This window comes from Canis lupus, chromosome 7 (genome assembly GCF_011100685.1).
Source record: "Canis lupus familiaris isolate Mischka breed German Shepherd chromosome 7, alternate assembly UU_Cfam_GSD_1.0, whole genome shotgun sequence".
Classification (NCBI taxonomy): domain Eukaryota; kingdom Metazoa; phylum Chordata; class Mammalia; order Carnivora; family Canidae; genus Canis; species Canis lupus.
In genome coordinates, this window is record NC_049228.1 from 11,508,517 (window position 1) to 11,580,605 (window position 72,089).

Genomic DNA, 72,089 nt, shown 5'->3' on the forward strand with positions numbered 1-72,089 from the left:
ATTTCCACCACCAGTGTATGAGAGTTTTACTTGCTCTACTTCCTCATCAGCCTGCACTTGATAATGCCAGTTTTTTTTTTTTTTTAATTTTAGCTGTTCTGATAGGTGTGTAGGGATATTTCACTGTGGTTTTAACTTTCATTTTCCTAATAGCTAATGATGTTGAGCATCTTTTATTTACCATCCTTATATCCTCTTTGGTTATGTGTCCAAATCTTTTGCTCACTTTTTAACTGGATTCTTTGTCTTCTTATTGTAGAGTTTTGAGAATTATTTTTATGTATTATGGATACAGGTCTTTTGTTGGAATTGTGATTTGGAAATATTTTCTCTGAGTTGCAGTTCATTTCATTTTCAAAGAAAAGTTTTTAATTTTGATAGGCTTCAAGCTATACGTTTTTCTTTTATGGATTATACTTTTGGTGTCAAATCTTAGAACTCTGCATAATCCAGGTCATTGTGACTTCCTCCTATGGTTTTTTTCTAAAAGTCTTGTATTTTACATTTAGATCTATGATTTCTTTTCAGTTAATTTTTGTATAGAGGTATAAGGCAAAGTTTATTGTTTTGCATATAAATGGCCAATTGTTTCATAATCATTTTTTTAAAAAAGACTCTCTTTTCTTCATTGAATGACTTTGCATGTCTATTAAATGCACATTTTTATGGGTCTAATTTTGGACTCTATTATGTTCTATTTATCTGTTTGTCTACCTTTTCATCAATACCATGCTGTTTTGAGTCCTGTATCTTAATAGTAAGTTTGAACATCATGTAGCTAGATTCCTCTAGACTTCTTATTTTCAAAGTTGCTTGTGGATATTCAGAGTCCTTTGCATTTCTGTATGAGTTTAGAATCTTCTCATTAATATATACAAAAAGGCCTGCTGAGATTTTGGCACTAAAGCTATCCATAGATTTAGGGAGAATTGATCTTTTAATTATGCTGAGTCTTTTGTTCCATGAACATGATATGTCTCCATTTATTTAGGTCTTCTAATTTCTTTAATCATCATTTCATAGCTCATAGGATACAGATTCTGTTTATGTTTTGTAATATTTATGCCCTTGTAATAAGTATTTCATTTTTTAGCTATTACAAATGGTATAGTTTTTATAATTTTAATTTCCAATTATACATTGCTAGTATACAGAGATACAATATACTTCTGTGTTGACACTGTATCCTGCAGCTTTGCTAAGTGCATGTTATTCTAGAAGATTTTTAGTAGAGCTGTGGGATTTTCTACATAGATGATCATATCATGTGTGAATAGGGACAATTTTATTTCTTCCTTTAAAATTTATATTCCTTTAATTTTGTTTTCTTGCATTATTACACTGGCTAAGGCTTCCAGTGTTATGTTGAATAAGAATTTTGGGAATAGATATCCTAGTCCTCTTTCTGATCCTAGGGGGAAAGCATCTCAGGGAAAAATCTTTTACTGTTAAGTATACTGTTAGCCAAGTATTGTTGGTTTTTTGTTTTGTTTTGTTTTTTTGTTTTTTTTAGTAGATGCTCCTTGTCATGTTGAAAAAATTCTCCTCTTCCTAATTTGCTAAGAGTGTTTATCATAATGGATGTTATTTTGCCATATGCTTTTCTGCATCTCTTGATAAGATCACAGGGTTTTTCCTCTTTTAGATGATTAGTATGGTAAATCATATTATTGGTGTCTGAATATTGAATCAGCTTTGAATTCCTGAAATAAATCTCAGTTAATCATGGTGAGTTTTTCTTTTTATATATTGCTATATTTCATTTGTTAAAATTTTGTTGAGGATTTTGTTTTCCTCTATGGTCATGAAAAATATTACTCTGTAGTTTTCTTTTTTCTGTACTGTATTTTTGTGGCTTGGTAGCAGTAAAGTGTTGGCCTTATAAAATGAGTTTGAAATTACTCCCCTTCTGTTTTCTGAAAGAAGTGCTACTTTAAATGTTTAGTAGAATTTTACAGAGGCTACTATTTGGACCTGGAGATTATTTTGGGGGAAGGTTTTGACTACACATTTAGTTTATTTAATAGTTGTAGAATTATGGGGTGTCTAGGTGGCTCAGCTGGTTAAGTGTCTGACTCTTAATTTCAGCTCATGATCTCAAAGTGGTGAGATTAAGCCTTGAGTGGGGACTCTGGGCATGGAGGCTGCTTGAGATTCTCTCTCTCCCTCTGCACCCCCTCACCTCTAAAAAAATGGTTGTAGAATTATTCAAGTTATCTACTTCGCTTAGGATGAGTTTTAGTAGTTTTTGGTTTATAAAGAAACGGTCAATTGAATCTAAGTTGTCAGATTGCTGTCCATAGAGTTGCTTGGAATATTTTTTGTTCTTACTATCCTTGCAATGTCTGTGGCTTTTGCAGTGGTCCTGCCTCTTTCATTCTTGATATTGGTAATTTGTGTCTTCTTTCTTATTTATCAGTTTTGTTAGAGACTTATTAAGTTTATTGATTTTTTTCTCTAAAAACCAGCTTTTAATTTTAATGATTTTTCTCATATTTCTTCAATTTCATTGATTTCTGTATTTATCTTTATTATTTACTTTCTTCTGCTTGATTTGTGTTTATTTTGCTCTTCTTTTTCTAGTTTCCTAAGCTAGAGGCTTAGATTATTCAATACTCTTTTCTCTTTCTAGTATCGGCATTTTAGTGCTACAAATTTCCCTACAAGTGCTGCTTTAGCTGTGTCCCACATATTTTCCTATGTTGCATTTTCTTCTTTTATGCAGTTTAATTGAAACTTTCTCTTTGACCCTTTTTTTAAGATTTTGTTTATTTATTTAAGGGGGGGCAGAGAGAGAGAGTACAAGCAGGGGGGTAGAAGGAGAAGTAGGCTCCCCAGCCAGCCCTGTGATCATGACCTGAGCCAAAGGCAGATGCTTAACTGGCTGAGACACCCAGGCACCCTGACTCATGGATTATTTTTAAGTGTTTTAAATTTCCAAGTGTTTGGAGACTTTCCTGTTAAATTTCTATTACTGATTTCTAGTATAATTTCATTATGGCCAGAAAATACACTTTACATTATTTCAATTATTTTAAATTTGCTCATGCATATTTTATGATGCTGGATAATCCATTTCACTTAGAAAAAAAATGTTTTTTTCCTGCTATTTTTGGTTAATAATGAGGTCCAGCTGGTTGATAATGTCAATCATTTCTTCTATATTCTTGCTGATTTTTTTCTATTAGATCCACTACTGAGAGAGGAGTATTGAAGTGTGCAAGTATAATTATGAGTTTATCTTATTCCTTTATTTCTTCTGTCAGCTTTTGTTTCATGAATTTTGAAAGTCTGTTGTTAGGTGTACACATTTGGGATTATCATGCCTTTTTGGTTAATTGACACTTTTCACAATATGTAATACCTCTCCTTATGTTGAGGAACTTTGATATTAATATAACCATTTGATATTAATAACCTTGATATCCATATAACCATTTGTGGCAAGCAGGGTCTATAATGGCCCCCCAATGAAGTTCACTTTCTGGTATTCATGCCTTTATGCAATTCCCTCCTCTTGAGTGGAGGCTCAATATACCTTGATATTACCATGATATTCATATAGCCATTTGTGGCAAGCAGGGTCTATAATGGCCCCCCAATGAAATTCACTTTCTGGTATTCATGCCTTTATGTAATTCCCTTCCTCTAGGGTGGAGGCTGACCCTTAGTTTCTTGCTCCCAACCAATAGAGCATAGCAAAGGCAATGGGATGTAATATTCATGATTAGATTGCAAAAGATTGTGACTTTAGTCTTGCTAGCAGAGTGTCTCTCTTGCTTTCTGGCATTGATTAAGCAAGTTGCTGTGTTGGAGAGGTTTTATTACACACAATTGAGATGTCCTTGAGGCAACAGTCTGTAAGGAATTGAGGCCATCAGTTCAGCCACCATCAAAGATTTGTATCCTGACAACAACTATGTTAGTAAGGACTTGAGAGAAATAGAACCAATAGACTATAAAAAGATATATAGGAGGAGAATTATTATAATAACTGGCTCATGCAGTTTGAATATGATTTACCTGGGTGTGGATTTCTTTAGGTTGACCCTGTTTGGGATACATTTATCTTCTTACAACTTTAGGTTTCTGTCTTTTGCCAAAGTTGAGAGGTTTCCAGCCATTATCGCTTCAGGTATTTTTTTCAAAACTCCCCCTTTTCTTATCCTCTTCTAGAAGTCTGATGACACGCATAGTAGACTTTTTGTTGCGGTCCCACAGGTCTCTGCAGCTCTGTTGTTGTTTTTCAATCTCTTTTCTTTCTGTTGTTCACAATGAATATTTCTATTGATCTATCTTCAAGCTCACTGACTCCTCTGTCATCTCCAATCAGTCCAGGATTTAGTTGCATTCAATGAAAGTGAAAGTATGGTTTGTGCTTTGCTTCATTTTACCTGGAACTGGCTTCCTGACTGTTGTCTGAATATACATTTCTCTGGTTATTTATGAGTTTGAATGTCTTTTCAGATTATTTCATATCTCATATTTTCTTCTGTGAATAATATTAATATCTTATGGTCATTTTAATTCCTGGAGTTATTTTTTCTTATTAATTGTAGGAGTATTTTTTGTCATGAATAGTAAAACTTTGATGATTTTCTATGTGACTAATAGTTTTTATCATGGAGGTCTCCACCCTCCTTTTTAGTTTTAAATTTTTCATAGCCAATGTTTTTTACTATAATCAAGAATTTAAATTTGATAAATTAGTCAAATTTATCAACATTTTCCTTTGAATTCTTCTTTTGATAACTTTATTTTTAGGATGGCCTTTTTAACTCTAGGGTCATGATTATATTTACCTATCATCTGTAATACTCATAAGTGTGCTTTCTTATATTTAGATCTTTTATTCATTAGAATAAATTTTTCTGAGTGTTATATGTTAGGAATGTAGTGTAATGTTTTTTCCCCAAATATGTTGCCATTTTTTTCCAACACTATTTATTATACATTGCTTTATTTGCTGATTTTATCAATCACTAAGTTCCCATATACACACTGCTTTGTTTTAGAATTATATTCAGTTCCACTGACCATTTATTCTTTCAGAAATTTATTCTTTCAGAAATATTACATTATTTTAACAAATACGGTTTTATAATATGGTTTAATAAATAATAGATCAATGACTTCCCTGACAAATTTTTCTTTCTCAAAATTGTCCTTATGGGACACCTGGGTGGCTCAGTGGTTGAGCATCTGCCTTTGACTCAGGGTGTGATCCTGGAGTACCGGGATCGAGTCTCACATCGGGTTCCCTGCAAGCAGCCTGCTTCTCCCTCTGCCTCTGCCTGTGCCTGTGTCTCTGCCTCTCTCTCCCTCTCTGTCTCTCATGAATAAATAAATAAAATCTTAAAAAAATTGTTCTTACTGTTTCTGGCATTTACATTTTTTCATGTGAATTTTAGAATAAAAAAGTTTTGGAGATATTGATTAGAAGCACATTAAATCTATAGGTTAATTTGGGTGAAATTGCTATGTATATTGTATTTGGGTCTTCTTATTCATGAGTATGGTATATACCTTCATTTATTCAAATCTCCTTTTATGTTCTCTTAGAATGCTTTATAGTCTTTTTGTCCTATGGAGATTTTGTGTATATTTTATGAAATATATTCCCAGATGTAGTATGCTTTATTGATATTTTGAAGGGTGTTATTTCTATTTTTATATTATGCTTGGTTATTGTAGGTATATGTAAATGTTGATTTTTTTGTGTTTGTTTTGTATCCAGGGTTTTACTAAATTCAGCTATTTGTTCTATTAGTTTGTCAATTAAATCTTCTAGATTTGGGGGAATATGTGATCATATTTTTCATAAACAATGACTTTTTATTTTTTTATTCAATCTTTCTCTCTTTCCCTCTTCGTTGTGTGTGTGTGTGCATTTTGTGTTAACTAGGAATATCAGTATAATATTAAATTTAGAGCAGAAAGAACAATTTTATCTTATTCCAATTTTACTAGGAATTCTTTTTAACATTTCACCATTTAATGTTTCATTTTAATGTAATATAATGCTTGCTATAGATTTACAATAGATAGCATTCATTAAGGTCAGGAGGGTTTTTATTTATGTTGGGTCACATTTTTTTAAAAAAAATCACAAATGGATATTGAATTTTTTGGATATTGAATTTTATCAAATGATTGTTCAGCATTTATTCAGATTGCATAAACCTATTAGTAATTTTCTCCATCTTTGTTCTCCTAGGATCACTCTACTGTATAATGATTTTTTTATACACACAAAGACTCAATTTGTTAATAAATTATTTAGAAGTTTTGCATCTATATTTGTAAATGAAATTTCATTTATAAAAACATAAATGAAATTTTTCTTGTAGTGTTTCTATCTAGTACTAATATCAGAATTTCCATCACTACAGGAGATAAATATTATCAGTTTCTTACATATACATCTGGAGATATTTTAAGCATATACATGCAAATGCACACACACATATAATTCTATCTTTTCTGTTTTTATAAACAAATGTATATACGTATACATTTGCCAATGAGATGTGAAAAAAGTCATTAGGTATAGCTTCTAAGAAAGCAATTTAAAAGAGAAATGGGTGTAGACTCAACCTAGCCACTGCCTTCTTTCTTTCTTTCTTTCTTTCTTTCTTTCTTTCTTTCTTTCTTTCTTTCTTTCTTTTTTCTTTCTTTCTTTCTTTCTTTCTTTCTTTCTTTCTTTCTTTCTTTCTTTCTTCTTCTTTCTTTTTTCTTTCGTCTTTCTGTCTTTTTTCCCCCTTTTCCTCTCTGGAGTAGAGCAAACACAAAGCTGATGGCAATGAGTGCATGCTCCAAGATGACTGAACAGAAAGAAAAGAGGATTATGGGGTGTGGCAGAGAGGACATGTGAAGCACAGGGGACCTCACAGATACCAAATAAGTGACTGGTCACAGAAAGTTAAAATAAGAAGTAACCATAAATGTCAGCTAGTCCAGTGCCTCCCTTTTACAGATGAGAGCACTGAGAGTTAGAAAAGTGAAGTGGCTTGCTGAAGCTATCACTAAAACTGCCAACATTCACTGCCCTGTCCCCTGTCCCAAGCCCTAAAATTAGAGGGGTAGTTTTTAGAAAGGTCTTGCCAAGCTGGGAATATGCGGGTCCAGAAAAAAACAGGAGAGTGCCAGTATAAGCAATTATAAATATATCTTTTCAGAGGAAAATAATCCAACCTCTATTTGTCAAATGATGAACTTATCCAATGAGGTCCATTCAACAGTGCAAGACCTAAGCAACATAAGAAAAACATGTCCTTCAGCAGGCCTGGATGGCTCAGCGGTTGAATGTCTCTGCCTTCAGCTCAGGGCATGATCCCAAGGTCCCGGGATTGAGTCCCACATCGGGCTCCCTGCATGGAGCCTGCTTCTCCCTCTGCCTGTGTCTCTGCCTCGCTCTTTCTCCCTCTCCCTCTGTGTCTGTCATGAATAAATAAATAAAATATTTTAAAAAAGAGAAATATGTCCTTCACCTTCTCCCACAGTCCATACTCTTCATATTCTTTGCCAGATAACTATATATATATATATCTGTATATATACATACATATACACACACACATATATATGGAAATAAATAAATTCTGGGCATCAAGAAGAAGATTGGAAATAAATGAAAAAAATCCATTATTCCATTTAGTAAATTTATAGGACTTAGATTAGAAATGCATCTTAAGGAAAATCTAGAGAAAGTAAATAATATTCATATGGTGCATTTGCCTATAAGCCCTTGTTCAAGGTGTAAATATCTTATTTAGTCTTGAGAACAACTCTGTGTCCATATTATGTGGATGGGGAAACTGAGGCTTGTACCACATTAATTGCTAAAGATCAGAGACCGTGTATTATCATAATTAAGTGGTAGAAACCCAAATCAGTTCAGGTAGGACAAAGAATGTAGTAGTTAGGCTAACAAAACTTCAGGGAGGTGGAGAGGCAGCTGGTTTCCAGGACAAGTGGAAGCTGCTTTGGAGGCCTCCTTGCCCCTTCTGAAGGTCAGCCTCATTTCTCAGACCAGCTTTCTCTCTCCATCAGGACTCAGGGCAACCAATTGCTCAGGCTTTACATCTCATGGCCTTACTTTCAGGGAGGAGCTCAAGCCATCTTTTTTTAATGGCACTGTGATCGGCAGCTTCCATTACAACTATATGGTTTGAATGGGCCAAGGAGCAGCTCCCTAATAGAAGAGAGTGGATGTGAGCACAGAAGAAGAGAAAATGTGAGAATCAGAAATTCCACTTTAGTCAACATTCATTCTCAACAGTATTCTATTCCAAATTTCTGCTCTTAACTAGCATAACTCACAATGAATAATAACTAAATTGACTAAGGTTAATGAGAAAATGAGAGGTGGATTTCAGCTTTGACTGCATATTAGAATTCTCCAGCCCCATCTTCCACTAATCAGAATTTCTGAGGCTGAGGATGGAATACCAGGTTTTAGTTCTTACAGAGAATTAAGAACCTTGGAGGCAGCTCATCAACTTGAATGTGCACTTGAAATTATCCGAGGAACCTACTAAAATGGAGATTCTGATCCTGTAAGTCTGAGGTTGAACCATAGAGTTGGCATTTCTAATGAAATACCAGGTGATGCCCATGTTGCTGTTGCACGGACCATGCTCTGAGTAGCAGGGCTGCAGAGGGGCTTGCTTGTGAAGGAAATTTTAGAAGAAATAAAACAAACTGAACTTTTACATAGTGAGTCATAAGCCAGGAAGATACTTGGGCCCAACACATTAGCGTCCATCCTACTGGTTGCTGCAGAGACATCCACAGTCCTCTCTGCTCTCTGGTAGACACTCTATACCTGTCATTCTCCATCCTTCACATCCCAGCTGTGAGGCCACTTCAGGTCCCTTAGCTCTTTCTCTTTGTCCTAAATTCCTCTCAGTGACAAGGGAAAATATCTGTATCTAAATCCCAAATCTTATGTTAGGAGTAGATATAAGGTATAAAGTTTAGATGCTAAGAACCTTTTTTTTTGTTTGCTTTTGCTTTTGTTTTGCTTTATTTTTTTTTCTATACACCTTTGCTCTGCATGGCAAGGTGTATTTTGGAAGCAAGTAGAGGCTAACTAGCTAAACAAAAGCCATTAGAGGTGAAAAATCCATTGGTAAATGGTATTTCACAAAATTATTCTGACACACAGGGATAATAATAGTAGTTACTTTTAGGCCTGTTGAGAGAATTCAATGAGAGAGTGTGTTTAAAGGTGCCTGGACCAAAGAGAGGGTCCTCAAAATGTATCCAGTATTACTATCATTAGCTATTGTCCCTGGGGTGGTAGCCCCACCTCTGTGTCATCCGCTTGCCTGGGGTAAGATTTGTAGCTCACCCAGATTATGTATTAATAGTGACAATGAAGTGGTAGAGGCAGAGGGAGGGGTAGGGAGTCATGGGTTCATGGCAATAGCTCCGTTTTCTTAAAGGCTTCGGTGCAAAGCCTCTGATACAATTTGTTAGCCCACCCAACCCTGCAAATCGGAAATTGGGTTTATATTTGATCAATTTGGCTGGGCCACTGAAGCTTCATGTGTCAACAGCAGCACCGACTTATCGTCATAAAGCGCTCAGATGCCTGACCCGCTGCTCCAGCCTCTGGTTCACACCTCCCACAATCTCGAACTGGAAAGAAATTCACTCACCCTTCCAGGTGTCATTTCTGGGTCTGAGACTGTCATAGACAACTCAGTCAATCTTTGGAAGCAGTGGCTCCAGTAGCTTCAGAGAGAAATGCAGCAGCATCTGAAGCTGGAGTTTTGAAAAAAATCCCTTTGTTTCTCCTATGGCTGCTTTTAGCTTGTGAGGTCTATCTTCTAACGGGAAATTCTGAATATTGTAAAGCAACCCTGTTTCACAATTTGTAGTAAATGCTAAAGAGGTGTAGCACCATGAAGTGGGTGTCGATGCCTTAATTAGTTTGGATAGATCTACTTAGTTGTAAGAACCCAGGCACCAGGGCTACTGTGGTGACAAAAGGAATAAATTCTCCAATTATCAAAGTGAGAGGCATGTGGAATTTTCTGCCTGGTGTTAGGGATTGGACTAGGGAAGTGAAGGTAGTAGAAATAGTCTACAATCAGGAGAAGATGTGGAAGATGGTAGAAAGCTGGAAGCTGGGGAGCAGGCCAGGGAGAAAAGCTTTGTGAAGAGGAATGGCTGTTGACTTTTCCAGATAGTGATCCCAAACATGTACATTTTAGCTGGTTCCTGTTCTGTGTGCTCCCAGCCCCCTGACTATTTGTCTGGATCTGATATCAAGTGTTGTCTTGGAGAGAAGAAGAGTTGCCCTCCGTACTTGAGACTGTCGGGCAGGTGGCACAGCAGAGAGAACCACTGTGGGAGGCAAGGTGTGGAGGGCACACAACCCTTCCCCCAAGCAAGAGGAAGGAGGGAGAGGTGGAAAACAGAGCCCACCCCCTGCGCTGCCCTAAACTCTCCCAGGAATCACCACGGGCCATGGCGGAAGCACCGAACCCCCATCGGTACATGGGACAGAGCCTTCAACTAGTTCGTCTGCTTATAAAACATGAGTCAGAATAATATGTTCATATTCATCATATTTCTGAATCACACTTTGAATCTGAGAGCTGCTGTGGAAGCTCTGTGCAGGAGCTAGCAAGTGAGCCCAACTGCCTGCCCACATTCTGTGTCCCACGCGGCTTCGTTGTTCTCTACTTGGTTGGTCATGTTTTATTTTTAACACTATCCCAAACTGGGAGGATTAGAAAAGTTTGGGGAAAGTAGCCCTCTGGAATATACAGAGGCTGCTGATTTCATTTCCAGAATTTGGTCTCACTCCATCAAAAGAGATTGCTTTCCCTTACTTACAGGGTCCTGGAAAAGCGTCAACAAGTGAAGTTGTGTCACTGTTAATAGGTACAGATATCAATAAAAGCTCACAGGAGGAATGACCCACACATTCCTGAGTTGGAATTCTCCATTTCTATAAAAAGAGTTTTTTTTTAAAGATTTTATTTATTTATTCAGGAGAGACACACAGACAGAGGGAGAGACACAGGCAGAGGGAGAAGCAGGCTCCATGTGGGGATCCCGATACGGGACTCGATCCCAAGACCCCGGGATCACGACCTGAACTGAAGGCAGATGCTCAACTGCTAGGCCACCCAAGTGTCCTTATAAATAAAGTTTTGAGAGAAAATTAATGAACGTTTAAATTATTATTATTACACAAATAATAGGAGTGATTCAGCTACTTGTTTTCAGCAGAGGGCATATAGGGAAGAATGAGACCCAAGTGGTAGTTGTTATTCTACCAATAACTGATTACTTTTGACAGCACCCCTTATCCTTGCTGAGCTGTGTCCTCTGCAAAAAGAGAGATTGTTCTAAATCATCTCTCAGGTGCCTTCCAACTTCAACTCTCTGTGATTTAAGAAAGTTGTAGCAGAAACCCAAGTTTGGGTAATCCATTAACTCGAACTTTCCCAAACTTCCTTTGTTGGCAGCCTCCTTCTCGTGCCTTAGTGATTTTGTTCATGGTGTCCCAAAGCCAAAATAAATACCCAAAAGTTCCATGTGCTAAATGGTTACGTCCAAACAGTAAGTGTTTACGTCCTGATAATTTAGTAGCCATTTGGAAAAATAATACACACCAACTGAATTGAAATGAATTGAAAACTATTTCATTCCTACATAATCACACTTACTCATAGGTGCTTATGCCCTTTGAATACCTCACAACCTCTCAGATCCTCGAATCAGACTGGACCATAGCACTCCCATTTCCTATTCCACATTGCTTTTCACTCAGTACTTGCTTTTCATCACAGCAATCACTAAAACCTAGTTTTTCAAAGCTATGATGTCATCGAAAGGAGCATAGTACCCTCCGTCTTGATACTGTGAACAATCTCAAACTAACAGTTGTGTGGTGTCTGACCCAGATGTTGCTGTGCTTCCCCCCAAATTAGAAATCTCCCAGAATACATTGTGAGTGTGCTGCACGGCCCCAGGGTGCCTTGGTGCACAGTTTGGGAACCATGGCTTTAAACAGTGTGTAAGATCTCCCTCTCATTTTTAATGGAATCGTATGTACTTCCCTGTTGCAGACATTTTTGGAACCCCATGGGCTAAGCACAGAACAAGGCACTTTTCAAAAACTAAGTGCAATGTCTCTGGGAATCTTGTCCTGTTAGTAAAGAATCAACCAGGTGATGACCTTCCCAGCGCGTCGGCCTTAAGTTTGCTGGTGACATTCCAGAGACAGGCAAGTTTCATCCTCACTCCACTGTGGCCACTGCTCCCAAGCCACACACTGGGCTTTGTCATCTCTTGGAACTCACCACGCTCCTCTGAAACCCCTGGATGTCACTCTGCTGTCACATCCTCTTACCCACCATCAGGCTTGGGCCCCTGCTCCCAGCCCACTTGCTCTTTGAAGTCATGGAGACCAGTCATCTCCTGACTTTTTCTTGCTAATCTCCCCAGGGGCTTCACTTCTCTTGCCAACCCTAGGATATATCACTTCCACCTTCTTCTCCCCAGCACCCTCAGTGTCTTACAATCCTACAAAAGCTCATTCGTGCTTCAATATAATGAATCATTTGCCTCATGTCTTCTCTCAACTGAGTTCAGATGAAGTAACCTGCCAACTGGGTGCCTCAGGCCACCACAGGTGTATGATCTATGGCCTCAGCTGAGCCCTCAGGTTCCTGAGCATGCTTTAATATAGCCAAGTGAGCTCTCCCAGCAACCAGTGAAATATCGCATGGTTTCTCCAGCCTCCTCCCTCATGCCAATCTCTCTTGCTCAGCAGATAACCTGTCTTCTAGCTCACAGAGTGGTGCAAAGCTCTCAGAAAGCTCTGGCCTCTCCCAGAGGCATTCCCTTCTGTACCTACTATGTGACTTTGTCCCTCGAGGCTCAAGAAGGAGGCATCACCCTGGTACTACAGGCTCACTCTTGCTCTGGGCCCTTGATCCCCTCTCTGCCTATGGTGCCTGGATCAACATCTGGCTCCAGTGAGTTGTTCCTCTCTCTCTCATACTTTCAAGTTCTCCTTCTTTACTGGTTCCTCCTACAGTGGTTCCTTTAATTGAGGAACCACTCAATTAAACACTGAGTGTGTTTTAATTCTCATACTTTTTTTTTTAAAGGTCTCTAACCACATCCTTTCAATGTCTGGACCCTGATTGTCTTCCTCCCATTGGCAGACAGGTTTCTGGCAAAGAGTCCATACTTACTGCCTCTATTTGTTGACCCCCACGCGCTCTTGCACTCCCTGCAGGCAGCCCCAGGCCCCCGCTCCCCTCCAGCGGCAGGAGACACCTGCAATTCTCAGAACAGGCTGTGCAGGCCACTCTTTGATGTCATTGTTCCCCACGCTCACTTTCTCCCTTGTCCACCTGGCAAGCAACACTTATTTCAAAACAGCCTCTGAGAAGCCTTTCTGGACCCTTCCTCCCTCCTCCGCCCACCAGGCAGAAATGGTCACTCCTCCATTGTGTTTCCAGCTGTCCCTCGAGTCACAGTGACTGTGACCATTTCCTTTCCATGTTTTCGTGCTCCACCCCCCACCCCGGAATGTATTATAAGTTGCCAGAGAGCTAGGACTGTGTCTTAACTGGATTCACATTCCCAGTGCCCAGAATACCTGGTGCACCTCCATGACCTGTGTTCAGTGAGTGACTGAATAGAGTTTATCTAGGTATAAAGAAGTCTCCCCACATGGCAGTGGTGGAAGTGGACAATCTACCCCGTGACATCCCGGTAGCAGACAGATGATCCCAAACAGTTTCTTCTAGGTCTCTTAGCATGCATGGCACTTTCTAGACGCCATCTCATTCTCCCTTATAGCAACTCCGAGGCAGGTATGTTTGACAGAAGAGGAAACTGAGGCTCAGGGAGCTTAAGGAAGCTTGCCCTGGTCACACAGCTGATAGTGGGGGAAGCAGGTACCAGCTCGGCTCTGGCTCCTTTCTGTGCACCCCAGCACCCCTACTTTACCCAGCCAGTGTGTGCTTATTGACTGCCACCTCATTAACTATCAGCCTTTAGAAACATAATGAAGATGGCAGGTCAGAAGCAAAAGCGCTAAGTAGCACATTCACACCCCAGTAGAGCCACAAATGCTTGAGAGTTATCAATGTTCGAGACTGTGAATTTGTGCTTTCATTTTGTTAACTTAACAACTACCATTCCTTTAATTAACAAGTCAGCCTTATCAAGGAATTAGACTTTACCAGAACAGTCAGCAGTCATGGCCTGGGAAGCCCTTCAATGCTGTTCATGAAGGTCTGAGTGCCCTCTGTTATTCTTCCTAACACGCCTGCTCTGGGACAGGCTAAGAACTCCCCTAAGTTGACTCCAGCTGCCAACCCCCACCTCATAGCATCTGCACCAGGTCCCCGTTGGGCCCCCTCTGCTCTGCCAACAGCTTCCCTGGGGAGAGGGGAAGGAGGGGCTGTCCCCTCAAGGAAACTTGGAGGAGTCTTTTGCCTCCTGAGCCCATCAGTTCCTGTCCTCCTCCCCACTCTTCCCTTTTTGTTTAGTTTGACCTTGGTCACTGATGACAAGGCTTCTTTTCCTGCCAAACCAATCAATAAGCTAAACAGACAGAAGATGAGTATTTAGAATATGGGAAGCCAAACTCAAACACAGATAGGTTATCAGTCTAGTCCAGAGCAGACTTCTGAGCAAATATTTCATTAACAAATTTTTCATGGCAACTTGCATGTTAAAAAAAAAAGAGGGGGGAGGGAGAGACAGAGAGAGAGAACAGGAGTGGGGGGTTAAGGAAAAGGCTGGCTGAATCCTGAGCTGCCCTGGGAGGAGGTACTTCTAGGGGTTAGGGGTACAGAGTGGGGAGAAGGATGGGATGGCAGACAGGAGCTCTCAGGAAGGGGAGCCCCAGCCCCTTAAAATCTTTCAACTTCAAACCTCCCTCTCCTTGCAGAGCCAGCCAGGGGGATTCATCTTCAGCCATCTCCATGGCACTGGAGCCTGGTTAGGTCTCCTGGATACAAACCCCAGTCGGGCAGTCAGCAGCTGGCTGCAGAGCCCTGGACTGGTTGCACCGAGGGGGCTCAGGAGAGGGCAGGTGTTGGGTTCTTAGAGAGCCCCACTGGGGAGCTGGGGGGGCATAGGGAACACTAAATGTAATAATAATAAGAGCTCCTGCTAAGTTGTCGGCACCCTCAAAGGCTCTCCAGTATCCATCAATTAATCCTCAAGACCAGGCCCAAGCTGTGGGAGACACTGGTACTTATGCCCTCTGGTGTCTGAATGACGGCTCAATATTTTGAATATCATACATTACTCATGACAACCCTAAAAGTAAAGTACTTTGGTTTTAATGCATAGACGAGGAGCCTGAGATTGAGAGAGGTTAAGCAACTTGTTCAAGTTTGCACAGCTGGTAAATAGCAGGGGCAGAATTGGGAATAAGGTCTGTCTGATTCCAAAGACAGTTTTCAGCTCATTTCCACTCCCTCAATAATAGCTTTAAGAACACTTTAAAGGGAGGGGCCAAATCCACATCTGGCTCTTAATTTCAGCACAGGTTGTGATCTCGGGGTCCTGGGATGAAGCCCTGGGTCAGGCACCATGCTGAACATGGAGCCTGCTTGAGATTCTCTCTCTCCCTCTCTCTTTGCCTCCTCCCCCCAAGATAAATAAATAATCTTTTAAAAAATACTTTAAACGGAGGGCCAGCAAAAAATGAAATTACTGATACTTAATTCCTTTAAGTGCTGAGGGAAGAGAAGAATGAAAAGACTGGATTTTCTTTGCCTTATGTCCTGTGCTCCTTCCCACCTTAGCTTATATAGACATGGCTCCTGGCTCTTGAAGACCCCTGCCTGCCTTCATCTGGGCTCATGTGCACAGTATTCAGGCCTCAGCTGGCCACCACTTCATGAGGAGGCTCCTTGACTCACCCTGTGTGATTTGTTCTTGTCATTTTCCATTCTTCCCTCAGAGTGCTTGCACCACTACTGATCTTGGTATGCAACTTATTGGTGAATCTCTGTCTCCCACATAGACTGGATTAATACTAATACCAATACCATGCTAATAGCTAACCTCTATTCAATGCTTACTACAAGCCTGGCATGATCTTCAGGGCTTTACATATGTTAACTCATTTAATCCTCCCAAAGACCTTGGGAGGTAGTAACTGTGAGCACTCCCATTTTACAGATAATTGAGACACACAGACATAAAGGAACTTGTCCAGTGCTGCTTCACTAGCACATGAGTGAGTGACAGAGCAGGATATGAACTCAGGCGGTCTTTGGTTCCAGAATCCATGCTCTTAATCATGATGACATGGCCACAAATTCCTCCCATCTCAGTATGCACACTCCTTAGAGATGGAGTCTACTTCTCCACCTCTTGAGTCTGGGAAGCTCATGTGATTTGCTTTGACCAGCAAAGTACCAGAAAAGTGATGTTCTATGACTTCCAAGGCTAGGGCTTAATGCTCTTGCTCTCTCTTTCTCTTTCTCTTAGGATGCTGCCCTGGGACCACTGTGTAAGGAAGCTGGTGGAGAACAGAGACACCCCAACCAACAGCTTGCACCAACCTCTAGATTTGTCACTAGGGTGAGACCATCTTGGACAATGTAGCCCAACCATACTTCCAGCTGAATGCAAGCACATGATTGAGCCAGGCACAGCCAGCTAGCCCACTGAATCGTTGAAATTAATAAATCATGGTTGTGCTAAGTCACTAAGTTTTGAGAAGTTCTATTTGCCCAGCAAGGGCTAACTTGGCAAGAACTGTCTTGTTCATGTTGCATGCCTCATGCCCACTGAGAAGTCTGGTCCATAGGACTTTGGTGGTAAAAATGTTTTGACTGAGTGAAGAAACAAAAGTGTGATTGATACAGGAAGGCCTCCTGGAAGACAATGACTGGCTATATAATACATTTCGGAATCCAGTCTATGGGATGCATTATGGAATTCCAGAACAGATAATAATTTTAAAATATTAATTTTTTGTAGTTGCTTTCAAGTTCTTATTGATCTAATTTCAGAATATGTTATAAAGTCATTGGTTGACATTTTAGGTATTTTTCTTTTGTGTTCTCTTCTTATTTAAGGCTCTTCAACCTTTATCTTGGCATCGTTTTATATTTATTTGTAGAATTATTTTATGGATGTAGCTCTTCCCCTAGATGATGAACTCAGACAGGGCAGGGACTCCGGCTCATTTTGCTCATGGGTGTAGGACCTGTTCTGGCAATCTGGCTCATACCAGGAGTTGAGTATGTACCACTGAATGGTCTGAATTTAAAAAAATTTGGTTTTAACGTATTTTGATTTCCAGTTTCCTTAGGCTGGCATTACAGTCTCATCTGGATTTTTGAGTTTTCCTTTTTAAATTCTGAATTATAGAATGCGAGAGGTGGTGGGGACCTCTTTTATAGGAAAAGGACATCCAGAGGAGAGCAGGTTGTCCCATTGTCACGGAGCTAGTTTACAGCAGAGTTAGGACATTGGTCACATCTTCATCATCCACTGACTTTACACTCTTCCAGAGGACAGATAGACTCTGGAGTCCCCATCGTACAGATGGGCAAACTGGGACAGAGCCAGCGCCAGACCACGGATGACTCATCTCTCAGCTGAAATCTGTCTTCGTGAGTCCAGGCTGACTCTAGGGTTAAGCTTCTGCCAGTTCCAAGTATTTTTTTTTCCTCTTTCATGTTGCTCTCAAATATATTTCTATCCCCGTCAGACCATCCCCCTTGTTCCCATTTAACCTGAGAAAGTTAAACCCACTTTTGATCATCATGTGAAAATCTGAAGCAAAGTGCTTCCTTCAAGGCAGATGTTTGGAAATGCTGAGCGGCAGGCGTTCAACTTGTCAAGTAACTTTTCAAATGATGAAAAAAAGGGGAAATGTAGGTCAGAAAGCAATAAACTATATTCACATCCAATATATCATTCTGGTTAAGGAGCCGACTTTGAATCTCCACCTTTTACTAAAATGAAACAAAAATCCAAATCCAACCCAAAGCATTACAGCTTTAAGTACTGAAAGTATTTATTATTTCTATTCAAGTAATCCAAAGGCATAATCTCAAGAACATCTATGCTACAGGAATGTCTCAAAACACCATGGATTTGATGCGATTCCTTTATCCAGATGTTTGTAGATGGCATGAGGGGAATTAAAGATTTATTTTTAATATTTGAGAAAAGTCATATTTCTAATAACGTGAGCCTTAAAATGTGTCCTCAATTCTGCTGCCTCTCTCATCTTTCTCATTATTGTTTCTTTAAGTAATAGCTCTTAGTCTTCTAAATTATCAGCCTGGAGGTTTCCAAACGATAGTATTTAGATATTAGAAGAACAAGGTCACTGAGGTGCCTTCACTATAACTTTGATATTCACATCAACTTCAAGAGACAATTTTCACCCACAGAGTGAGTTATAACCGAGTCCTCCAAAAGATCACTTTTCATGGGGCAAAACCTCCAACAAACTTCCTGAGTCTTGCAGCCTTACCGGATAGTGTGACTTGCCTTTGAAGACCATGGTATGTTTCCAAGTATCCCATCAATCTAGATGCATGGCACCAGAGACCCCAACGGTTGCTGTATCCCTCCTGTGTCCAGCCATCCAACAATAAAATGTCTGGGATTCATGAGCTTTTTTTTATTATTTGAAGGCATCTCCCTTATCCATTATCCCCTTACCTGTAGAGAAGGATATTCTAAAACATGTTAGATTATATGAGTTGACTGAGTTTACCTGCTGGAGAAGACACATTTCAGGTTCTAGTGGCAGAGAGAAATTTAAAATTAGGTCACCTCATGGTTACAAGTTGTATCTATAACAGAAACTAAAAGGTCTCAGAGATCATACGCGTTCTTTGGTTGGGAGCCCAAAAGGGACCGTACTGTGAAACATTCTTTAATTGGTTTGTTACATTCAAAATAAAAAATATACTGAATATCTCTGTGGAAACTGGAGTTTTGATATAAAATAATACAGCTAGGTTAGAATCTAAAATCTGAGCTCTAAAATCAGTTCCCAGAGAACTGGCGTGTGTGCTTGTTGGGCAGGCCAATCTGTGTGTTGTGATTTTAGGGAAACACAATAGTCCTTTCTAGCCTCTAAACCTTTCATTTCGTTTACTATCTCTTGAAACTGATGCATTAGAAGTCAGTCGTTTATTTTAAGATTTGAAGACTTCTGCAACATAAATGCTTCTTTTTTCTGTGGCTAACATCCATATGGTGCTTACTTCCAATGCGGTAGTCTCCTAATGCTTTATGAGTACTAATTTACTGAATGCTCTCTGGAACCTTCTGACTTAAGTGCTGGTGTTGTCCCCATTTTACAGATGAGGATCAGAGGCACAGAGAGGCTGAGTCACATATCAGAGGTCACAGAGCCATGTGTGAAATTGGAAAGTCTGACTCCAGAGCTGTCTTTTCTCTGCACCAGACCACCTCCTAGGCCCCTTGGTCTGCAGACTTTAGAAGCCTCCCTCCTTATGGAAAGGTTGGCGAGGGTGAATGGAGTTACGTCTTATAGAACATGGTAGCATTGGTGGGAATCTAGTGGGCTGGAGAGGAAGAGAAGCCTAAAAGAGAGCAAATAGAACCAAAGGGAGGCCATGACTAATGAGGACAAAGTCTGCTTATGTCTTAATTATGGTGGCAGCTGAGAGAAGGTTGTCACAATGGACACCCTTGGAACCATAGGACCCTTAGATATGGCGTTCAATCCCTCCTTGTACAACCAAAGAAAATGGAGACTAGGAGAACAGACTGAGGACAAGGGAAAAGAAGGAGCTGATACTTCTTCACAGGTGGTTAGTGGCAAAGTCAGGACTGGGGTGCCATTGCCTGATTCTAGATCTGGGGCCCTCTCCTCTGGAAGCAGCTTCATGGGCTCCAAATTACTGAGAGAGAATGGAGGAAGCTCAGCATAAAGGAGCCTTTTATTCCTGCCTGGGGTGAAATGTTTGTTCCCCGGGTGGCATAGGAGTAGACAATGACACGTGGAAGAGAATTCTTGTCCTACTGTGTACAGGGATTGTTTCCTTTTGGACACATTTCCCGGGAGCACCCTCTTCTCTCCCTGGAGTTACTTTTGGGGAGCAGGTGATGCACCTGAGACCAGAAGCAGAGTTCATTGTCACTATCCCATATCATAAAGATGCTGTGCATTTCTGAGGAGCATGGGAGGGGCCAGGTAAAAGCACAGGGGCTGGGGTGAGGGAAGAAATGGAGAACATGCTTGGAAATGAAAAGTATTCAAATATAAATTAATATAAACCCAGGGGTCATCTTGCATGCAGTCCTGGTAATAAGAGAATCCACAATGTGGATGAACAAGTTAAAAAAAGTAATCAAAGGTAAGAAAGAGGCGTATGTGAGGCATTAAGCATCAGGTACAGAGGCGGCCGGGGAGGATTACCGAACAAAGTCCAGAGAGTGTAAAAAAAGATAAGAAAGGCAAAGGTAGCAAATGAAAAAGAGATTGCACTGAAGGTTAAGAGAAATCATGGGAAAATTTTCCTAGTGCGTAAGGAACACAGGGGTCATTGAACTAGACAGCTGGATGGCGAAGACACGGGAAGGGTAATTTATTGAAAAAAGAAGTAGATGTGGCTAAAAATGTTTAAATAAATTTTTTTTCTGCCTTGGAACTTTCAGGAAGATGGGGAACAAATGTTAGAAAGAGACAGACATCTCCTAGGGGAAACCAAAGAAATATTGAAGACTAGCCGGAACATGCCACTTGGAGAGATTCAGAAATGAAGCGTGGGAAATGGAAAAAACTGGGAGAGACTTCGGTCCAAGGAAGAACATGTGCAAACACACTTGAATAATAAATAACAGGGACTTAAGAAGTGAGAATGTGAAAAGCAAAAGGTTTGGGGCCGAGGGGCGGAGGGGGCATCCCATGAGGAAATGATCAGTGAAGCCTCCTAGCTGTCTTACCTGATTAGACCCACCTTATCCTTGATTTCTCTCTTTTCCCTCCCTATGGTCCTTCCACAAGGAAGGAACTTTCATATATTTTGAAAATCGGCTACATGCTCACCATGATGCTGTATTTGGGAGGTACGTAAGGAGGTACGTAAATGAATAAGCTGTTGTCTGTGGTCCCTGCCTCAGCAAGTTTGCATTTCAGTGGAGCGGACCTGCTCTGTGAGCAGCTGTGGGATCTAACCATATGCCAGGAACTATGAACTGGTGGGGCGGTTGTAGGAAAAGAGATGTGGGTGGTCATTTTGGATTGAAACCCTCAAATTCCACCTTGAGAAGGAAATGAATAACATTGATACTTGTTGGAATTACAACAAATAACAATGGCCCCAGAGTTCCTGGGTTTATTTGATTTTGTATAGTGTTAAAAAGTTCCCATAAAGCCTGGTGTTAGTGGTATGGGTTATCTGGGGAGAGATGTTCTAGGAACCCATTTCATCTCGTTTTATAGGGTAATGTCTGCAAAAGCTTGGGGGAATCTGCTCCTGGATGAGGCTGCGGAGAAGTGGCCATGTCAGTGAACTTGGGCCCTAGGGCAGGGGTGAGTGTTTGGCCCACGGGGAGAAGGTATAAGAACTGAGCTTGCGAACTTGTCTCAGGGGACCCCCGTTCCCCCACACAGAATGAGAGAAGCCCCTGCAGGAGCTGATGAGCTCGGAGATGTAGGAGACAGGAACAAAGATGGTCAGTAAGGGCAATAAAACTCTAAGTGTTTGACCAGAGGAGGCAAGTAATTTGATTATCCAATTCAGTGTAGTGACACATAAGGTAATGAGACCAGGACAAGAAATTCAGAGGTAAAACAGATCCTCCACGGTCACAGGCAGGAGACTTGAGAGGAGGAATCCCAATGCAGAGGCAGATAAAATTTTAATGCCTTTGGCACCAGGATCTAGAGCAATAAAAGAAATCCAATGTGATTCTGGATTGCACAAATAGATTTGTGAAGAAGTCAAAAGGCAATTAACTCAGTTATAAAAGGGAATGATAGGTACTTGACCAAGGAAACTGGGTGAAATACATGCTAAATTCTCTCCATTCCCTGTCTCTTCCCATCCAGCCCTTTTGGCTTGTGTTCCCTACCTTTCACCTTGACTGTGGGTCTCTATGTTGTTCCCAGCCCTACATGTTGACAGCAAAGGTGTATAAGTAGCAGTTGCTCATCCAGCTGATAGTCTCACAAACCGGCAGGGCTGGGGTGACAATGGGATGTGGGGAAACTTGTATCATTTTAATCCTCCTCCAACCTTTGTGGTTCTGATATGCTTTGGTAGGATCGAGGTGCCCCACGCTGTCCAAGAATCCTCCTTCTAGGTCCCTTTCCAGTGATCTAAAATACAGATTTAAAAAACCAATTATTCATTTCTTTTTCTCAGACTGTCTTCATTGACTCCTAGGTCCCAAAGAATATTTTTGCAGAAAGAAATTAGTTACAGTCAAGTACAACTATGTTATTAGCTGTCCAAAGGGAAATTGCTACGATCTTTAAATTCAAACAGAAACAAATCACTTTATTGATTTAAGGATACTGCTTCTATTGGGGGCTGGGGGTTTAACTTCTCTCTGACACAAATGTTCAAGCTTCAAATTGTTACAATGAAGCTTTCTTCACACTTATTCTCAAAACAAATAATTACAAGTAAATATGCCAGAGACACATATATGCCTGTAAAGGTATATCATTCACAACATCGCTCAGAAATACCTTTGGATACCTTGAGGTCAATCAAGTTTTAAAAAAAGAAAATGATAGGGAAAAGGGAAGTAGTTTATCTGACTTCAGGAAAGCTATCTCCTCCATCCCTTGTTTACACCTGATAATACATCCACCAATTAAGCATTTAACTTATTTCTTTAAGGTCAGATTGCAAAGGGGTCAATTCAAATTGAGTCGTCAGGGACAATTTCACATGGGAAATCCACTTTATACCTACAGCAGGTGTGTGTCTTGGCTCAAAGAACAAGGTGTCTCAGGTGTGGTGGCCCCCATGTGCTCTCTGGGAGATCCGGGATCATTGGTTTAATATTAGCTCCGGGTACTTGGGCCTGGATGCAAGAGTCCCTAAAACTACCCTCTGTCCAGGAGGTGAGTTTATTTTGAAATGGTTGAATGTGTGAGGGACATGCTAAGATAATTCATTTAGTTGGAGTGACAGGGAGGAGGAATGGGAAGGGAATGAAGTTTAAATGTAAGCCAATATCTCTAGAGAATGTGAAAAATGTCCAGTTCCATGTTCAGAAGCCTTAGGGGATTTTGATGCCAGTGAGCTCATTTTGGACTCTACCCTCCCTGCGCACCGAAGCCCTCTGGGCACAGGTCCGGAATGCGGAAGGGAAGAAAGTGATCTTCGCCTACAAGTGCAGCCCCAGGATTTCCATCTGGAAAAAAATTAGGTCCATTTAGAAAAAAACCAACCAACCAACAAACAAAAACAGTCATTGCTCACTGACTCAATTTAGTTAATTACACATTGATTGAATACCTACTGTGTGCAAAGCTAACCAGCAAACCTTGTAGAAGATTCTAAGTGGTTCATTTTAAGGTGCTTAGGAAGACAGATGCATAAACAGCTCAAGTGCTTAGAAGGCTGGGATAGTGAATATAATAAAAGAATGGGGGATCCCTGGGTGGCGCAGCGGTTTGGCGCCTGCCTTTGGCCTAGGGCGCGATCCTGGAGACCCGGGATCGAATCCCACGTCGGGCTCCCGGTGCATGGAGCCTGCTTCTCCCTCTGCCTATGTCTCTGCCTCTCTCTCTCTCTCTCTCTCTCTCTCTCTGTGACTATCATAAATAAATAAGAATTAAAAAAATAAAATCTTAAAAGAATGGGATGAAAAATCATGTCCTCTGATGGTGATTTATTTATCCCTTTATTTATGCTTCATTCTGCAGTACACCTATCATGTCTCTAGCTGATCCTAAAAATCAAGGAGTAACTGTAAGGCAAGCAACACTGTCGTCCTCTGTGTACACAGTAGGGCGATGCAGTAACACAACGGGCTTTCTTTGAGGGTTAGAAGAAATCGTTCTTATTGATTATGGTCATGTGGCATATTTACCCATTGTGCAAATTAGCCTTTAAGTCCTGCGGCAAGATTTCAGAGGTCACTCTGCCTTTAGAAACTAACTCCGAGCCATGAGGCTCTGTTCTATATTTTGAACCTTCAGGGCAGTTTTCACAGCCTTCCCTGGGAGTCTATTCTAGTCTGGAACGTTTTCATCTTAAGGAAATTCTTTATGTATGGTTGAAGTCACTCAGATAACTGGTTAATTTTGTCTCCACTTCCACATCCAAGAGCTTAGGCTACCCCCTTCTTCACCCTAGCAAATGGGGAATCCTTTCCCAGACATGCAGCCTTTTTGAAATTACAAATAAGTCGATAACTACAGGACTGACCCGATTACTGGTGCGTGAACCGGGTGAGCCCGAGTCATGCCCTCGTATGGAAACCCGGGGCTGGTGTCAAGGAGGCCAATGTGATGGCAGGATCTCAGGTACAGGGAAGTGAAAAATAATAGACGAGGCCCTGTGCTGGGCCGATCTGGAAGTCGGCGGGGTGGAACGGCCTGGGCGAGCCTCCTTGTCATGCCTCCAATGGCCCTTTTCAGAGTGTGAGCAGACCTTACAAAGAGGCACTGACCTCGCCTTTCAGATGACTAGCAGCTCACCATGATAACCAACCCCACGGGGATTTCTTTACAGTGATGTATGGTAAAGGTCAGTCTGAATCAGGAAGGAGTCTGAAATGGAGGAGGAGTTGAAGAAGTGCACTTCCATTACTTACGAGGGCCTATGATAACTCAAGCACACAGACTGAGTCTTATTTAGTAGTGAGAGGATCCTCTCTAATGAAACAGCGAGGGGGCTGTGGAGAGAACATCACATCAGCTATTTCATGTCAATGGTGCTCGTCAGGATATGCGAGGATCACGTGAAAATATTTTACTCTCTCCAATGCAGTAGATACTGCCCCCCCACCCCCGAAATATTTAAACTTGCCATTTGTCCTCGTTTGTGAGGTATGAATTTGCTTAGATAAAACTAAATTTCTGCCTGGCCAGTTAGAAGACTCACAAATTCTGATCTAGGGAGCTTGAATCAAGGCACTACCACTGTTTTCATGGTAAAATTCAGACTATATTCATAAAACTCTGAACTGAATTGATCCTACGGAATTGGTAGGCATGTGATTGGAACTGGGCTGACATTTGGAAGAAAGCACTTACCTACTCCATTTCTAGTGTAAAGTTAAATGCAGGGAGAACCCAGGGTTTTCAGGATCTTTCCCAGAATCCCTCTCATTCCCTTCCCTCCTTGTCAACATCAGAAATAGATTCACCCTCTGACTTTGGGATGGCTGGGATGGCTCCTTTTTCTTTTCTTTTCTTTTTTTTTTTTTTCAAGCACACAGGCTAGACACCTGAGAACGAGCTTTTATTATTCATTCCTTCCCCTGCTCACACATACATAACAACTCCTGTTTGTTCCTGAGATGTGTGTCTTATCAGATCCTTTCCCTCCACCTTCTTGGAGCCTTCCTTACCTCCTGCCTGGCCTATTCTAGCAGCTTACTGATATCTCCTTGCTCTGTTTCTGTTTCCTCTGATTTCATTCTATTCACTATCAACTAATTAACTTCCCCTACAGCATGACTTCGATCATATCTTTTCTGCTTATAAATGTTCCTGTGGCTCAAGATTACCTACCAAATACACTATAAACCTCTCTGCCTGGAGATCTCAGAGTCTAGTCCAACCATCCTTCTGTTCCCTTTAAGGGCCCTCAACTCCAGCCACGCTGGCCTGTTTGCCAAGGTACAAGCTTGCTCCCTTTTTCCATCCCAGCCCTTTTGCTAGTGACCTGCCTCTGTTTATGGGTCCCACCCCCCCACACCCCCCCAAGCTTTCCTTTTAAATCCAATCCATGTGCATTCATTCAGTTAGTCATGTACTCAACTGTGTTCTTTAGCAAACCTTTACCAAGTACCCACCAAATGTTGGGTACAGCCTCTGGAAAGCATTCCCTGATTTTCCCATCCAGAAGTAACCTAGTCCCTCTCACTGATATTTTGGTGCTTTATATTGCTCTGAGAAGATTTCTCATAGGCTGGAAGTCAGGCCCCGGCTTTGCCTCCTGGACTGTCTATACTTCTGTTCCCCCGTCTGTGAACTAGTAAGTAGTTCCTCCCTCTTGTGGTCTTTGGATTGTGGGGATTAAACATGATGATGCAAACACAGTGCTTTGCAAAGCATCTGTGCCCTTGGGGTGAGCTGTTATTGTCCTTACTATTATTCCTTATTGTGTTATTATACCTCATTTCCTTCTCTTTGAGATAAGGGCTGTAATTTTGGAACCTCTGTATCCCCTCTAGAACTTTTCAGGTAGGGTTTGCTTTCATCATTTGATCTGGTTTATTTAGCTGCAAGACACAGAGTGCCCGTTCTGTTACTTCACAAGAAAAGGGTTGATTATACGTGTCTAGACTGGAACTGAGGACTCATCAGATTATTCTTTTTTTTTTTTTTTTATTTTTTTTATTGGAGTTCGATTTGCCAACATATAGCATAACACCCAGGGCTCATCCCATCAAGTGCTCCCCTCAGTGCCCATCACCCAGTCTCCCCACCCCCTTGTCCACCTCCCCTTCCACTACCCCTTGTTCGTTTCCCAGAGTTAGGAGTCTCTCATGTTCTGTGACCCTCTCTGATATTTCCCACTCATTTTCTCTCCTTTCCCCTTTATTCTCTGTCACTATTTTTTATATTCCCCAAATGAATGAGAATATATAATGTTTGTCCTTCTCTGATTGACTTATTTCACTCAGCATAATACCCTCCGGTTCTATCCACATTGAAGCAAATGGTGGGTATTTGTCATTTCTAATAGCTGAGTAATATTCCATTGTATACATAGACCACATCTTCTTTATCCATTCATCTTTCGTTGGACACCGAGGCTCCTTCCACAGTTTGGCTATTATGGACATTGCTGCTGTAAACATCGGGGTGCAAGTGTCCTGCCGCTTCACTGCATCTGTATCTTTGGGGTAAATCCCCAGTGCAATTGCTGGGTCGTAGGGTAGTTCTATTTTTTAACTCTTTGAGGAGCCTCCACACAGTTTTCCAGAATGGCTGTTCACATCACCAGATTATTCTTGACGTAACTCGTCCTCTCTCCATGTGTCAGTTCCTCTCTCTACATCTATTCTCTTCTCTGCTCCCTACTGATGGCTTCTGCAGCTGACTTAGAGTCTGGACCTATTACAGAATTTAGGGGGTCCCTTGTTCCAAAGGAGGGGTCCCTTGTTCCAAAAGGCAAAAACAGGTGTTGTTAAATGTGAACTAAAATATAAAACTTCTGCTTTCTCCAGAGGACTTTTCTCTCCCTTCTCTGTCTCTTTCTGTCTCCACCTGCATGCTGTTTCATATTTGCTATTCAACACTGGCCTCCCTCAGGCAAGGAGACACTGCTGTGAAAGCACACACCCTACTGGTACCTAGGGCCCCAGGCCTGCCACTAAACACCCACAGCTGGGTTCCCCTTCCCTGCCATCCACCAGAGGGGAGCACGGTGCCCAAGGCTCACTGTGCCCAAGGGAGGGGTGGAGAAATTGAGCCAGGCATCACCCCTTCCCCCAAGCCCACACCCCTAACCCAAGGCAGATAGGCAATCCCCAAGGCCCAGTGGTGTTGCCATCTCTGTCTGTGGTGATGCACAAAGTACCTGGATCAGGGGAGGCTGAGAGATCTGCTCCACTGAATCACCTGCCAAATGAGCCATGGTGTGCCAGCCTGGGGCTGGGACGCTTGGCACTGCACTCCATTTCCAGATGCCGTGGAGCACAGGAGCCCAACCATAACCAGCCCATGCTCAGTTCCCTGCTGGGCAGTGTGGAGAGGAGGAAGGAAGGAGAGGTGGGACGGTGAGGGGGAGCAGGTCTGAGAACTCCAGGCAGGGAGGCAGCTGCAGGAAGCAGAATTGTATGAGATGAGACTGGAGTGCCTGGAACCTGCTCCACTATCCCATCCACTTCACAACAAAACCCAAACTTGAAAATAAAATTCAGCACTAAATCCCAGCACGGGGCCCTGTTTGACCACTAGTCACCTGCCCACGAAGCTAGTAGCCCTTTGTAGAATTTTAAAAGGCCAACATACATATGGGAGAGCATAGCTCTATATTATGACTCTTCTGGTTGCATCTTCTACTGCTAACTGGTTTATCTTTTCAGGTTCCAGAAATTAAATTATAAAAACAGAAATATGACTGGCCCAGCTCTTTTCTTTACTTTTTTTTTTTTTTTCTTAATAAACCACATAGGTCATTGGTTGCTATCCAGCAAATGGATTGGCTGCTTTTGGGTCAGGTGTCTATTTGGGGTCCAATCATTTGAAGCCTAGAGGGCAAAGTGGTGCCCCCTGAAACATGGCTTGACCACGTTGTGGGAAGGAAGCATTGATGACTGTTGTTAGTTTGGAGCTCAGCCAATATATTGAATTTTGAATGAATGAATGAATTTGATTTTTTTTAATTAAAAATGTCCATCGAGACCCTAGTCAGCAATATTTTCTTGACAAGGTTATGGTTACATTTTACATATGGAAGGACTAAATGTTTTGTTAAGGTCTATCCTTTTGTTTTATTTTCAGAAATTTAGGCTGGGTGCCATACATCTGTGCCATAAAACTTCTAAAATGAAGTTTTAGATCATGTAAAATCGTGGCTCTATAGAACATACTTTAGAAATTATCTTGTACAAGTTATATCTTTTTATAAATGCAGAATGCATTAATTAGGTTAGGACAAAATAGGGTGATTTTGGCATAATACCAAAGCCAGGAAGAGTAAAGAGACAACCTGAATAAAACTACCAAAACAAAACAAAACCCACTACACATATATTTCTCTGTCAAAATTAAAGAGAATTTTAAAAATCTAACAAAGGCAACTAAAACTTGTAGAGAAAAGAGTTAATATCCTTAATACACAAAGCACTCAAATAAATCAATAAGGAAAAAAATCAATAGGAATATTGACAACAGGCATGAGTAGACAATTAACAAAAAAGAGTATAAATTGCCAGTAAGATGTTCAGCTTCACTATTTAGAAAAGAAATTAAAATGACAAGCAGAATTTTTTTCCAAATTGGCAAAGATGCAAAAGAATGATAAAACACAGGGCTGGTCTATAAACCCAGGGAAATAGGAGCATTCATATGCTTAGGAGGAGATTTTGGAAAGCCTTTAAAGGTTGGTTTGATGATATTGATCAAAATATGATAGACCCAAGAGTTCTGACCCTAAATTTTTACTTCTAGGTTCAACTCAAAGAAGCACTTATGTATGTGGACAATGGCATATGTGTAGACTGTTCCATCACAATATCATTTGTAAGGGTGACAAATTTGAAAATAAAAGTTAAGTAAATATATAATATTTTTTAGTCCATTCGATGAAATACCATGTAGCCAATACAAAGAATAAGAGAAGATCTCTATGCACCTACCTAGAAAGATGTCCAAATTATATTGTTCAATGGGAAAAAAATTAAAGAAAAAAAATCTATATTATGAACCCATTTATATAAAAACTTCTATATAGTACTATAAATATTTGTTACCTAATATTGATTAAACATTATGTATAACATAAAATAATGTTATAGTACAATTTTACAGCATGTATTCTGCATACGTTTGTGGGTGTGTGGAAGGAATGCTATCCAGGACCCCCCTCTTGGCAGTGGCCTTGCAGGGCAGATGCATGTTATTCCTGCTCTTACAGAGCTCACAGTCCAGGATAGGGGATGAAACTGGCTGCAAAGACTAAAAAGCATAGCATAGAATGTTGCCAGGTACTTACTGGTTCTAAAGTATTTTCATAATCATAGAAACCTTGTCAAGTAGATATAGATCCCCATTTTTTGGATGGCCAAACTGAGACTTCCCTAGAAACACAAGGGGGTGCTAAGTACGTGACCAATCATTTCCCCATAGTCCTTGGATGACCAGCATTTCACAACCTCCACTCTCACCTGTCTCTTGCAGCAGAGGCCTATCACCACCTCTGACTTTGAAAAAAAAAAAAAAAAAAAAAAAAAAGAAGTAATGCAAATATATTCTGATTATGTTTATAAAATATACAAATATGTTAGAATTCTACTCCTATTTCCTCTCTGCTGTAAATTCACAGAACTTTTTTTTTTCATATTTTACTCAATATTTACAGTGACAAGATTGTTTAAGGAGCCCTAGATTCTCAGCCTCTCTCATACTGTCACTTGCTTCTCGTGGGCTCTGGGCAAGCCCAGTGATAAAAAGTGTCCCTAACAGACCTGCTTTGTTTGTCTCCCTCCAGATGAAACAAAGTATGGGTGAGCCCTTTGAACCCAATAAAATAATGAAGATGACTAGTTTCTCCTCCACAAGACTTGAATCTGGGCTCTTTTTTTTTTCTTCTTCTTCCATTTCTCTGATTGAAGCATCATCACACAGAATCAGGAAACAAGGTCATTTTCTCTCTAAGAACCAGCTCACGTGCCTCTCCCTGCACCATATGGGGATCTTTCTTTGGAGAGGTTGCTTGGCCAGGTGAACAGCTGTTGCTGGGTGCCCTTATGAATAAGTGGCAATAACTCTGATAGAGTGAGCTTAAGAAGACAGCTTAACTACTTTACTGTGAGAGTAGGCTTGCTTTGGGTTTTTCCTTAGCTTATGCCACCCCTGGATTTATTTCTCTTGCTTTTGTGTATTTGGTGATCATGTAAGTTGGCATGCACTTAGAAAAATGCTCTTTGGGAACTCTAGATATTGTCACTTGACAAAATGTATGTTGGCTGGCAAAATGTACAGAAAAACAGACTTTTATGAAAAATCAGAAGGGTAAACATCAATATATATCAAATGCCTTAAATTATGTCCGTACTTCGTCCCGTAATTCTGTTGTGAGGGGTTTATTTGTCGGATAATATTGGACGTCTATGAAAATAGTAATTTTTAAGGAGGTTTATTTCAGTATTATTTATAAAGGTAAAAATAAGAAATGATCTCGTCGTATAAGAGGGGATTGGTTAAATAAATGAAAGTGCATCTACACAATAAAATATACGCAAGTATTAGAAATGATGTGGCAAATGTGTATGTTCGTTCACACACATGCACATACACAAATATGTCAAGAGATATTTTGTTGTCAAAATTGGGTTATAAAACAGTATGTGTAGTAAAATCTCATTTTGTTTTAAAATCTCTATCTTCACTTCTATATGAATTCTGGAAGATCATATACCAAAATGTGGACCTCATCCTTGGATGATGATATAGGATAAACACATACATATAAATACATAAACATATAGACATACATATATATACATTTTACCCAGTGATCAGGTATTATTAGTACAATTAAGAAAAAAACATGTAGGGACCCCTGGGTGGCTCAGTTGGTTAAGCATAACTCTTGATTTCAGCTCAGGTCATGATCTCAGGGTTGTGAGATGGAATCCTGTGTCAGGCTCTGAGCTGGGAATGGAGCCTGCTTAAGATTCTCTCTCTTCCTCTGCCTCTTCTCAACTCAAAAAAAAAAAAAAAAAGAAAAAACATGTATTTTTTCTTTAAACTGCAATTATGAGATTCTGTGTTTTTTTTCATAAAGATCAATTATAAAAACACAGAAGAATCTCAACTTACTGCACCAAGAACTCCAGTGAGGAGAAATAATTAACAAAGACCTTAGATCTCCCAGGAATTAACTGTTCTGGAAGTGGATCTGCAGAATTTTCAGAACTTCATATCCCTTTTCAGCAGTTTGCCCTCAGCCTGAATCTCTGATCGGTCTTTGACAGTTTTTGCTCTCTTTCTAATCCTTAGACAATGGGATTTGCACATGCACTTCTTAACAGTTCATCCCACTGGTTCATCCCATCGTGCTGTGAGTGCTGACTTACCTTCTGCCCTAGAGGCTGTGAGCTCCTTGTGGGCAAGCACCCCACAGAGGCTGCAGCGTGGCGCCTCTGAGTTCTCTATAGGTGTTGGGGAATGAATGCTTTGATAGCAAGAGGTGTTAATGAAGTATGTTTGTTAGAATTTTAAGGACGGGAGAGAAATCACTGTGAATTCTGGAGGAGATGGTACTTGACATGACCTGGAAGGATTTATCCAGGCACAAGTGCAGAGAGGAAGGCTACTGATTCCAGGCAGGTAGGGGGTGTAGCTGGGGAGCCAACTGGCCTTGTGTGCTCTGCACTGAGGGGTTTCCCGGGACTTAGGCCTTTTAGTGTCAAAACCCTAACAGTCCTCTGCAAACTGGATTGACTAGGGACTGACTGGTTACTTGGCTGAACAGGATAATCAAAGGCAGGAAAATAGAAAAGCAGAATTGAGAAACATGTTGTCCAGTTTGGTTATAGTATGGCTTATGCATAGGGAAACTGTTGCCAGTATGGCCAGGAAGGTTCCATTGGGCCCCCTTAGATGCCAGAGTGAGACTCTTATACCTCATTTTGTGTAAGTAGTAAGACCAAAGGTACTTTAAATCCTAAGGCTTGACTCTCCTAGTACACATTAAATGAATCTCTTTCTCTCTCTTTCTTTCTCCCCAATATCTCTCCTCAAAAGCATCTGTTACAGTTTTGGCTCTTTTGTCTTGACACGATTTTTTCCCCTTATGAAGCACACCTTGAATTTTCAAATGCAGTCCTCAAATGTAAGTGATAACTGCCTTCCCTTGCTGGAGGGAAGACACTCTTACCGCTGGTGGGGAAGGACTCTGCTGAGCCCAGCATTGGGCATTTTCAAGCCCAGCCCCTCTGTGACTGGCCACGTGTAGGAGATGACTCACTGGCTGGGATTTAAGACATGGTGGGCAGCATCTAGGGAGCAAAGCAGAGGTGGAGGGCTGCTGGGGGGTGAGAGCTGGTGACCCTGGCCTCATCTGCACCATGCTGCTGAGCAGGGAGCCGCAAACCCCTCCTGGAACATCTGAGGAGAGGCACGGGCTGTTACAGCATCAGGGGCTACACAGAAGGCCATTGCCATCCGCATCCTGGTCTCTCTGTCTGTGCACTATAAAAACTGACAAAAGGGGCCTCACTGCTGAGTTTCAGACTGAATGTTTAATGCAATTAATGCATATTTCATAGCACAATAACTGCCAGAGCTTTGCTCTGCCATCCTCCCTGGCTGAGTTATTTACACAGCCATTTTGAGCCCAGTCACAGAGGAAGTTGACAAATGAGTATCTGTGCAACACGTCTGGTCTTTTCCCATGCAGATCAGGGCCGCGCAACTTCAAAAAGTCCCTGAGCAGCATCTCAAACTCACCCCCCTCCCCTCATTTGGGTGAATAGATTTTCCCTTGGAAAAAAATCCCTTGCCTTACAGCTTTCCCTTTTCTCTCCTCCCAAGCCCCAAGAAAAGTACAGAAAAAGGGTTTTATGCTAAAATTGTCATGCCCCGAAATGAATCTTCGTGATTTCTCTCATTACAAAATCCCTTAAAAAAGAAGAGAGTGAGCTGTCCCCCTGGTCAGTGACTTCGTTTATTCATTGATCGGTTCTGACAGTCCTTTGCAAGGCAGCTCTGCCCCTAGGATGGTCTGACATAAATCAGAGGACTCCTCAGCTCACCTGCTCATCACGGGTGACGGATTTGGCAGGTTTTCAGGTTCCTGTGAAACAGATCTCTGGACCGGGAGAGCCAGACTGGGACTCCGACGGTAGCATTCAGCACGAGAGGGATGTCGACTGACTCACATCTCGTGCCGGTTTTCACTCACTAGGCACAAATCCAGCCCTTTGAGTCTGAGTTGTAACCTTCGATTAAACATCAAGAAGCTTCAGGTGTACTTCTCTTTGTGCAACTGTCGTGTTCCTGACAAGTTGTAGATAATCATTTCTTTGGGTAAACGTGATCCTGTGTTTCCAGTGACTCATTTACAGACATTCTGGGTTGCTCTTCCTTTAACATGTGAACTTTTTCTGCTTCCCTCGTCCCCCTCCCCAATCACTTGCCAAATACTTAGAGAAAAAGAAACAAGTTTAGAAAAGAGAAGCTGAGAAGCACGCTAAAACAAATCCTTTTACAGTGTCTGAATAGTCACCTTTAATATCTCCGTTTTGTCACTGTGGATTTTTTTTTTTATGCCAGGTTTTCCTAAATAGAGGTCCATCTACCATAAACTACCCTGGCAAATCAAAACAGCTGGCTCGTTTTATTTTTTAATGAATGTACAAAGCTACATTCAGCAAGTTTGATTTTTATGATGAACAGATTCTTAAAACTACAGTCAGATGTAGTAAGCTCTCCTTTATCAACCATGTTTGGTTTTGAGGTCCTGCCATGGTAGAAAGCAGGGGGATAATGGAAAGACTCAGGTCTCAGAGTCAAAAACTAGGTTCAAATATGACACCCAGACACCCAGAGGGAAAGGTTATTTAGACATTTTGGCCAATGAGAGAATTGACTTAGAGAACAGGTAAGGAGCACAGATGGTAGCCACGCACGGCCCTGTTGTGGCTATGGGTTTATAGTGGGAAGTCCTACTGGCCTGGTTTGATTGTCGGCTCCACCCTCTACCAGCTGGGGGACTTGGAGCTACTTGTCTTTATCAAGCCTTACTTTTCTAACTGTAAAATGGGTATAAAATAAAACTTAATGCCCTTACCAGGGTTAGATTATGCCCAGATGCTGCTTTAGCATGGTCCTGATCATCACACTATTCACTGGCTACTAGCATAAACAGGGTAGACTGTGGTTTGGTGTGTTTTGATCTTCCCGGCCTCTCGGTGACATAGGACATTATCATCCCTATTTTGTAAAGAGAACATTGAAACCCAGTGAGATCCTAGGTCTTGCCAATCATATAATGAAGGACCCAGGAATAAAGTCCAGTGAGTTCCAAGAACTCATGGCAGCCCTTGACTTTGCTCCTTGGATACTGGGCGATATGGCATAAAATAAAAGTCCTCACATCCTTCCCCATAACCCAGTTACTTTGCCTGAACTGACCGGCGGGGACTGGAGAGGGAAGCAGCCAGCCTCCCCTTCCCTAGATGTCAGGCCTCTGAGGACCAGGCTACTCCTCTCTCTTCTTTAATTCAGCAGGGATGCTGAGATGGTAACAGCTTCCAGTTATTGAGGGCTTGCTTTTCGCATGGGATCTTGCTGAACGTTTTACCCACATGAGGGCTGGCTGCCCTTAGTGGGTTTTACAAATGACAGAGCAGGCTCAGAGAGGTAGGGTGACTTGCTCAAGGAGGATAGCTAGCAAGTTGTCACATCATGACTGAAATCAATTCCTTAAGTCAGTCTGACCCCAAGCAGGACTTAACATCACTTTGCCATGCAGTGAATCAAGTTCAGGTTTAAGGTTCCCTCAAGCAGAAATGACCAAACCCGACTAATCATCAGAATTGCCTGGGATGCTCATAAAAGAATGCAGATCCCTAGGTACCATTCTTGGAGACTGATTCAGTAGGTCTAGATGAGACAAAAAAATCTGTATTTTTAAAATCCTCTTTTGAGTCTTGTGATCAACCAGGTGTGGGGAAGTCAGCTTTAGGACACATGGCCAGCTGCCCTCCAAAGTGTCCGACCTTGTAGGTGGCTTAATTCATTACTTCCTTGTCCTATGAAGCCATTTTTATTTCTGGTACCTTCCTCACCTTCGGGCTCAGCATTTCAGTCCACACATCAAATATTTATGGAATGCCCTACTGTGAGCAGGACACACTTGCTCTAAGAGACCAATAACTTATGGCCGCTGGGATAGCTGTGTTCACAGCCCAGAGGTGGGTATATGTGCAAGCTTCTGGAAGCATGTTTCTTTGTAAAGGCTTTAAGCGTTTTGCATGTATCTCTTGTGTTATCTGTTGCCCCAGAAATCAAGGGCCAGTCCCCTTTGTGCTTTCACAACACCCCATACAAACTAATGACACCTAGTGCATGGCCCCATGGTTAGTAAAAATGCTTGATAGCATTTTTGGGTTTGAACAAAATGGAAAATTCCTTCTTTAGAAGGAATTAAGCAATCACTAGTTGGGGATTTCTGGCCTGGCCCATGTAGGTTCTTACCTGAGTTTTCTATCTTTTAGTATACAGCAACCCAGCCTTCTTCTTCCTAATTATCCCTCCCAATCCCATCCCATGCATAGATCCAATGAGTTTGGACAGAGGCTAGGAAAGAGGCTGAGAAGCAACATGGCACTGCAGTGATTCTGACCTCTAGCTCCACATTAGCCTCACAGAGGGAGTTCCTAAAATACATTAATGCTTGCATCCCTCCAAAGTCCAATGAAATGAAAACTCTGCAGGTGGGATCTGGGGAAAGATTTTTCATTTTGTTTTTTACTTATTAATTTATTTTTTTAGAGTGAAGGGGCAGAGGGAGAAAGAGAGAGAATCTTAAGCAGGCTCCACACCTAGTGTGAAGCCCAATGCAGGGCTGGATCTCACAACCCTGAGTCAGTCAGGTGTTTAATCAACTGAGCTACCCAGATGCCCTCAAAGTTTTATTGTTTTTTTTTTTTTCTTAAGATCCCCAGGTGATTCTATTGTGTAATACATTGAGAAGCCCTGTTGTAGCAGAGGAGAACTGGACCAGGAATTGGGAGGATATCTGGGGTCACCTGTATGACATTTACACATGGCTGTCCCTGGCTGAGCTTCCCTAACACCTGTACAAGAAGGATGCTGGACTAGATTTCTCATGGACTAGTCTCTCTATTTTCAGCTGTCACATTCTAAGTTTTAATGGTCTGGGGTCAGCTTACATGAAGAGGGAGGGTTGGGTGGGGAATAGCAGCAGAGACCTTGTTTCTTTTTAAGGGCCAGATGCACAGAGGGAGGCAGACAGCAAGAGGGAAAGAACAGGAGCTGGATGCTAATTGGAAAGGATCAGGGACATGTCGAGTTGTCAGTTTCACTCGCGGGGACCTGGTCTGTGAATGCTGGAGCAGCACTGGTGGATCACAGGAAAGATCTTGGGCATGCCAGGGTCTGTCCTCTCTCCTATCTGTCTATCTGTCGGCATGCTATTCCATAGCAGAGGGCCTCTGTTTGTTTTCTTTAGGACAATTAAGTCTTTCTAAGTCTCCCTTAGCAGAGCCTATGATTGAAAGTGACAATTGAAGTCTACCCTATTTAAAAGCCGCCACTTTGTATTAGCAGAAGGATCAGCTCAGGTTGGAAGATATTTTACTGAGGCATTTTAAAACTTGATCACAGAGAAATGAACAGGTGTATGGAAGCAGGGGCAGAGTAGGATGTACAGAAAAGTTGGAGAAGAAGTGACAGGGCTTCATTCTTAGTTTAGAAGGCAGCTCCGAACAGAGCAAACCCAATGCTCTCCTTCAAAAGGGCAAAGTAAAATGGAACACTGGGCAAGGAGGAGGTGACTTTGGGTGGTGTGAACAGCTCTGACTGAGGGGACCCAAGGGCCAATAGAGTAGAGGACTGTGAGCATCAGTCCATTGCTGATTTAGACCTCAGCCCTCAACTTAAAGCAAAATATTCTCAATGTCTTCGTTCCTTCTTCCTCATGAAGACCATTCTTCCTACACGTGCAGTTCCTTTCTTTCCTCTCCATTCCTCAGACAAAACTGCTGTGAGACATTTGTAGAATGCCTACTGTATGACAGGCACCATCCTGAGCACTCTAGGAGACAGAATGGTAACCAACAAGTAGATTCGCATGTGACTAGTGCGAAGGGCAGGTAACTTACAGCATTGTGGGTATAGGGCACTCATCAACCTGGAGAGTGAAGAGGGACGCTTAAGCTGATTTTTGCATTTGGAAGGGGAAAAAGAGAACGGCATACACAAAGGTATGGAGGCCCCAGTTCTGCATGTTCCATTCAGGGAATTGAATGTGTTTCAATATAGCCGGAAGAGAAGTAGAAGGGAAGCTAAAGAGGAAGACAGGAGGCAAATCACAAACGATGGTATAGGTTTAGTTGAGTGAGGAATTTATCTGAAAGCTAAAAGAAGCCATTGAAAGGCTTCAGAGAAGAATATACAATTAAATGTATATTTTAGAAAGATCATTTCAGGAGCAAAATATAAGAGATAGAAGATTGGTCAAAGGAAAAATAAGTCTATCACACACTAAAAAATAGAGGGCTACTCCAATGGCTTTTTGGAGTTTTCCAGGGCATACTGAAACCATGGAACATAGGAAGCTAGTTTCTCCTTGTACTGAGAATCTTTCCCTCTCCTTGAGTTTCTAGGTCTGGACATGAGGTAAGACACCTGGTCAGAATTTATATAGATGGTGCTTCTAAGAGTGCCTGACCTGACCTTGACCTTGAGTGCATGCCAATTTCATGCTCAGGCACTGCACTTGCCAGGGATATGCCTTCAATTTGTACAGTCAAACCCTCATCACTTCCAGCTTCTAACACACACTGCAGTTTCTCTAGTCTGAGCATTGCTAGTCTGTCTTATTCTCAGCTGACTGACAGATTCACCTCTTCTTTCTCTTCAGCAATGATTAGATCTACCAACAGTGAAAATCTAAGTGGCTTCTAGAGAAGCAATGGAATCCATTGTTGTTTAGAATCCAGTGTGGTTTAGACACACATTGTCTCATTGTGTGTTCCCCAGAGAAAATTTCACTTAGCTACTCCTACCTTATTCTGCAGTCCCCTGGCAGATGGGAATTCAAAGCAATTTTTCTAATCAGGAATAACGGTACAGGACATCTCACTGGGCTGCTGATCCATGGTTATGAATATAGCATATGAATCCCAGTTGCTGTCAACCCTGCACAAGAGCTTCTAAATCAGAATCACATGGAAACTTTAGTTTTTTATGGCTTTGGGTCCATGAAAAATTCTTGCAGGCTCTCTCATGCATAACTCTCTCTGCCCAGAGTTTGTCCATCCCTTTATACTTGCTATGGAGATGCCTTTTAGTCATCCTGGTACTGCATCCTAGCAGGTTTCTCTTGGATCTGATAAAAGATAATGTGTTTTGTCTGTATCAGTATTTCCACAGCCTGAATGTTTGCTGACCCACACTAGCGTCCAAGGAACTGGGTCTCCTGGCAACCAGGGGAGTAAAAAGAACTCCTTGAATTGGTCTGAGCATACCTGACACCAATATCCTTTCTCTTTCTCTTTCTCTCTCTCTCTCTTTTTAAAATTTCTTTACTTATTTGAGAAAGAGAGATAGAGAGTGCACACAAGCAGAGGGAAGGGGAAAGAATCTCAAACAGACTCCCCACTGAGTGTGGAACCTGAGGAGGGGCTTGATCTCGCAACTCTGAGATCATGACCTGAGCCAAACTCAAGAGTCCAATGCCTAATCAACTGAGCCACTCAGGCACCCCCACCAATATCCTCTTTCAAATGAAAGGACTTACTAAGAAATCAAATATCTGTATAAAAATCAGTCTGACCCATTATTTCTAGGGAGATTTTTTTTCCCCTTTTAGATTTTGTAAACTTACATGATTACATAAGTCTAGTTCTTTTTCTGAAAAGTTCTTTACGTAACTATATTCTTCCCCAAATTATAATTTTAAGCTTAACATGGTCTCTTCAAGGTGCCTATGATTTTTCACAAAAGTCTTCATGGCTCATAATTGGGCTAACATTTACATTTTTTTACTTGTAAGTTTAGCATTCAGGGATTCATATATTCTCAGCATCAACTTAGGATAATCATTCTGTCAGGTATAGGTGATTATGGCACCCTAACTAAGTCCAGAATTCTAGATGACATTTCCTCAGATTATAACTTTATGTAACTATGAACCATGTGGTCTCATCCCATTGGGTTACTGCTGTTTAAAAAAAAAATCAACAAGCAAATTATTTCAGAATAACTCAAGTTTTCTACTTGTATTTTTGAACATTTTGTCTTTTTCGTTCACTATTATATCTCCAACATCTAATAAGATAATGACTGATATGTACTAAATACACAATAATATTTTGTTAAGTGAATACATTGACCATACGAATTTACACCCCCCTCCCCCGCCCCTTGTTCCTCTTTTATCTACTTTCCCATTTACAAGAGCTCCTCCAGAGATTTTTTTACCCCAAACTTCATCCCTGGCCCTTGCCCATTTCAGCCTTAAAAGATAGGAGAGGAAAAAGAATGAATGGGCCCAGCCAGAGGAAAGGCAGGCAATACTTTTTGAGTTGTCAGAGGAAAGGCAGGAGACACTAACAACAAGAGTTGTTTTGTCTCATCATATAGAGATCGGCTCAGAGTCACTGACGAGTTTTTAGTGGGTCTCTTTTAGGAGAATGATTGTGAGTTTGAAGACCTGCCCCACTCAGTCCAGCATATGTTAGTTAACTGATTCTTTGTAGAGATAGTCTTCCCAAGGGCAAGTTGTTATGGAGTCTTTCCTCTATGCCACACAGCTGGGTACTGATGGGATAAGAAATTATAGAAAACAAAAATTTTTGTTTTCTATCATAGAAATCATCATAGAAAACATCATAGAAAACAAACATCATAGAAAACAAAAATTCTCTTTTTTTCTGTTTTAAAGGGGTAAATAAAGGCAGAAGAGAAAAACATATATAACCTGGAATTTGGGCACCCTCTTGAGTTTTCCTAGCATAATTTGACCCCAAACTCTCTCTGGCATTATTGACATCTCGGTTCTAACATCATGATGGAAATATTCCAGGTAGAGAAGTTAGAAGGAGGAAAGACCTCTAGAAGCACGAGGCAGAAAATCAGGAAATGAGATTGAAGTTGTACATAAGAGAATGGTCTCGGAGGTCCACAGGCAACTGGTGGGGGTTATGATAAGATTTAAGATAACAAAAGTCTTCAACTAGGGAAGTGCCACGGTCAGACCTGCGTTTAAATGGATTTTTTAAAAAATTTGGTGGCTCTATAGAGGATGGATTTGAGAAGAATAAGATTAGAGGTAAGGAGATCAGTTGGGAGAATGCTTCATGTTAATGGAAAAGGGATAATGACCTGAACTAGAACTGGGGTAGGAAAGACAGAGAGGATGGGGTAGATTTGAGAGGTTCTTTTAGAAGGCACAACTAACAGGACTTCAAGTTTGTTGGCATTTGGATGGAGCAACAGGGATTCCCATGGTTCTGGCCTGGTAATGGGGTGGATGGAAATGCCAGCAACTGAGATTGAAAATGGTCAAAGGAATGCTGTTTGGAGACGAGATGATGAGTTTGTCATTAGGTATGTTGAGAGGTTCATCTGGGTAAAAGAATCTAGCCCACTTGTTGACTATGCAAATCTGAAGCTGAAGGGAAAGTTTTGGGCTATAAATAGTGATTTACATGTGGTAGTTGAGACACACAGACTGGATAAGGTCAGAAGACAAGAGAGAGTAGGATAAAACTGTAGAATACCTATATTTCATGAGAGACTAGAAGAGGTCTCCACTCAGGAGATGAAGTTGTAACAAATCAGAGGGATGTGATGAAGGCCAAATGGGTATGCCATCACAGAAGCTAAGGTAATCTAAAATTTTAAGAAAAATGGCATTTTTAATGTGTTACTTCAGTTAGGAAGTATGATAAAGATTTGAGTTTGGTAATTAATATTTTCTAATGACTTTGGCAAGAGCACTTTCAGTAAAGTAGTGAAGGGGCCTGCCAGACTGAAATTAGTTTGAGAAAGAGAGGGAGCTACAGAAATTGATGCTTCGAGTACAGACAAGTCTTTCAGGAAGTAGATGAGAGGGAGAAGAAAGAGACTGGGTTGTGGCCATCTTTGTATGGAAGATTTTAATTTGCTCTTGTTATAGGATGAGATATGTTGAACATGTGCACAGGCTGAAAGGAAGGTTTACCCATAGAGGAAGAGGTTGAGAATGGCTAATGGGACAAGGTCTTGAAGATGTTGGAGAGGGTGGAGTCAAGAGCATCCTGGTGAGCCTTGAAGAAGAGGGATTCTTCATCCTTTGATACTAGGTTGTGTGTGCTTAAAGATACTGGTATAGATAGAGATATGGGGTGGAAAGTTGTGGGCCATCACCCTTGCCAGCCTCAATTTTCTTAATGAAGAAAAAATAATTTAATTGGAATGGAGTGTGGTGGAAGGCTCAGATTCTAACCCCCCCTTCTCTGGGCTTTTCCGTCAAAGGTGCCAACAGTTAGTATAAATTGCTCATTCCTGGGGGCAGAGCAAGGCCCCATCCATTGTCCTCATTAAGCCCCACAGCTTCCTGAGAGTGAATAGTACAGAGGATCAGAATCCACAATACTGTTGAGTAAACCTGGCCAAGCTAGGGACCTGCCCAAGGTCACAGAGGGAGAGAAGAGAAGTGCTGGAACTGGAAGCTGCTCTCCCTGCCCCGTCCCTCAGCCAACCGACAAGTGACAAGCGGGAGGGAAGAAGGGATGTGCATGATTCAGTGGGACCATCCCCACCACAAACGAGGTGAAATCAGAAGAGCAGGTGCACTCCATGGCTTCCAGGTCAGTCCTCGCCTGGCAGGTGCAGCCCAGGTGCAGATGTTTGCAAACACAGCCAGGCCCCCATTCCAGGCTGGGGGAGGGTGGAAGCCACTCACTCTCCATTGTTATGCTTGGCTCTTCTTGCAGAGGGAATCTTTGCTGTCTGTTCCTGAGAGCAAGGAGGCTTTGATTCTGGAGGAGCGGTGCTTCTGACTTTCATCTCTCACAAATCAGGTCTTTGCACACTCCCAAGAGAACATTTTACATTTTAAAGGCTCAGAGCTGGCTGTCTCTTTTGCTCACCTGTGGAGCTGCTCTTCCCCTCACAGGCTCATCCTTCCAGCAAAACGGGCCCCTGGGCAACTTGTCCAGGACAGTCAGTGAAAACAGGCTGCCCAAGAGGGCTTCTGAGCGAAGAGCAACCGAGCTAGCGGCAGCCCAGATCATAGACTGACACAACCCCACCCATGGCTTGGGGCTTAGTGGAGCATCCACAGTTAAGGGCAGAAGAATCTGAATAACACAAACTGGGAAGCCTTGCTCACCTGTGAACAGCACGGAGGTCTTTTCAAAGCACTTGCAACACTCTGCCACTGAGGCTTCATAGCCTCTGCGGGGGGTGGGCTGGGTGGGTAATGATGCAACCTCCCTGGGGCAGGTGACAAAGCTAAAACTGGGACCAATTTTGGATTGGGAAGATCCAAGATTACAACACACACCTTTAGATTTCTTACCCTGAACCCTGTCAATCATTCCAGAGATCTTGTAGGTAGAGCCAGAAGACTCCGAAAATGTTTTCCACGGCCAGGACAGCCAGGCTAGAGAAGAGTGCCAGCCTCCCAAGGTTACAGACCATATAGCTACAGAACCCTGGACATGGTAGTTAGAAGAAGTTAACTCTGACTCTCTCATGTATCATCAGTTGAGATCTTGAACAAGTGACATAACCTTTCTGAACTGCTTCTGTAATAAAACCTGTCTGCCTGCATCATAGGGAAAATTGAATAAGGTAAATTATTTGAAATTCCTCTGTGAATTGTTAAGTGCTCCAAGCAAGTAAGTAATTATTTATCTTCATTCTTATTTCTCTCTGGAATCTTATTTGAGTCAGCCTGGGATCACTGGGGTCAAGAGTCTCTCCAGTTTGTCTTCAAGCTAGGCCAGGGACACAATCTCCTCTGCATCCACCTTCCGTGTTTCTTGGACAAGCACTGCTTCCTACTGTTCTTTGTTTATCCTAAGGATGTTGGAGGTGCAACGGATGAACCCCAACTGTGATGAGAAATCCATATCTCCAGGTGCCCAGGGCAGCACTCCTTCCACTATATACACATTAAGAAAAATGCCTTCTCCTTCCCACCCACACCCAGCACCCTCACTAGGTCCTCCTGGGCTGAAAAAAAATTCTGCAATTGTAAGCCGGCAATTGAGCTCAACTTGGAAGGGCGCAGAGAACTGGTTAGTAAACAAAAGTGATTTTCCTTAATCAGTGCTGGTCACACGTGAGAGCTGGAACTGTACGAGTTCCACCTGCTACTTTCTAATCCTCCTCACACACACCCGCTTTCTACCCTCTAGGGACCTTGGCCCAGCCCTCCCCAACTCTCTGTCTTCCACCTGTTGCTGTGATTTCTTTGGTGGCAGACAGAGGAAAGGGCCTCCCAGAAACTAAACACTGGCCAAGGGCGGAGCCAGCTTCCCTCTCCTACCTGGGAAAGCTGGCCCTGCCTGGGGGAGTCCTCCCTAACTGGAATTACCTGCAGCTCCTTTATAGGCACTAACTTATAGCCATAATAAAAAGTCCTCTTCCCAATACCATTCCAAGGAAACATCAACTTACTGAAACTAAGTTTTAGCCTCGATATATGTGGGGCTCACTGTATGTGAGACTATGCATTCATCACCCTGGCTATTTGGACCTAGCAGTCCAATTTAGTTACAATTCTCTGTACACACCCTACTTATTCCTGTCTCCTGTCTCTGCTGATGGTAGTCCCTTGCCTCAAACACACTCTGATATTTATAAATCTTTTTCACTTAGCATTTCAAAAAGCTTTCATGTCTGTGATCTCATCCAATTGGATCATATCATGATCCTCAGAGCAACCCAGAGGGTTTTGTTATTACTATTATTTAAATTATTATTCTGTTATATTTGAGGAACTGAGGCTCAGAGAGGCTCAATGACTTGTTCAAAGTCACATCAGTAGTTACATCGAGAGCTGGGATTACAACAAGGACTTCATGACCCCCTCTCCTGGGGCTTCTTCACTGCCCCATGCTGTGTCCCTTTCACCACTGAAACATCTACCTAGGGATGCCTCCAGGAGCTTCCCCCAACTCTGCTTCCAAGATAACTTGTGCCTAAGTTATAATACCCCAATTTTTCCCAGTCTCCACCCCCTAAGATCATGTGATTTTAGTGGGACTGATCTCGTCCCTTGGGTCGTTGGTGAACCATGATCAGAGCTGGCCAGTCCAAGTAGTACATCTCCCTGACCATAGAGATTAGTTCAGAGAGAACACGTGACCAAATCCAGCACAGTGAGATGCAAGCCCAAGTCTTCTGCTGGAGTTGTCTGAGAAGAGACTTTCTGCTGAGATTTCTAAATCTGTGAAACGTAAGCTTGCAGTTGTAGGGCCACCACTGCCTGAGAATAAAGCTGACCAAGAAAAACACAAAGCAAAGCAAGCCATTGCTCAAGCCATTGGGGTCTGTCATGTATGAAGCCAGTTTGAGCTGGTTGCCTGAAGCTGGTTTCAGTTCGGTTTCTGTCACCTGTATTAAAAAACAGCCTTGACCAATTTGCCCATCCCCTTGGAAAATCCTCCATTTATTTCTTGCTTCTACATCCCCTTATAATAGTCTGGTTACATGTTACTCTGGATTAAAATATTGTCAATATTATGTGTTCTAGTTCTTCCACTTTATTATTACAAGTAGTTCGAGGAGGGGAAGTGTTCTTTTCTTTTACCTGTGCAGTGGAAAGAGCACCGGTTTTGGACTCAGAAAACCTGGTATGAGTCCTCCCTTTGCTACAAGCTGAATGGTCTCGAATGGATAACTTCATTTTCTTGAAACTTATTTTTTTTAATCTGTAAGAGTTAAAAAAACACTTCCCTTTCAGGCTTATAATGAGGATCAAATGAGGTAAAGTATATAAAAAAGTCCTTCTCAAACTTTTTAAAAATTAGATGATGTTCCAAGATAAGAAATTATGGAAATCAGTGTCTGGCATGTAATAAACACCATAAAAGTCTCTGGTAAATTAAAAAATAAATAAAAATAATTATTGAACACAGCTTTTGTGTGTTGATGTTCTCTGCTTGGATTCTTTGCTTTAGGAAAAGGGTTAATGGCAAATTGGGAACAGAGCATTTGGATGCTCGAGTGATTTTTAAATTTTTTTTTTTTTTTTGCAAATTTGTCATAGAGGACCTCAATGGGGGCATCTATCACCAGGTAAGAGAAGATGTATCCTTAAGGGTGGGAGAGAGGGGCAAGAAGACAAAGCATGTCTTCATTTCTTTGTCTTTCATTTGCATTGAGACCACACACAAGGCTGGCCCAAGCACCATCTCTGAGTAGGAGCCCATGTTGGAGGGAAGGAAGACTAGGGGGTGTCTACCATCTTAGTCCATAGAGACTCACTGTGGTCCCCCAGTTTCAACCATTTGCCAGCTCTCTCTATCAAGAAAAAGTACAGCAAAGTGAGATCAGCTTAGGACACTGCCCTCTGGAAGACATTCATGCGTTTCAACAATAGCCTTTTTGCAGACCTTCTTTGGAGGCCACAAATCTTTTGCACACTCATATGAGGGAATGTGTAGTAGCTTTAGCTCCTTATTGGTTCCAGCTGAGAAAGAACTCCTGGGTTGGAAACTGAGGTCAGTGTAGTTCAAAAGCAAGCTCTTGGCAACCTTGACCTTTTTAGATTCCTGGCCACTCACCCAAGTGAACTTCACCCAGAGAATTTGAAAATGCCCTGAGGAAATAGTTGTTTGTTAAATCATTTTGTGTGGAGGATCAGGAGAACTGAGTATGTGAACTTGGCATCATGTCATGAATTTCCTTTTTCTTTTTTTCTTTTGCTACTAATTTCAAGCACTTATCTCTGGTAGACCCCATAATGAGTACATAACATGTGATATATCATTTAATTCTCCACTTACCTCTTTGAGTTTCTATTATTCCCCCATTATGGAGAGGTTTAAATAACTCACAGAAGGCCTCATTGTTAGTAAGTGGCAAAGCTGGGTCTTAAGTCCAAGTTTATTTCATTCTTGGATCTGAGTTCTTCTTGCCTACCTTCCCTCCCTCCATCTATTCTGAGAATCTATGGTGTCTGCATCTCTTCCTAAACACCTGGCACTTGATTGAATACATGTATATATTATATAATGCCACAAACTCCTTGAAGTTAGGGATTGAACACTATTTTCCTCTGCATTTCTCACACATGAAAACCACAGGGAAATATGCCACACACTGGTAGGAGGTGGATGAATGGAGCCATGTGGAGCTAGAGAGAAATATCCTAGAGTCTCAGGCCTCAAGAACTTGACAATTAGCATGAGAAACAAAACATCTATGAGAAACTGACATTTATAATAAGAAAGTCCCCACTACCGCCATGATTATCCGACAAGTGAATGATAAACCCATGAAGTGTTCATTCTCACAGAGAGATAGATGTCTTTGGGCTGGTTCACACTGTAACATCGCTATCTGCATTTTGGGGTTCTGACTCCCCAGTTAGCTTCTTCTGCTCAGGCTCCCAGGGAGTCTCTGGGAAGCAGTGACTTCCAATGCATCCAGGCCCTGTAACCCAGGCCTTTGAGGGGAAGATGCTGAGTAAGTGCTAGTTTATGATGATTGATGATCACTCCCAGATTACTCTCAGCCTGTGTGTGGCCCTAAGTTCCTCAATTTTCATTTAATTAGCTTCCCCCTTTCTTCAGCTTCTCCCAGGAAAAGCAAGCTCTTGTCGCTTCTAAGAAATTCTTTGCCAGTTCCCACCCTTTTGGAAGACACCCTGTGGAACATGGAGGACCCAGAGAGGAAGTAGTTCTCTCTCCGTCTAAGTCTGATTGCCCAGTTCCCTCCTACTTCCTCCTCCCCAATCTCAGTTCAAGGCCACCTCTGGTAGTCTTGGCTATATCCTACCTGAGACAGTCTTCCAACTCCCAGGTGTCATAAATATCGCTCATATCACTTCTTTCATTTTATTGGTCTGGTTGAACTTCTCCTTCCTCAGCCCCCACCCTCCTTATTCTATCTCTGATTCTCTGATCTCTCAGTCTCCACAGCTGGGAACCTCCCGGGTTGCACTTCTAACATGCCCAGAGGTAAATCAATTTGGTTTTACCTCTCTCAGATAAGGAGCAAGCAGGAAGGAATAACTTAGCTACTCATGTTCTCAAAACTTTCTGGAAAATGGGGAAGTTGCTAGGCCTGATTAGTGAAGATTGACTCCCTCTGATGTTGTCCTTCTCAGAGAACTATCCTGACTACTCCTTAAACTCTTCCAAACTCACATTTCTGAAGGCATATGTGGTACATGTGGATTCAGGATCCAGGCCCAGCATAACTGCGGAGTAGAATTTTCTCAGAGGTCCCTTGCCTCCTCATTTCACACACACAATGATCCAGACACCACATCACAATTGCCACCTGCTCTGTAGTGAGCCTCCCCGGCCTGTTAGAGAAAACACACTTGCAGAAAGCTGGGAACTTTTCCAGCACTATGGTCTATTTTCCCCTCTAACTAATGTTCCTTTTTTTTTTTTTTTCCTTTCATTTTTTGGGGAAGAGAGAGAGAATAGGAATGCTGGAGAGAAGGGGATTACAACGGGATTCATCATTTTGTGGTTGAATCTAAGTAATATTTCACAGCAATGCTGCATTGTGTGTTGAAGACTCTTCACTGAATGTTCATCTTTCTCTTCAAGGCTCCTGGCAACAGTCAGAGGAGGGCTCCCACACTAACCTGAAGCTCCTCTCTTAACCTCTGGATTTTAGAGGTGGAGCCGAGTCAACGCCTTACACCAATGGCTGGATGCTGGGCTAGAATAGAGGAATAATCAATCTCTGGGTCCCCCCCAAGGTTCCTTCCCTTTTTTACCTCTCTTTCATGTTCAGTGCTTCCTCAGTAGCCTCTGGCTGCTGGCTGGAAGGGCAGGCTCCAACCATACACCTGGTGCTACCACGAAGTGGTTTTCTACCTTTTAGATCTCCTTTCTGTAGGGTCTTTGAAGGTCCCTGTTCTCACACTGGGCTACCATGATTCTACTGTTCAATGCAATTCTACTCTATTAAGGTCAGGATTGCATTTATTGGGCCCAGTTAATGCTGGGCTGTGTAAGGCAAGAACCTAACTTCTCAGAGCTTGGGTTTCCTCACTTGCAAATTGTGAATTAGATCAGAGGTCCTCTAATTCCTCTGCATATGAGAATTGCTGGAGAGTTTTTCAGAAGCTGCTTCACATCTCAGCTCCCAGGGATTCTATCACCACATTTCTGTAGCAAGGCCCAGGAGTCTACTTTTTAAACAAACCTCATTTTGGTGCAGATCTTCTGGAGAACACCTTTTGAGAAGCATCGGGTGATGCAATCTCCAAGCTGAATGTCTATTAATCAACATATAGGTTGGAGCCCCTCCTGTGACCATGAGGCAGAACCCCGTAGGAGGCAAAAGCCTATTAATTAGCCCTACAGGAAAAAGAGGGTTGGGGTTTTTGCTTAGACATTTTCCCTAAAGGGGAATCAACATGGAGTTTGAACTTCTTGCACAGAAAGAGTAGGTGGCTGCCAGCCAGTGTGAAGTTCTATGTGTCGATGATAGCTAATCTCTTCCCTCAAGTATTTTTCTAGATCAAACCTCTTTGAGTTTTGAATGCTTCAAGAATCCTTAGATTTCAATTCAATGTCACCTGGAATAGGTTATTAACCAACAGTAACCGAACAGCTCTGATAGAAGCTAAAAGATGTATTTTTGGGGGGTGGAGCTGGGGGAAGAACATTGACAATACATACTCTGTGCATGTATGTGCAGGACTCAGGGAAGCCACAGGTTTGGTCTGCAAAACTGTGGCATTAAGAGACATGTAGAACAAAGGGTCAAGCCAGCCAAGGACTGGGGGATCACTGAGTTCCGAGGTAGGCAGCCTTCTCAGGGCCCCAAATGGAGCCTTTAACTCCTACCCTTGCTGTGTGGTCCAGGGGCAGGAGAACAGTCTTCTGGGACATAGTTACCTTTAGACTTTCCTGAATGGTTCTCCTTCTTGTGCTACAGCTTGTCATTTCCAAGCAGCTATTCTGCAAGGGATCTTCCCTAGGCCTGTCCTCTGGCCTCTTACTTCTTTCCCTGCATCAAACACACCCACACCCACACCCACACCCACCCACACACACACTTGCTCTTGTGCTGTGTTCTTCCTGTGTTACCTTTGCACTGATTGGAATGTCTCATGGTCATCCATTGCTTTCAAAATCCCTTGGAGAAGTTCACCCTGGATATTTTATCTCATATCTCCAAACAGGCAGCATGGTCCTTGAGGGCTTCTATTTCTTCTCTTTCGTCCCTTCCCTTGGTGCTCAGTGCAATGCTCAAAGAAGATCTTTTCTATTTGTTTGTCCATCTACTAACTCATGACACCTACTTCTACCTAGTAGGCCATTTTCCTGATGTCAGGTAAATGAGCAGATTTTCTGGAAGGGAGGGAGAGGGAGCGAGCAGAGAACCAGATGCTTCAAGTCCTCCCAGTTCCCACTAGAATGCCCCATCTCATCAGTCAGTCACTAGACACTTGTCTTGAGAAATCCTCCCAGAAATGTAGCAACCAAGTTTCTTGACTGGCCAATTTGAAGGGTTTCCACATTGATCTTCCAGCATGGGAGTAGGATGTGATGAGCTATAAGACAAAGTGATCTTATTCTTTTTTTGAAGAGGATACTGTCTGTACTAGTGGCTCAGAGCCTGGGCTTTGAAGTCAGACATGTCAATTCTAATTTTGCCTCTACGTGTTGCCAGCTATCTTACTTTTTATGAACTTCTCAATCTCCATGGTCCTCAGTTTTCTCAGCTGGAAAATGGGGATAAAAATAGAGTGTCTCTGTCACAGATTTGTTGGTGGGAGTGGGAGCTAGGAATAAATGAATACATGAAATAATACAGTTGAGACACTTTACCCAGTGGCTTGCACAGAGTGGACACTTCAAATTATCAGCCGCTGAAGGAGCACTAAAAAGGCTTTCTGCTTGTGTGAAAGTCCAAGGCTCTCCCCACAGCTGCCTTTCTAATTATCCCACCAACTCCCTCTTTGACAGCTTTACTCCCTTCCCCATCCCTTGGTGGACATAATCCAAATTGGAGAACAGAGCATGAGGGGAACCCCTAGTGTCTGCCTGGAACTGCCCCTCTCCAAGAACTGCCCATTGCCTTTTCTTACAAGCCAAGCTCACAAGCTCCAAGACATGGGCATCACCCCTTCCCCTCCACTGGTCAGAGTGGCCACTGGAAGCCTCCTGGGCTCAGGGCCACCCTGGACTCACCCTGTCCTCTGTTCCACAGAGCCAAATTGAAACTGAGAGATTCACTTTTTAATTGAAAATCCTCAATCAGGACAGTACAAAAAGATTCTCTTTTGAATGTAAACCTCCAAATGCAAATACTTGAGCGGATGTGCAGTCCTCTTATGTCATGCTTTTCTTTCCTGTATGAAGCAAACTCCTCTTGTGAGACCTTGGGGTCCCAGTAAAGAGGCCTCTTTGCAATCGTACATTACGAATTTGTGCAAAGGGACTCCTTAGTGGATTGCTAAGTGCCCTTAAAACAGATTTTATAAATATTTCAAGCAGGATTTTCTATTAGATTCCATCTTTTAGAAACTTCTGTTGCTAGCTGGATAGTCAGTTTTTCAAGGATATACTTCCTTTTCGTTGAAATCATAGCCTCAAAGAAGTGCCTCAGCCTCCAAAGTATCTTCTAAACAGTGTGGTTGACCCAGGAGCCCAAATTAAATTATTCTGTGTTCTAATGATGAAAAATGGCCCTAGGAAAAATTGTGTTTTATTGTAGATTTTGGCTCCAGATGTGTTAATCTGGGAAGTAGATGAGTCCTGAAAGGACATCTGGGAAGATGTTTCTCAAGATTATTTCAACAGAGGTGTGAGGAAGAAGGCTTATCACGACTCAAGTCCTTATCAGAACGAATCTTCTGCAAGCTGGAGGCACTGACCTTCTGGCTGAAGAGCTTCCCTAGAGGGGCAGGAAGGTTCAAGGACAAGTGACACAGAAGGGGACTGGGTATCAGCCCAAGACCTGCTTTCACTTTCCCTGAGGCTCTAGTTCCTGGTACAGACCAAAAACCCTGCCCTGAGGGGCTTAGCAAGGACATCAGGATACACCAACAAAGGCAGATAAGAACAAAATTTAAAGTCTGGCACTCAAGGTTGGATTTTGTCAACTGCCTCCCAACTGTCTTCTCACTCCCCTCCCTTCTTGCCTTCCTCCAATCCAAGCTCATCAGCCAGGGAGAGCTTTGTAAGCCTACTCTCTGGCTATACCTTCCTGGCTCCCAGCCCACCCTTGACTCCCAGCTTCTGACTAACTTGTATTCTATCCTTCAGATCTCGATTTAGGATGCTGGTTATTCAAGAAGTCAGAGTGCCATCACCCCCACCCCCCAGCCCCGTCACCCCTCTCTTATGCCAAGCTTGCAGTTCACCCTGTGTGTGCAGTATGGCAACACCCCTGTTTCCCAACAATGGTCTTCTCCCCCATCTAGACTACAGGCCCCCTGAAGACTGGGCTTTGTTTTGTTAAGGATGTGTTCCTAGCATCCAACACCCAACATTCAGGGGTTGATAAGGAACCTAACAGCTGCCATCAAACCACTCAGCCAGACACTGGAAGAATGGGAAACAAAACCAAGTGGTCACCCAGCTGCAGAGTAGAGATCAAGACCATCCTGTTCCAGCTGAGGAAGGAAACCGGTGGTGTTAGGCAGCCCTTGGTCCTGCTTTTCAGAGAATCACTATCAGACAGTGTCCTTTGAAGCCAATCAGAGGAAGGCATAGAGAAGAAAACCCTTTTGGGTGGGCTACAGAAACTTAGCAGCCCACTTCCTGTTGGTATGAGTTTGGGGCCTGTGTATCGCCTTATATGTTAAATAGCCAATAATGCACTTCTTTTTAAAAGACTAGGTTGGCTTGTAATCTGTTAGTGCTCAGTCAATTCCACAGGGCAAAGATTTTTTCTAGTCATGGTCCTTGAGTCTGAGAATTCCTACCCCCCCATCTGTCCTCTGGGTTCTGTCCATTACCCTGGCCCCTACTTCAATGGCCTCTGCCTTGAGGCAATTTGAAACAATAGCTTGGTGGGGAGATACCACCCATAATCTGATTTTTCCCAGCCAGCATCTTCACAATAAGCCTGAGTGTCTTCTTTGTCTAATGGAGAATGCTTAACAGGAGGTGCTGGGAAGGCTGGGGATCCGGATTATAGTTTGGCTCAATCTTGTCTCCTGCTCAATCTCCTACCTCTTTGCCTCTGCTCCCACTGACTTTATCTAAGAGTAGAGAATTCTGCTTTTTCAACCTGAAAGGCTTCAAGTTATTGGACTCCTAGTCAATCAATTTAGATCTCTGAGTATAGACAGACAGAAAGCAACTCTCTCAGCATAGCTGTCTTTTCTTCCCCCTCTCTGTTTTAAGATAGGTCACCTTTCGTCTGAGCTAATCTCATTCATGTATAACCTGACTGGAGACTGCAAAAAAAAAGAAGAGATGCCAATATTCTGTATTTCCCCTAACATCTCCCCTAATACTGCAGCCTCTGTGAGTCCATGGTTGGTGTCCTGCCTTTGGCAGGCAGCAGTTTGACTGTCTATCTACCATTCTCGAATGAGAGTCACCAACCTCCCCACAAGGAAGACTGGGGGTCCCTCCTGCTTTCCTCCTTTCCTTCCTCCATCCAACCTAACTGCAGCATCTGTTTCTTGCAGCACACCAGTTCCTGGTACAAATTCTGTGCCATGTAGGATGATTTTGGATTAAGGTAGCATGTGACCATATGAAGGAGGATAGATTCCCCCTGAACAATAGGGATTTTGAGTTTCTTTTAGTTAGAAAGGAGGAAGAATAAAGGTAATGAATGCAGGGAGACAGCCAGTAGTACTACTGCACCATTCTCTTTGACATTCATATGTTCGATGAGCATTTAGTGAACATCTACTACATTCCAGGCATTAGAGAGGCAGGAAAATCAACAAGATGAGTTCCACCTGCACAAACCTATGGAGATGCAGACATAGATGCCCCCTAATAAAATGAGAATGGCATAATAGAGGCCCAGAGAGTGCTGGGGGAATCCGGAGTTAGACGGGCTAACCCAAACAGGATGTCCCCGAAGACGTGACTCCTCCCCTCACTAAAGGTGCATTCCATGAGGCTAGGCATTTTGTCAGATGTATTCATTGCTGCATTCTTAAAGTCTGTCATAATGCCTGCCACACAGTAGGCACTCAATAAATATTTGTTCAGTGAATGATAGTGACACCTGAGATGGATCTTGAAAGATGAATAGGCATAATCAGAGTGAAGAAGGCTAGTGGTATAGGCACATGTACTACATTAAACACAGAGGGCAATGATGTCTTCAAAATGCCTTGGGAATGAGAGATTATAGCTATTCCTCCATGATGCCAGCATTTAAATAAAATTTGAAAGAGTAGTAGGTGAGTAGATGCAATTCCTGAGGAAGGGGTCATTGCAGGAGTGGCAGATCAGAAGACAGAGCCAGATACTAGATTTTAAGAGGGAAGTGTTGATCTGACTCTAAATGCACTGAAGGAGGTTTAGGAGATGAAAATGAAAAAGGACAATGGCAACTATCCTGGGAGCAGTGAGGAGCCCATTGCAAAAAAGAGGTTTTGTCTCCCCTTCTATCCATGCTCTCAGTGTGACCAGCACCGTGTTATGAGGACTTATAAGATCTGGACTGCAAGTCCAGCTGTCAACAGGCTGGCCTTTCCTTTTGGGAGTTCACCTTCACCCAGAATGCATGGCCATCAGGTGATTGGTATTGTTTTATTATCCCGTTCTATAGATGTAGCTAGGAAAGACATCAACATTCTTTTCTATCCACTTGCAATTTCTTTCGATGTAACTTAAAAGAATAACTTATTAAAACAACTAAGGAGGGCAGCCCCGGTGGCACAGCGGTTTAGCACCGCCTGCAGCCCAGGGCGTGATCCTGGAGACCCTGGATCGAGTCCCATGTCGGGCTCTCTGCATGGAGCCTGCTTCTCCCTCTGCCTGTGTCTCTGCCTCTCTCTCTGTCTCTATAAATAAATAAATAAATAAATAAATAAATAAATAAATAAATATCTTTAAAAAAAATAAAACAACTAAGGATATTCATCAAAGAGTAGAGTAGAAAGTTTAATGAGTACACATGTTTAAATAAAACATACAGCTTCCTAAACTGTCAATAACTTCATTAGAATTTATATTTTAATCTTAAAGATGAGAAAGCTGGTCCTTCAAATCATCCTGAAGCTTTGACTTGGACCTCTCCAATGCTTTAGATCAGATTAAAATCCACATTTCCTCCAGTGAACTTCCCTCAATTCTTCCACTGCCTGGAATTGAAGTCATCTTGCAATAGCCCATAGTTGTTGACGATCTCATCAGTATAGGAAGTGACTTTGGATACTGCCTTCCCTTTAGATTGCTGAGAAAGTAATTCCTGTTCCCCTTTCTCCATGAAATTCTCTTTTTAAGAAGGAAGCTGAGGGAAAGAGCAGTGGAAGTGTCTAGCCTATGACGTATTTAAAACTTAAAAAAATTTTTTTCCAGTTGAGTACATTTCTCAACCTGATACTTTCACACCTTTCTGAGCAGAGTGTGATCTGATAACCATTAACAGATACAATTATTCTTCAATTAACCAGAAACTATAATAAAGAGTAGGAATCATGGACACTTCAATATATGTTGGAAACTCTTCTAAAACTGTCTCTTCTAGACAAAGAACCATATACCCAGTTTGTTTTTAGAATGTAGTCTAAATAGAAATTTTGGTATGATTGGTAAATAAATAAATAAATAAATAAATAAATAAATAAATAAATAGCTGTATGCACACAAAACTACATGCATGGTTACAGCTTTTTATAATTAGGCATAGCTACATCAGGTGTGTTTATTGATTTTACTGTAACTGGCGGCTGGTCTTTGTACCCACAGAACCAGAACAAATGAATCATAACCTGAGTCTTGGGACCTGAGACCAAGATGTAAAAGACATGTCCAAGTTTAGAGCCTTTTGTATGACTCAGAGTTCTCTGTGTGGTTAAGGTGTGGTTAAACAAAGTATAGCCATCTGGTTATTTTAATATTGTTTAGGGTATGACATCAAGAGACAATTCTTGCTCTCTCTTTCCCTTCATCTCCACAATTATTAAGAGTTTTTCCCCTAAATCAGAATAAAAGGTCAGTACCACACACCACACACCATACACCACACACACAGTCAGAACACGGAGACTAGACTATAAACAGAGATTAAGTTGCTCCATTTGGGAGAGGCTGTATGTCTGACTTCAGTTTATCTTTCATGGTTGGTCTTAAGAAACTTAAAGGCTGTGCCATTTTATGTCATGAATTCCCGAACCTGGCTGCACATCATAACTACCTGCATTAAAAATGCAGACTATCAGTCTCCAACTGAAGCCTGCTGATTTCAGAATATTAAGAGGCAGGCCCCTGGAAGCAGTATTTCTTACAAGCTCTGCAGACAAGGCTAAGACAGGTCAGTACCCATCAGAGGGCCAGTCCTCGGGAAGCTCTCATCTTCATGAAAATGAATAATTGTGTAGATGTAAATTCCTGATTTTCAACTCATTTTTTTAAAGTTCCTATGTAGACTATAATTATGTAGTTTGGGGACAGAAATATGAGGCTAACTGTTGAACTTCAGGAACCAAACAGGCTGGTATGTCTGGATGCAGCAAATTGCAATCCTCTATTGAAAAACTCAACAAGATAGGATGGGATCCCTCTGACCCAACATGGCATTCACCACCCTCAAAGGAACAGTGTCTCCCTCACCCCAGGGCAGACTGATCAGCAGACACTGTGTTTTATCTCCTTTGGGCTCTAAGAACACTTGTCTCTCCATCACTCTGCCTCCACCACCTCATAGTTACTGAGCTCTGTACCCTTGCTTGAGTCTTGCCTGAGGGCTGAGATTGAGTCTAATAAGGATCATTGCCTGTTGGAACTGTTATGATTTAAAGTTCCATGCTGCCTCTCTTGACCAGAGCAGGATGGTATAAAATGGAAAGTAAAATCATTCTCCTGCCTCACAGCCCCATTCTTCCCATTTTTGTCAGGTCTAGTGGTTTCCTGTATAATTCTGATTAATGTGATCATTCTACAGTGTTTTGATTTCTCAACTTTTGACAGTTGAGAAACAAACTTATTTCTACTTATCTTCTTGTACACATTTCTCTTGCTAATATTATGACACATTTTTTCTTATTCCTTTGCTTTTGTTTATAAATTTTAGTAATATGCTTAAAACTTTGTTTCTTGATACGTTAATTTTAGATAACATATCTTGACTCTTCAGTAAGTTGAAGAAACTAATAACCTCTCTAGATCCCTCCACTTCTCCCCAGCTTCATAAATATCTCAGTAATATTTCACTGGTCCTGTCATGGTTTATTACATGTACATTATGGATATAATTATACTTCAATTTTCTAGGATTTATTCAAAGTTTGAATCTGATAGCCAAAAAGCAAACCATCTATTTTAGAGTTCATATTGGGCCATGATTTTCTTGTGTAACTTTTAGAGTTTCCAAATATTTGGAAATATTTTTCCTGTTGAAAAATAATATATATATGCTTTTTCATTCTCCATAGATGTTTGTTTTTAAAGTTGTTCAAAGCTGAAAGGAGTTATATATTTTCTTCCCAGAATCCTAACAGCTAGGAATACACACGAGGTGGAAGCTAGACCATTTGGTTAAACGTGAGGGTTTGAATCTTGATGGAGTGATACATACAGGATGGTCTGATCATCTATGGCAGCTCTGAGAGTCTAACAGTGCAGCATGCAGTGAGGAGAGTACAGAGGTGACAAAGACTAATGGTACCGTAGCAGGTGCTCAGTAGTAATGGCATCTATGGGGCTTCAGCTGGGTCTTGCCTCCCTTGGATTTTGCCCTTTACTCTAGGCCTAGAGATTTCAACTTTTTAATATTTTCTCAGAATAGCCCAATATTCTTCCAGTAAATTCCTTTTTTTTTTAAGGTTAGCAAAGTTGTATCCATCGTTTACAACCAAGAATCAAGAATTATATAGACAACTAGTACTGATAGTGGATTATCACTGAGAAACACTTGGTAACAAAAGGGAAGGAGAAGGAATGTGGGGTTGGTTATCTGGCCTAACACCTGAAGACAGTAGCACTCCTAATATTCAGAGATAGGAATCTTCATATGGCATGGAGGAATTAAATCATTAAAGCTAGAATAAAGTTTTCATAGTGCTTTAGGACCAAAAACAGATGAGATACTCATAAAAGTCCAACTTGATTAGAATGACCAGAAAGTAAACAAAAGCAACAGGAAACAAAAAAACAAAACAAAACAAAAAACAAAAACTCTAAATCCATTGAATAAAGGCCTAGAGTGACCAATTCCTGGACTTCAGTTAATTCATAGATCCAGAGTCTGTTGTGTGGAGGAAAGGCTAACTGGGATTTTACGGTAATATTACAAGGAATTTCTGTACAGCTTCCTCCTAGTACTCCCTGAGGGGACCATCATTTACTAAATTGTCTTAGACCAGAATCTTTTGAAAACAGAGCCTGAGGCAAAGACTTTTTTGTGGAGAAGTAAAATCCCAGGGTAATGAGAGTGAGGTAAAAGAGAAGCAAAGAGGGAAAGATGACAAATAAATGCAGTGTGATGCATTACTGCTTTATGACATGGTGCTAAGGGGGCTGAAACCCAACAGGTGTACCCACTCCGCCAAAGGGGATCCTCCAGAAAGGTTGTATGCAACAACTGTGCCTTGAGACAGGTGATCAGATGGAGGATTAGAGAGGAAATTCATCTCCTGTCTCCTGCCTCCTTTGGCTAGTCCAATGGAAAGTTAACTCCCTTGCACTTCCGGATTGTATCCCTTGGCTCTTTCTGCAGCTGTTTGGGAATTTGAATCCTCCAATCTGTGGAGTGAGGCCTCACAGGAGTTTGGAAGCAGTTGGAGGAGACTTAGATTCTAGATGTAGCCTTAAGTCCTCATAAGAACTACATAGGCGGGATCCCTGGGTGGCACAGCGGTTTGGCGCCTGCCTTTGGCTCAGGGCGCGATCCTGGAGACCCGGAATCGAATCCCACATCGGGCTCCCGGTGCATGGAGCCTGCTTCTCCCTCTGCCTGTGTCTCTGCCTCTCTCTCTCTCTCTCTCTGTGACTATCATAAATAAATAAAAATTAAAAAAAAAAAAAAAAGAACTACATAGGCCTGTACATTGGTCTGGCTACACCAGTTCAGATACATGAAAAGGGCTAAGGTACCAGATTATAGATGAAGCCAAGAGGACTAAAGAAAAGCTTAAGATGTGTCTAAAACATAGAAAGTAAATGCTCTGATATACTAAAATTATTACACAATGACTCTGAGTCCCATTAATTCTTTGGGATCCAGAATATCCTTCTGGTCAAAGTAGGGATTTCTGAGATCAGACAAAAAATAGAATTTTGTACTGAGTCTGCCTCAAAGTAAAACACTGATTCTTTTCCAGCTCTTGAATATATAGTTTAAATGTATATCTTCAAAAACCAACATTACCTCCCTGTCTTATGGGATAACCCCATTTTAGTAGAGAAAGCCAAGCAGAAACTTCATGCTCTCCTACTCTCTACCAAAATAGTAGATCAAATATTATGACCTTGAGGGGATCACAGAGATCAGTACCACCACCAATATGTTAAATGCTAGACTGACTGTGATTTTGAACACATCTTCCATTGGATTATAACAAGTTTAATCAGTTGACTTCAAGTGCAAATGATGTTCTAGATGTTGTCTCCTCCCTAGAACAAATCACTTTAGTTCTTGAAACTTGGTGTAAGACTAGTAATCTAGTCTAAATCTTTTTCTTTCTTTCCCAAACCCCCAAAATATCAGAATAGTTTGTCTACAGAAGGAGTTAACAGAAACTCTAAAACCTCAAAGATACATCAACAGTGCTAGGGACACATCAATCATGCAAAGATTTAATCTGCGGGCAACTTCTCTGGTTCTCCATCCCACAGTATATCAAACTAAAAACATTATGCTGAAAAGACCCTGAGAGCAGGAAGTAACAGGTGCTCTAGTTTTCTTGTTAAGACATTTGTGTGCCAGAGGAATAAGAAATAAGTCCCATAAAAGTATAGGGAGCTGCCATCTCAGTAAAGGTTCTGGGGCTCTGTTGGCCTGAGGCATCTTGGGCACATTCTTGCTCCTTTGGCCCCTTATCATTATGCTCATTCAATTCCTTACTCATACCACTTGTTAAATAATCAATTTTGAAAGGCTGCTTTCTGGACCTGCTATATGCGTCCTGAGATTACTTTTTAAAAAGCACTCTGGGCCTAGTTCCACTATATTTTTTGGATCCCATATTTTCATGTTGCATAAGTGCACCCTCACTTCTGTATTTTTTCCTCATAGGCCCCTCTAATACAGAGGCTTACTTTTATCAAAGCATGCAAACCAAGAAGGCAACGGAAACAGCCTACTTGCATGACAGAATCACAATCCTATGCAACATAATCATGTAAGTTATATCCTATCACCTTTGTAATGTTCTATTGGTTAGAAGCAAGATGGTCATTGTGAGCCATCTCAAAGCCTGCCCACCACCCAGATCAGATATGAGTTTTCTCTTTGGAAACTTTTAGTAACTATTTGTGATCACCAGGGTCCTAATATTCCACGAGGATTTGTCTAGAGTGTGTCTTTTTTCATTAGTCATGCTTATATTTAGCCTTAGAAAGTTTTCTTCGATTATTTCTTTGTTTAATTTATCCTTCCCATTTTAAAGAGAATTCGTCTTCCTGAATAGATCCTTTATGTCACTTACCCATATTATTTTCCTCCTACTTAACCTGTCATGGTTTGAAAGAGATGAGTTCAAGTCTTCTATGTCACAATGATCCTTTATATTCCAAATTTCTGTTTTCTTAATGATAATACTGTCATTTCTGCACTGAATTTCACTCCATTCTTTACTTTTGTTTAACTAATTTTGGCCTTAATTCCCCATTGTCTGAACATCCATTCCTTTTTTGCTTGTTTTTATTTGTTGACTGTATCTCTGTATAAAATTAGGTTTTGCTTTATTCTTTGTCTAAAGAAATTTTAAAATCTTTTTCTTTAGAATGATAAATGAGGCATACATATTTTTAGCACAAGAAATATGTTTAGTTTTAGTCTGGTCATATTACTTTCAATTTTGTTTCTATATGTGTGTGTACACACACACAATCTGTTTATGTGATTTGTTCTATTCGCTTTGTTTATATCGTTCCTCTGATATTTAGGAAGGTTTCTATTATACTATAGTGGTTATTTTCAAAATTATAACTTCGGGTAATACCTCTGGTTCTTTGCTTCTTAATTCTTTATGAGAAATGACAAAATTAACTTATCCCCTCTTCTTCCCTATCCCCCTTCTTTCTCCATTATTACCGATATTAGTCAGTAACATTATCTTTTTTAGTATTTACCTTTGTGCTATTAAACAATATATTTGACTCCTAGCTATGGTAGAAACTTTAACTTGCCTCTTTCAATCAATGATATTAGTTTACCTTTCATTTTCTTTCTTTATTTCTCCTTTTTCTAATTTTGTTAGTCTGATCATTTCTACATGGCCAGACTAATAATACATACATCTGGCTTGTCACTGTAATTCCCACCTGTGATTTTATCTTGATTTTTCTGGGTAAATATATTTAATTCTCACAGAATATCACTTTTCCATTCTGTTCTGTTATCACTTGTTTGGCCTAAGTTCATCTCCAGTAGTTTCCTTAAGAAGAGCTCACTGAGACAGTATTCCTTAAGTGCTTGCATGCTTAAAATTGCTTTAAAAAAAATAGTCCTGGGTACATAGTAATTGTTATATAGTTGTTGGTCGTGATGAATGTTATTGCGATTACTTTTACCAAAAATGTCACGTTGGATTTTAAAAATTTCTCTTTGTGCTTTTGCATAACTTCTGGGAAGAAGAAAGTGCTGACTTAGTCATCTTCACACATTATCCTTCCCTTTTAAACTGCTCATTTCCTTAATATTTATTGATCCTTAGTTGTCCATTTGCACTTAAGAATGGTTTGGGGCACCTAGGTGGCTCAGTGGTTGAGCATCAGGATGAGCATGCCTTGGCTCAGGTCATGATCCAAGGGACCTGGGATAGATGCCTGCATCAGCCTCCCTGCAGGGAGCCTGCTTCTCCCTCTGCCTATGTCTCTGCTTCTCTCTGTGTGTCTCTCATGAATAAACAAATAAAATCTATTAAAGAAGAAAAAAGAAAAGAAGAAGAAGAACAAAGAAGAAGGAGGAGGAGGAGGAGGAAGGGGAGGAGGAGGAAGGGGAGGAGGAGGAGGAAGAAGGGGAGAAGGAAGGGGAAGAAGAAAGGGAGGAGGAAGTGGAGGAGAAGGAGGAAAGATTCAGGTGACTAATATAGATGGCTAACGTGAGTTTCTTCTGCCATTTCAGGCCTTTCTCTGTCCTGAGAACCCTGACTACCTGTCTGGACAGGTATGCAGGGCATGGCATACTGTGGGCTTCTCTTCACGGGGTATTCTGAGCTGTGCAAGTCTAGGTTGAAATCATTTCTCTCAGAAATTTGAATCCATTCTCTGACCAATGCCAGAACAAGGAGGGCCCTATTCTCAGGCATCAACTTCCACTCTGGGAACTCTAGGCCCTTCTATGCAGATTGGCTTGATTTCTTCAGAGAGCATTTCCTGTATTCTACCATTCAGCCTGGAGATAAACATTGCTGCTGCTGCTGGGGGTGGAGGAGGCCAACAGTGCGGCCATTCACAGGCTGTTTGCCAATCAGCCCTCACAAGCAGGTCTGACTGCAGGCTCTGTGTCAGTGTGAGGGTGGGGCCTCACTCCACAGGCTGCCCTTTAGGGAGGGAACAGTAGAGCAAAGGGGTGCAGAGAGGAGTCTCTCAGAGTCTGCAGGGCCCCAAAGTGGGATGGGAAGAGAAGAAGAACCAGAGAGATTATTCAGATCATGGTCAAGGAGAGAAGGAAAGGGCCAATGCTGGTGAAGTGAAGCTCTCATTTAGGTCTAAGCTGTGAGGCAAGATTGAGAAAGGAGAGATAGGGGAGGTCAGAAGTACAGACAATTGGAAGGAAGTTGAAAGCAGCATGTGTGGTGGTTTGCAAAAGTGGCTATAAATGGTATAGAAGTGTCAGAAGCTCATGTTTTATTTTTACGAGGAACTGTCTCTGATTTGGGGAGGAATCAGAGGCAGATCTGGGAGCTTAAACAGCCAGGAGACTGTACACTTGTATATCTACATATCTTCATATGTGGACAAGACCATGTTTCTCTCCTTCTGGAACAATGATGGGTCCCAGGTGGTTCTCTATACATTTTGGTTGGATGGAGAGATGGTTAAGTATCTAAAATATCCTTTATTAATGGATCCAAATGCACGGCACATTCTCGCCTTGCATTTGATTCAGATCTTCCAGATAAATGAGAAGCCAATAGAATAAGATAAGAACTAGGGCCCCAAAGAATTCTAGTTGGCACTTAGGGTTTGGATCCTAGCTGTCTGAAAATTCACAGAAGGACAGAGGGCTTTAGAAACGAATCTCCCTCTAAGAGTAAACTCTTGGAAGTGTGTATTTTTCTTGAATTGTTCAAAATCAGCCTGGATCCCAGTAATACAATTGGATCAGAAAGATTAGTCCATCATCTGTTTTCATCATTGTTGGCATTTGTAAGAAGGAAAAATATAATAAAGCCAAGCAAGACATTTGAGATTTTAAAATCAGTCATTCATTCTCCCCCGTGAGCACTTTTTCTCTTGCTCTGATGAATCAATCAGTAAGGAGCACGTAGGGAGGGTCCATTGTGTCCGAACTCCTCTTCCAAATGCTTACATGTTTATAATAAATACACAAACTTCTGTGAGAGGTAGGTGATAAGTTTTAGATCCCTTTTGTTTTTCTTCAGAGTTTTCCAAAATACTCTGTGTAACACAAGTTCCATGAAATGCTTTATAAAATGTAAGGTTTTATGCTGTAATAAATTTGGGGACTAGTGCTTTATTTATTTTCCTCTTTGACATTTCTAAAACACATTAATATATTAAAGAATCTGAGAACCACAATGTGGAAGTCTATTTAATTTTTTTAAATAGAAGTTTCCCAAATGTGAGCTCTTTTTTTTTTTTTTCTTTCTATACAATTCCTAGCATCTCCTGGATTGCACATGGAGAAGGCTTTTTACTCTAGAGCCCATGGCTCTGGTCCAAGCACCCACTTGGATGCTGCTGAGGACTGCAGCTGGCCTCTGTGGGTCAGAATTCACGGGCTCTCTGCCTAATTCTGAGAGACACTTTTCTGATGCCCCTGAAGACAGCTTGCTCCAGACCATTCAGTCTCTGTAAACTCAGTCCAGTGGCTATTTACCATGGAACTGATACACTGGTAAAGGATACCAGTTTCCTTTGCTATTCTTAGGGAAGTAGACAATCTCCTTCAGAATTGGCCAAGCCTCCTGTGAATAAAGTATCTCACATTTCAAGAAGATGTATTACAAAATATTTTAACATAATTTGGCAATTTGAACAATCTCACTCACTTTCTAAAATATGACCAAAGAAGTATTTAAACAGCACTTGTATAATTTTCTTCTTCACACTTCTATAGCTCCCAATATGTACTTCTCTTATAGCATTTAACATTGTCTATATTTGATTATTGCCATTAGGGTATACATTTTTTTCTTATCTATTATATGATAAATTACTTATGGCTTTTAATCTATTTTATCCCTGAATAAAATTTCATACCAGGTTTTACACAATAAGGATTAAACAAATGCTTATTAAACATTTAGCTAATATTTATAACATCCTTATGAGAAAGACTTGCTCCAAAAAAAGTGTCTTCTTTGGAAAAATGTCTATTCAGGTCCTCTACCCATTTTTTAATTGGGTTATTTGGGTTTTTGCTATTGATTTGTATGAATTCTTGGTATATTTTAGCTATTAACCCCTTGTCGGATATGTGGTTTGCAAATATTTTCTCCCATTCCATACCTTGTGTTTCCATTTGGTTGATAGTTACCTTTACCGTGAAGAATCTTTTTAGTTTTATGTGGTCCCGTATGATTACTTTTGCTTTTGTTGTCATGTTTTTACTGTCAATTCTAAAAAATCATTGCCAAGACCAGTGTCAAGGAGCTTACGCACTATGTTTTCTTCTAGAAATTTTATAGTATCAGGTCTTCTGTTCATGCCTCTAATTTTGAGTTTATTTTTGTGTTGTGTACAACAGAGGTTCATTTTCATTCTTTGCTGTCCAGTTTTCCCAACATCATTTATTGAAGAGACTGTCCTTTTTTGCATTGTATATTCTTGGTTCCTTTGTCAAAAAGTAACTGACTGTACGTAGGTGGGTTTATTTCTAAACTCTCTATTCTGTTCCATTGGTTTGTCTTTTTTAAGCCAATGGCACATTATCTTGAGTACTGTAACTTTGCAATATGATTTGAAACCAGGAAGTGTGATACCTCCAGTTTTGTTCTTTCTCAAGATTGCTTTGGTTACTGGGGGTTTTTGTGTTCCATATGAATTTTAGGATTTTATTTTTCTATTTTTGTGGAAAAGGATTGCATTGAATCTGTCGATCATCTTGAAGAGTATGGACATTTTAACTATTCATTCTTCAAATCCATGAATATAAAATATCTTTTCATTTATTTGCATCTTCTTCAATTTCTTTCATCAGTATTTTACAGTTTCCAGTGTACAGGTCATTCACCTCCTTGGTTAAATTTAGTCCTGAGTATTCTATTATTTTTGATGTAATTGTAAATGGGAATGTTTTCTTAATTTCCTTTTCTAACAGTTCATTGTTAGTGTATAGAAATGCAACTGATTTTATATCCTGCAACTTTACTGAATTTATTAGTTCTAACAATTTTCTTACTGGAGTCTTTAGAATTTTTTATATGTACAATCATGTCATCTGCAAACAGAGACAATTTTACTTCTTTTCCAGTTTGGGTGCTTGTTTTTTTCTTGCCTAACTGCTCTAGCTAGGGTTTATGGCACTACATTGAATAAAACTGGTGAGAATGGGCATCTTTTTTCTTTTTTCCTACTTAATAGACTTTATTTTTTGAGCAGTTTGTGTTTACATAAATTGAAAAGGAGATACAGCGATATCCTTTGTATCTCTTCCTCCCACATATGCACAGCCTCTTCCGTTTTCAACATTCTCCATCATAGTGGTACATTTGTTATAACTGATGAACTATACTGATAAATCATTATCATACAAAGTCCATAGTTCACATTAGGTGCACTCTTGGTGTTACACAGGTTTGGACAAATGTATAATGACATGCATCCACCATTATACTATTGCACAGAATAATTTCACTGCCCCCCAAATTCTCTGTGCTCCATCTATTCACCCCTTTTTTCTTCCCTCCTAGCCCCTGCTAGCCACTTATCTTTTTACATAGATGTCATCTTCTATGTTAAGGGAGTCACTGAAAGTTTTAAGACCCGAACGGATGTAATCGGATACAGTCCTTGAAGGCAGGAAATGTGTTTTTTTCTGCATTATATTTTCTGACTGGGGATACGTGGCACAGAGTAGGCACTCAATAAATACTGATTGAATGAGTGTGTGTGCCTTAGAGACAGATGTTTTCTCAGGATTAGTCTTTTTTATCTACAAAAATAGTTTGCAAAACAGATTCCGCCTGGATGCGAAACTCTACCTGAGAGCATCAGATCTGCCCTTTCCCTATGTTAATGATCATGTGGACAGATTCCCCAGAGACCCTCCCTCCTCACCCACCATGATTTTCCCACTGCCATCTTTTCACCCTCGCTGGACTCTGGAGTGCCTATGAAAACAGAAAAGAGAGTCTGGGCAGGGATCATATCACTGCTTCAACTCCACCTCTTTCTCTGTTGCCTTTTGTGGTCCACAGGCAGACTAGAGCCACCGACCTTCAACAAGCTGAGCAAATTATCTTTTGCTAATGAGCTTCATTACCTAGTTCTCTATTTAAGATAAATTGTAAAATTTTATAAAGGCCTTTAGAAGGCATCTGTGGCACTTGCAGTTACTTGTAGTGAAATGGTGGAACTACTCCAACCTCGTACAACTCAGTAGCATGACTGCCCAGACCGTGAGGCTGGTGCTCAGCTGCCTTCTCACACCTAGGACTTTCTTGGATCTCTACAAGTGGTCAGGATAGCAATTAGTATCCCTCTTTAACAGGTAAGAGAAAACTGAGCCCTGTGAGGGTGAGTCACTTTGGCTTCTAGTCCTGATCTGGTTTCATTCAGGTTACACAATGTCCTCTTCACCTGCACCATAAGAAACATATTAGTCCCTCCCTTGGGGACCCTTCGGGCTTTGTTTTTATTACCATAAGAGGCTGAGTGGATGAGAAACATGCCATTGGCGACAATTTTATCCATTTCACCAAGGCCTCAGGGAAGCAGGGGCTCCAAGGATACACTCTCTACATATACCATCTGCTGATAATTATCTTCTTCAGTCCCAAAAGTTGCTTGGTTAATCAACCTCTCACTTCTTGGACACCTAGTCCTCATACAGCATGAGCTGGACTTTGGAGAGGTACCATTCTGACTTCCATTTGCATGTGAATCACCTGGAGAGCTTCCTTCCTTCCTTCCTCCCTTCCTTCCTTCCTTCCTCCCTTCCTTCTTTCCTTCCTTCCTTCCTCCCTTCCTTCTTTCCTTCCTTCCTTCCTCCCTTCCTTCTTTCCTTCCTTCCTTCCTTCCTTCCTTCCTTCCTTCCTTCCTTCCTTCCTTCCTTCTTCCTTCCTCTATCTCTTCCTTCCTCCCTAAATTAAAATATTCATCAATGGGCTATAACCTGCAGTTTAAAAAACACTGCTATGGAATAAATAAGGCAAATGCAGCTTATCTTGGAATCCCAACTTCAATTGATAGACGATGATAACATGGAAGAGTATGTTAAAAAAGATTCTGAGATAGAATCTAGGCTTGTTGGCAAAGAAACAGTGATCTATTAATCAGCTCACAATCGATTTAGAAGTAGAAAGCAGCAATCCACATGGGAATTATTTGCCAGTTTTTGTTATGGCAGAATTATTTGCCAATTATTGGTGAATGATCTAAGAGTTTGCTATAAGATTGGGAGACATGGACATATCCATACATCTTTTCAGTATAGGCCAGGTGTGATAGGCAAAGTAGGGATTTCCAGAAGCACTACAGGGATTTGAAAGGACTCAGAGTTCTTCTATCTATCTTCTACCTGAGTATAAGTATTCAGAATAAAAAAAAACTGGGAACTAGTTCTCAGTGAAATTTAAGGACATCAAGAGTGGAGTTCACCAAAAAGAGAGTCATTGTAGACCTCAAAGTCCACATGGCAGAGTAGAGCCAGGCCCACAGGAATTTCCTGGCAGCACCACAATGGCAGATGAATGATAAACCTATAGATGGTCAGCTTTTTTGTGAAAGAAGAGCTGACCACATATTCTCCAGGGTCAGCTTAACCGAGGTGATATTGAGGCTACGTGGACAGTGTGCTTCCATTCAAGGAGTTACTCCTGAACATCCTCCAGGGGCTAGTCCTGCCCTCAGCCCAGTGAATGTTGTGTACTACTGCAGAAACACTGACATGGAAGGAGGGCTAGAGACATCAGCCACCTAGAGAACTGGGAAGAGCAAGGTCCTCAGTGTGCTTCAGTCTCTGAGCAGGTGAGGAAGATTTCCCTGAGCAGCCTGCTCATCAGGGATGCTGAAATAAGGAAGCCACATAAGTGAAGAAGAGTAGTCAGGACTGGGAAAGGGAGAGGAAGGAAACTCCTTATAAACCCCCCCCCTTTTTTTTCAGGTATTGGAAGAAAAAGACCAACACATATAATGGTCCGTGGTTAAAAAGAATCAAGGAAGATAAACAATGTGAGAAGGAAAATGGCAAAGAGAGTCTTTGAGCATATGGAGGGTGCAGAGATGTCACCTCCTATAGGACCCTGTGTGCTGGCCAGCACAAAGTACAAGCAGAGCACTGAAGGCACAAGACTGGAATGCTAAGAAAACTTTGTAACACCTGTCTCCTCCATCAGTTAGGCAGGAACAAAGCCAACTGATGACTAGCTCTGGTCTGCTTCACTTCCACAGGAGTGCAAAGGCAACCCTGGCTCTTACCTACTCTTGAGCCCATCTTCTCTTCTATTTCTGGGTACATACCATATTCAGTATGTATTTACTTTGAAAATGGATATTTATTGTCAAGAGCACAACCCAGGAACATAGAACATTCATCTGGGAATTGCTGAGGCAACTCAGGTAAATGCCAATAATTATTTAGGCTCAAGTTAAATACAGAAGATCAAGTTCCTGCACCTTCCATCAGAACTGTCTGGAGAAGAATACTTTTAGAGAAAGCCTAAAGCATTTTCATATTGAGATGTTCTGTTTGCTAAAGCTGTCATCTGTGACTGAATACCCTTGATCAAGGAGTCACAGAGATAGTTTGGGACATATCCATGACTGTCACTCCAAACTCTTTGGTGAGAAATCAAGCAGTGCTAAGTTTAGAGACAATTGGGTTTCTTATAAGGAGTGTTTGAGGCAGGTTTGTACCAAAAGTCTTCATTTTTGTTCTCTCTCTTTTTATGTCTGTCTCTCTCTTTCTACTTCTCTTTTGTTCTCCTTGCTTTTCTGTTCACTTCTCACTTCTGTATCTTCACTTTTTCTACCAGCACATTTCATCTGCCCACATCTCCACCCTAATCCTCACTTCTAAATATTTACAAATCTGTAAAGGCTGAGAAATGCAAATGATTGAGAAGGACCATACTGGAGGAAGAAGCGCGAACCTAATTTTTAGTAAAAGGATAGCGAAGGTTTGATGTTCAACAGTTCAAACAAGAGTCATGGGAGATCTTGTTTCCCAGTTATGTTGCTCAGGCTGCTACAAAGTGGGCAATAAGGAGGAAATGTGGTGCTCAAAGTCACATGAAATTACCACCTTCGTTCCACTATTTTGAACAGTCTACATGGTCAGAGGCTACCAAGGAGCTGATTCTAGGAACCAAGCCAAATCCAGTCAATTAAGAGAAGTCGGGGAGTGTTTAAGATCTAGTAACACCATCTATCATTAGAATTGAAGAGCTCAACAGAGAATAGCCTGGAGGCTCATCACAAATTTTTCTTGACGTTGGAAAAATTGGCTTAAGGGAATTAAAAAAAAAAAAAAAGTTCCAAAGGCTCTTGACTGGAATTTTAACACATATCGTGCAGCTTGATTACAGCTAGAAAGAAGGAAGTAACTCAAATAAATTCATATTTTCAGCTGTCTAGCACAGCAATAAAGAATAAAATGCCAGAGAACTCATTATAGGTACAGAAGACTGGGAGATGGGTTTGTAGAGATGGTGACCCACAGAAATATTTTGCCTAAAATGGCTGAGGGCTATCACAATGCCTTTATTTTCAGTTTGCAGTTGCACCTACTTATATTTCAAAACACCTTTGCAAAAGAAAAATTAAGAGATGACTACTATATTTTTTGTGTTTTGATGCCATATGGCATCACTATATAATCATACAAAAGTGAGATGGTCTGTCTCACCCTCCATTGCCATCGCTAGGAAAGAATATAATGCATCAAAGCACAGGGCAATCTTCCAATGCAGCTCCAAAGTATATACATAAATGGGTTGACTTAACTCTTATTTCAGGGAAGAAAATTCTATAAAGCTTCTGAACAAATAGTTGAACAAGTAATAATAATAGTGATACATTTAATCTATGGTAGTGGAGCAGAGGAATTGTGGATAATGGAACTCCATCTATTGAAAAAGCAAACCCTACCTCTGTTTCCGTCTGGTCTACTAGACCTGTGCATGGCTAGAGAGGAGAGGGGAGGTGACAGGTACTGACAGTGAAGCTTAGTTCTAGGTGTGGACAAAAATAAAACTTGATTTGTCCTCCTGTGCCTTCTTCATCAGGTCATTACTTAATGTGGCTCTCACTTTTACTCCATTCAAAAGACAGCCTTAGTCACTGCCTGCCACATCTCAGGGACATTGCAAAATCTATACTGACCCCTGTCCCAGGAGAGGCATTTTGATAAGGCTAGGAGAGATTCAAAGACATTAGTGACCTATGTCTTATCTTTTGGGATTCATTCTCATTCATTCTCTCTTTCTTCATACAATGGATTAAAATGCAAACTTGAGGCTATATCTTGCTTAGAAAGACTTAGGATGAGTGACTTTGTAGCTTTTACTACTTCACCCTCAAATGAGAAGTTTCTCCGTCCATGCCCACTTTCTTTATTTTGCTTTCCCTGTGCATGCTGCCAGGTGTTGAGATCTGGAGGACCAAGATTTGGATGTGGTGCTAGTGTGATGGAACTGGGGTCTGCATGTAAAAGGATGCAGAGAGGCAGCTCCACATGTGCTCTCCTAACTCAACAGGAGGTTACCTGAGAGTTTGGGCAAAGACTTGTAGTCAGAATCAAAGTAATTGAACCTCACTCAGATGCTTCGCTCTTTTCCTTCAGGACTCTAGCGTGGAGAGAAGTGGCAGATCTTGCCAAACCTTCAATCTCTTCTCCAAGATGTGACAAACACACCTCTTGCTCAAACCCTTTCCTGGCATTGACTTCTGATGTTTTCCAGGGTTGTAATGTTCCAGCCTATTCTTACTCCACTATCAGTCCCAACTTCGCAATTCTCCATGACAACTACAAGTCTCCATATGACAGTTCAAGAAGACTGTGCTCCTGGCCTCTTTTTCCCTTCACTCCAGTTCTCAGAGTCTTTCCTCTTTTCTGCATTACTATAGCATCTTTTTAACTACAGTTTAGGATAGGGATTACTAGATCCTGCCTTAGGTGTGTTTATGCCTCTGTTTGTTTCAAGTTTGTAAATTGTATTATTCCTACTAGACTCTAGGTTTCCCTAGGGAGGTGAGCTGGATCATATCCCCTATTTCCTCCTAATGCCCAGCCAGTGTCCTACACACAGAGAGTGTTAATAGCACTACTGACATCTCTGGACTAAGAAATAGGAGGTAGATCAGGTGATTGTTACCTCCTCTCTCCAGGGGAGCAAGACCCAGAATCTACAAGGGATAGCATCTGTGCAATAAGCAATCCCACATGAGGTCTCAGGAGTCTAAAGTAATTGTGTGAAGTGTCTGTCTCTCTGGGGAGAAGGGTAGGGAGGACTTCTCAGAGGGCAAGCCCTGGAGTGCAGCAGTATGCTCTGACATTTCCAGTAAAGGAAGAGAGGAGCTGTAACTGGGTCCTTTGAAAACTCTTTATAAAGTCTTTAGACCCACTAGGGATTTGCTCAGCTTTTAAGGGTACTTTGTTTCCAAAGAGTTGACTATTC

General features: G+C 41.4%; 1 long non-coding RNA gene across 4 annotated transcripts; it reads right to left on the minus strand.

The window, feature by feature from the left end:
• Positions 1-18,232: 18,232 nt before the first annotated feature.
• Positions 18,233-48,043, minus strand: LOC111096868. Of its 4 annotated transcripts, XR_005361595.1 has the most exons (5): positions 47,935-48,043; positions 27,723-27,962; positions 23,296-23,376; positions 22,081-22,327; positions 18,233-20,115 (listed from the first exon to the last, which is right to left on the minus strand). It is a non-coding gene; the product is annotated as an uncharacterized LOC111096868 (long non-coding RNA). The 4 variants fall into 4 exon arrangements; XR_005361593.1 differs by lacking the exon at positions 27,723-27,962 and having other exon boundaries at positions 47,935-48,001; XR_005361594.1 differs by lacking the exons at positions 18,233-20,115; positions 27,723-27,962 and adding an exon at positions 21,421-21,889 and having other exon boundaries at positions 47,935-48,001.
• Between the last annotated feature and the right edge of the window lie 24,046 nt (positions 48,044-72,089).